The 72,089-nt window shown below is 43.8% G+C and overlaps 1 protein-coding gene across 1 annotated transcript; it reads right to left on the reverse strand.

Moving 5' to 3' along the window:
• Positions 1-7,241: 7,241 nt before the first annotated feature.
• Positions 7,242-27,708, reverse strand: LOC311187019 (calcium homeostasis modulator protein 6-like; the record flags this gene model as incomplete). The annotated part of the gene is made up of 3 exons (XM_084258232.1): positions 7,242-7,613; positions 8,733-9,221; positions 27,187-27,708. The coding sequence occupies 3 exons, from the start codon at positions 27,706-27,708 to the stop codon at positions 7,242-7,244; spliced, it is 1,383 nt and encodes a 460-aa protein (XP_084114358.1).
• Positions 27,709-72,089: the final 44,381 nt, after the last annotated feature.

Genomic DNA, 72,089 nt, shown 5'->3' on the forward strand with positions numbered 1-72,089 from the left:
AACAAATGGGAAACTCCAAATACCAGATACCAAATAGACATCAAGTAAAAAATACCAAATGTTTCCCAATTCCCACTCAACCGGGCCTAACACACCAAAGAGCGCTCCATTGAGGGAGACTCATAGACTCCCTCCCAAACTGAGGAGAACTGAACTCCCTCCGCGAGGGGACTCAGATTCCTCCCAAATGTATGAAGGCCAAGGTCTTGGCGTGCATGCCAGGGGAACTTACACCAAATGCCAGGAGACCGCGGTTTTCCATCCAGTTTCCATCTCCCCAAAGGTAAATCCAGGGTGCAGCGAAGAGCTGTGCCTCTCCCGAGGAGGACTTGGGAAGTTCCCCGGAGGAAAAAGAACTCTGGCAGCAGCTGGGACTCTCCCTCATCCTCCTGGAGAGAGGGCGCTCCATCTCAGCAGGAGGGTCAGGATGCCACAGGATACCCAGGCCCCTCTCCAACCGCGTGGATGGGTAAGGCCCAATGTGCGGCAGTGGTCAACTGTTCCGTCCATTGGAAGTCAGAGTTGGGGTTGGGAGAGCCGAAGTGGCATCCACCTCCTGGATGGCTCGCCAAAATTGTTATGGAATGCCGGCCTCAGTTTCCCTCAGCCAATAAAAGGAAACCGAGTTTGAGGAAAAGGAAAGCTGTTTTATTTGTCGACAAATGAGGAGGGCCGCAGAATCATGTCCGAAAGACCACAATAAGATCAGGAATGGGCCACGGTGCGGGTTTTCTATGATCCAGCAGACGGGGTAGAGGAGGAGTCAGAGTCCTCAGTGGCTTCTGCAGGTCTTTTATTTAGATTTACCAGGCTTTTACAGGTCTTTTATTTAGATTTACCAGGCATAGGGCAGGCAGGGGTACTGGGGCGCCGGGAGGCTGGCAGGCCTCCCAGCCCCAGCAAATCCTCACTCTCTCTGGGGTCTCTCTGGCGTTCTCTCTGCTTCTCTTCTTCTCTTGGCTTCCGTTTGTTCTTGGCTTCTGCCGGCGTCCTCATGACACAGCCCTTATAAACTCAGTCTCTCAGCCCAGGTGTACCCACTTCAGGTGCCCGCCATCAGGCATGCATTCAGGACCACAGGGTTCCCTCATCTATCCTGATGGCGGGAGGGCAGAAAAGCCTGATACTTTTACCTTACCCTAAATCACCGTCCTGCTCTTTGGCAGTGGGCAGGGGTATTTATACTGGGGGGAGATGGGTAGGGGTTCACCAAGGGGAGGAGAAGTGGTCCACACGGAGACAAGTGGGCGCCAGCTCAACACGGAGATGCATGGGTTCCAGCTGATTTTCATTAAGGGGAGGGGGAACATGTCAGCAAAGAGAAGGGTAAGGGTAAGGGGTCTTCACAGAGGCCGATGGGTGTCAACTCATTCATCTGAAGGGAAGGGGAAAGTGTCAGCACAAAGATGGGTGATCGCCAGCTTGTTTTCATTAGGGGAAGGGGAAGGGTCTGCAGGGAAACCGTGGGAGCCGGCTTGTTTTTCTTCTCAAGGGGAGGGGGAAGCTACAACAAATGGGAAAGACAAGCTATTAATCCTGTCAATGCTAGATAAGGGGGGATTGCAAGAAACCGGGAAAAGACAATCTTGTTAACTGTATCACCCACAGGTCTCTCACCCACATCTCTTTCACCCAATCCAGGACCAAGGAGCAAGCACAGATTTTCACATCTCTCTGCTCCTTGTGCCATCTTCTGGCACAGGTAAATTTCTAAATTTTTATTTCAAATATAAAATTTATGTTTCCACAGTTTGGAAGACTTAAAAAAAAAGCAGTCATCAACAAAACAGAATGTTTTTCTAATGAAATGCAAAATTACATTTTCCCCATTCATTCCTAAGGTCATACAGTGCTGTCTTAAACTTGTGCCTCTACAATGTTAAAACTAGAAGCCACTTTGCCCTTCTTTCTCATGTTAACATATTTGTGCAACATGCTATAGTATGGTTCCTCTGAATTGAAAATATGGAGTGGTGAAATCTGCTGCCAGTCTTCAGCACTTGGACTGTTGTGATCTGGATGTGAGTCCTCAAAGAAACATTTAACATTATCATTTGCCAATTCAGTTGCATTATTTTGAATTCTTTACTCAGGCTCTTCTCCTCAATCACATAGATGTTCCTAAATTTCAGCTTCATAAAACTAACTGTAGATCTGCAATAGGTAATAGATGCACCAATCATTAGACTGGTGATAACCACAGTTATCAGGATCCATCCAGCCACCTTAGGAAAACAAAACAGAATAGCAGTTTAGTTATATCTTGTAAGGTCAGGACAGGACCACAGTGCAGGTTTTCTAAGATCCAGCAGACCGGGTAAAGGAGGAGTCAGAGTCCTCAGTGGTTTTTTGCAGGTCTTTTATTGGGGTTCACCAGGCATATGGCAGGCAGACGTACCTGGAATAAAACTTCTTTTGTAAAAACACCCAGTGGTTCAGTCTTTGGCTTTCTGAGCCCCTAGCCACTATCCAGCTCAGGTCGATAAGAAAAGGACTTAACGGGCTCTCTGGCACAGCCTCACTACACAGTCAGGCAGGCCTCCCAGCCCCCAGCAAGTCTTCAGTCTATCTGGGCTCTCAGGAATTCTCTGCTTCTCTCTCGGCTTCTGTTCGCTCTCGGCTTCTTGGCTTCTACTGGAGTCCCCATGACACCTCCCTTAAAAAGCACAGTCTTAGCCCAGGTGTACCCACTTCAGGTGCCTGCCATCAGGCATGCATTCAGGATCACAGGGTTCCCTCATCTATCCTGATGGCGGGAGGGCAGAAAAGCCTGATTTTTTACCTTACCCTACATATCTATATCTATATAAAGTTTGAGTTAGTCCCCAGCTAATTATGTCTTAATCTCCTAAGAAAAAGGAGTGGCATGACCTCCAGAACCCCTTTCTTTGTACAGCTGCTTGCTGGATGAATCAATTCTATTCCAAGTCATTGCAAAACCCCAGGGAGACCTGGAACTCAAAATATGCAATTTTGGCAAATCCAGTGAAACAAGCATTGCACTTCAAAATCCCACAAGCAGTAAGGGATGGTGGCTTTACATGCAGACCCACTTCACTGTAATAATTCTGCCTTCTGGATGATTCCTTTTATTCTCTCTAAAGGGTAGCTGTGAGAAGATTTTCAGGAGGCAAATTGTAGGGCTGCTCCCACCCCCCGACCCCCAGCTCTATCCCTTGGAAGAGGTAATCTACAAAGCTTTTAAGCTCACAGAAACCATCTAGGGTCCTTAAGGCCAGTTAAAGAACAAAGAAGCCTTCCAGAGAGAAAATGTCAACCGCTAACTAGGCCAGTTGTTGCATCCCCTGCACCAGAAGCCCCTTAGGCCTTCTTCACATACTCTCTCAAATGGCAGCTGAGAAGTCTTTCTAAGAACGCCTTGCTCTGCCGTGCACTCAGCTACCTGGAATAAAACTTCTTTTGCAAAAACACCCAGCGGTTCAGTCTTTGGCTTTCTGAGCCGCTAGCCACTATCCAGCTCAGGTCGGTAAGAAAAGGACTTAACGGGCTCTCTGGCACAGCCTCACTACACAGGTACCTTTCCTCCTTTTCCTTCATTTCATTTAAATATTTGCCTTTTGACTCAGTAGAAGCAAGTAACTGTCTGGGTTTGTCTTCAGATGTCTTATACCTGGAGAAAAGGCACCGATTCTGCCTCACCGGTCAGCCTCGCACCCCATCTCCTGAAGCCCATCCCCTCCAATCCTCCCACCAGCTCAGCGCCAGCTCCTGACCTGCGAGTGGGCCTGGAGCTCCTGCAAGAGGTCCTGCAGTTCCCACTCTTGGTCCCACAGACAGGGCAACTTGGGCATCAACGTGAAGCAGTTGTCTTTGCTGCCACGGCACACGCGCAGAGCTAAGGAGGGGATCCCACTGGCGAAGCACTCGTAGAAAGTGCCCCTGAGCAACGCAACAGCTGTCCAGGTGAGAGGGGCGACCAAGGCGGTGGCACTGATGCCCATGAACACCTTCTACCTCTGGTACCCATGGGTGCACCACTAGCTAAAGACCCACCTGCAGCAGCCGGTCATCAGGTGCCAGGTGTGTGTGTTTAGCATGAAGCCCGGGAGGAAAAGCGCCAGCGCCGGCACCAGCAGGAAAACCATGCCATAGGCCTGGTTCCAGGTGGGGTGGCAGGGGCACTAGAATATTGCAGTAGAGAAGATGCTCTCTCTGCCTGCACTCAGCAGGGTCACCAAGCCATATTCCAGCTTGCTGCCATGCTTGAGCTGTAGGTCCAGCAATGTGGGAAACATCTGCAGGATGCTGGTAGCCCAGGTTGCCATTTCAAGTCAGACCTGGGTGCTTCTGTCTCTTTGCTGCTTCAGCAGTGGTTTGGATGGACTGGACTCTGGTACTTCCTGTTCTTAGCAAAACAGCAACTTTCTTTTTTTTTTGTTTTAAAGATTTATTTATTTATATTAACACTGGGTACAGTCAGAAGCGCAGGAGTGTGAGAGAATTCACCAGAGCCAGAGCGGGGAACAGAACAGGCAGACTAATGAAATACACTGCTGAGGGGAGCAGTGGGTGAGGCAGGAGAGGTCTGTCGCACCATGTGGGACCCTCGCCAGCGGCCAGGGTTCAAACCGGCCCTGCAGAGGCTGCGGGAAGCTTCGCAGCCCAGCGCTCCACCGCTGTGCCACCAGAGGTGGCCCGCAACTTTCTTTTTTTCAAGATTTATTTTTATTTATACAACAGCAGGAGTACAGGCCAGAGTTGCGGGAGGGTGAAAGGATTCACCAGAGACAGAGTGAGGAGCAGAACAGGCAGATGGACCTGTTAGGGGGAAAGGATGTTCTGAGCTAATCCCATACAGGCTTTGTGGACTGCACCCCCACTCCAGACCAAAGCCATCCAGACATTGGGAAAGACAAATCCCATCACCACCAAAGGGAAGGTGGCTGGGACCTGAGGGTGTTGTTAAGCAGCCAGGGTTGGTATAAAAACCAGACACGTGGGCCTTGGAGGCTCTCGCTCTCTGTCGCTCGCCTCCTGGCTTCAGGGCTCCTGGCTCGCGGCCAGCTCTCAGAGTGCCATTTGGGATTCCTGATCAGGGGATCGGGTAGGACGCATTTAAAACTTTGCCTCCCACTTTTCTCCCTGAGCTGTACATTTCCTCATTTCCCCTTCCCTTGTAAATAAACCTTTTATTAACCTTTCATGTGTGCCTGCAGTAGAGCATTGATAAGTCCTTTTAAGCGCACGGGTGAGGACCCACAGTCAGGCACCCCATTTTGTATCGGGGCTGCCCTATAATAGACCAAAGGCACTGCTGAGGGGAGCAGCGTGGGAGAGGTCTGCCTCGCCATGTGGGCTTCTCCCCGGCCAGCCAGGAATTGAACCTGGGCTGCAGAGGCTCCTGCTGAGCCACCGGGGAGGCCCCCTTAAAAGCAACACTCTAGAAGAGGTCTTCACAAGGTTTAGATTTCTTTAGGCAACCATATCAACTCTGGTAGACAAACAGAATAAGCAAGCACACACCCTTGACTTCCCAAGTAGCCACCCATTCTTAGAAGAAGATAACACAGGTGACCTTGTAAGGTCCAGGCCAGGACAGAGATGGGGAGAGGGAGGGAACTTGAAACTCCTGCCACTTGCATCCCAGGAGCCGGCTCTGCCCGGTTTGCAAGGGCACTGATAAGCAGCATTGAAAGAACAACCAGTTTCTGAGAGAAAAAAACTTCTTTGAAAAGCAACTTTGACTAGGCATTCTCTACCTCCCTCCAAGGCCAGACCCTGCCCTATAAAATCTTGCCCTTATCCCCCAGTGGGTGGGACTTCTCCAGCCCCCATGGGGGTCTCCAAACCTCGCCCGGGAGTGCAATAAATTTCTTGCCTGTGAGAAACTTAGCCTGGTTTCCTTTTCTTTACAGCAACAAACCTTTCAACCTTGAGTTACAGAGCAGGGAGAGGGGCACCTCAGAAACCCCAAACCTGTCTGCCTTAAAATAGGTTCTGCCATCTGCTGCATCAAGACAAAACATATAGACCTTTAATGGAAAGGATATTTAATGCAATTAGTGTGCAACACAGAAAAGACAAAGAATATAGTTTTCAAATCAAGCATCCAAAGTTACCCATCCCCTGTGGGTAAATGTCCCCCCAAATAGGTTTGGTGCAAGGCCTGAAAGCTGTGCACAAGTCTAAAGCACCTTCTGGCAGGGACCCATAGAAAAGGGTCAGAACCAATCAGACAAGTCTGAGAGGAAAAGTAAACAAATCAAACTTAAGATAAAAGCTTCAAGTTTTAACCTCCCCCAGGTCTCTCACCCATGTCTCTTTCACCCAATCCAGAACCAAGAAGCAAGCACAGATTTTCACATGTCTCTCTGCTCCTTGTGCCTGATGGAGGACAAGAATAGAAAAACTGGAAAGGAGGCCTCAAAAGACTAAAACCTGACTCACACAAGGAGGTGGGGGTCGAGGGGAATAACATGACGATTAACTCAGCTGTAGAGGTCAGGACCCTTAGGCACCAGTGCCTTATTACAAGGCGTGAGACCCAAGCAGGATCAGATGCTATAGGGAGTGGAGCACAGGCCTGAGGGTAAAGATACAGAGATTGGGCCCACACTGGAATCTCTGATCCTTTTCTAGTTTTGCCTGTTACCCAACATCAGCAACAAGCAGGCCCCTCCACAGAGGAGTGAGCCCTCCCAAAGAGAAAAGGACTATATCAATGCAGTCTCTGCACAGGCTCGGGGCAGCACTCTCACTGCCCACCCGTGACTGTGCAGGTGCCTCTTTTCACCAACTCTCTCCCTCTGCAGGGTAGCAGATTTCTGGCTGCCAGTGGCCTGTACCACACCGGGGCTTCTCTTCACTAACCTCCCTCAGCGGAGGCAGCTCTCCTCAAGGCCACCTGACAGCAACCATGCAGGCCTCTCTCAGCAAACCTGTCCCTTTCCCTTTCCCTAATAAACCTGTTCTTGAAATATAACCAATGTCTCAGTCTTGTGGAGAAACCCACCTGGGGAACTCGCCGTGTGCTGCTGAACCTGGAGGTCTGGTGAAACCTTTCCCAGAGTGAAACCTGGACCCCACAACTCCACAAAACGACATCATGCCTTCTTCAGACACAGGTAAAATTCTAAATTTTTATTTCAAATATAAAATTTATGTTTCCACAGTTTGGAAGACTTAAAAAAAAAAGAGCAGTCATCAACAAAACAATGTTTTTCAAATGAAATGCAGAAGAACATTTTCCCCATTCATTCCTAAGGTCATACAGTGTTGTCTTAAACTTGTGCCTCTACAACATTAAAAGTAGAAGCCACTTCGCCCTTCTTTCTCGTGTTAACATATTTGTGCAACGTGCTGAAGTATGGCTCCTTTGAATTGAAAGTATAGAGTGATGAAATCTGCTGCCAGTCTTCAGCACTTGGACAAAAGTGATGTGGACGTGAGCCTTCAAAGAAACATTTAACATTCTCATTTGCCAATTCAGTTGCAATCTCTCTGGATTCTTGTCTAAGGCTCTTCTTCTCCTCAATCACATAGATGTTCCTAAATTTCAACTGCCTAAAACTAACTGGAGATCTGCAATAGTGTATAGATGTACCAATCATTAGACTGATGATAACCACAGCTATCAGGATCCAGCCAGCCACCTTAGGAAAACAAAACAGAATAGCAGTTTAGTTATATCTATATCTATATAAAGTTTGTTAGTCCCCAGCTAATTATGTCTTAATCCCTTAAGAAAAAGGAGTGGCATTGTTAGGGGGAAAAGGATGTCCTAAGCTAATTCCATACAGGCTTTGTGGAATACACCCCCACTCCAGACCAAAGCCATCAGGACATTGGGAAAGACAAATCCCATCACCACCGAAGGGAAGTTTGCTGGGGCTGCCCTGTAACAGCATGGCCTCCAGAACCCCTTTCTTTGTACAGCTGCTTGCTGGATGAATCAATTCTATTCCAAGTCATTGCAAAACCCCAGGGAGACCTGGAACTCAAAATATGCAATTTTGGCAAATCCAGTGAAACAAGCATTGCGCTTCAAAATCCCACAAGCAGTGAGGGATGGTGGCTTTATATGTAGACCCACTTCACTGTAATAATTCTGCCTTCTGGATGACTCCTTGTATTCTCTCTAAAAGGTAGCTGTGAGAAGATTCAGGAGGCAAATTGTAGGGCTGCTCCCACCCCCGACCCCCAGCTCTATCCCTTGGAAGAGGTAATCTACAACACTTTTAAGCTCACAGAAACCATCTAGGGTCCTTAAGGCCAGTTAAAGAACAAAGAAGCCTTCCAGAGAGAAAATGTCAACAACTAACTAGACCAGTTGTTGCATCCCCTGCACCAGAAGCCCCTTAGGTCTTCTTCCCATACTCTCTCAAATGGCAGCTGAGAAGTCTTTCTAAGAACGCCTTGCTCTGCCGTGCACTCAGCTACCTGGAATAAAACTTCTTTTGCAAAAACACCCAGTGGTTCAGTCTTTGGCTTTCTGAGCCCCTAGCCACTATCCAACTCAGGTCGATAAGAAAAGGACTTAACGGGCTCTCTGGCACAGCCTCACTACACGGGTACCTTTCCTCCTTTTCCTTCATTTCATTTAAATATTTGCCTTTTGACTCAGTAGAAGCAAGTAACTGTCCGGGTTTGTCTTCAGGTGTCTTATACCTGGAGAAAAGGCACCGATTCTGCCTCACCGGTCAGCCCCGCACCCCATCTCCTGAGGCCCAACCCCTCCACTCCTCCCACCCGCTCCAGTGCCAGCTCTTGACCTGCGATTGGGCTTTGAGCTCCTTCAGGAGGTCCTGCAGGTCCTGCTCTTGGTCCCACAGACAGGGCAACTTGGGCATCAATGTGGAGCAGTTGTCTTTTCTGCCCAGGCACATGCGTAGAGCTAAGGAGGGGATCCCGCTGGCGAAGCACTCGTAGAAAGTGCCCCCAAGCAGCCCCACAGCGACCCAGGTGAGGGGGGGTACCAAGGCAATGGCGCTGATCCTCAGGAACACCTTCAAGCTCTGGAACCCACAGGTGCACGACTGGCTGCGGTTCCGCCTGCAGCAGCCGGTCATCAGGTGCCAGGTGCGTGTGTTCAGCATGAAGCCCAGGAGGAAAAGCGCCAGCGCGGGGACCAGCAGGAAGACCATGCCGTAGGGCAGGTTCCAGGTGGGGTGGCAGGGGCACTGGAATACTGCAGTGGTGAAGATGCTCTCTCCGCCTGCGGTTAGCAGGGTCACCAAACCATATTCCAGGTTGCTGCGGGACTCGAACAATTTGGGTAACATCTTCAGGATGCTGGTAACCCAGGTTGCCATTTCAAGTCAGACCTCTTTGCTTCTGCCTCTTTGCTGCTTCACCAGTGGTTTGGGTGGGCTGGGGTCTGGAACTCCCTGTTCTTAGCAAAAAAGCAACTTTCTGAAAGGGCTTCACAAGGTTTCGATTTCTTTTTGCAACCAAATCAGTTCTGGCAGACAAACGGAATCATGCACATATCCTTAACTGACCCAGTCGCCACCCATTATTTTGTTTCTTTTTTAAGATTTATTCATTTTTATACAAGAACCGGGGTACAGGCCAGATGCGCCAGAGGGTGAGAGGATTCACTGGAGACAGAACAGGCAGACTGACAAAATACACTGCTGAGGTGAGCAGCGGGCAAGGCAGGAGAGGTCTGCTTCCCCATGTGGGATTCTCGCCGGCCTGCCGGGAATCGACCGCGCTGCAGAGGCTGAGGACAGCTTCACAGTGCGGTGCTCAACCGCCTGAGCCAACAGTGAAGCCTAACACCCACTCTTAGAAGATACCACAGATGACCATGAGTTACAGGGCAGGGAGAGGGGTAGCACAGAACCCCCAAACCTGCCTGCCCTAAAATAGGTTCTGCCATCCACTACATTAAGACAAAACACATAGACTTTTAATGGAAAGGAACTTCTATACAATTAGTGTGCAATACAGAAAAGTCAAAGAAGATAGTTTCCAAATCAAGCATCCAAAATTACCCATCCCCTTGTGGGTAAATGTCCCACCAAACAGGTTGAGTCCAAAGCAAGGCCTGAAAGCCGTGTACAAGTCTAAAGCACCTTCTGGCAGGGACCCATAGAAAAGGGTCAGAACCAATCAGACCAGTCTGGAAGGAAAAGAGCAAAATCAAAACTAAGATAAAAGCTGCCAGTGTTAACCTCCCCATCGGTCTCTCACCCATGTCTCTTTCACCCAATCTATTACAGAACAACCCCAATATAAAACGGGTTGCCTGACTGTGGGTTCTCACCTGTGTGCTTAAAGGGACTTATGACTGCTAAATTGCAAACACACAAAAAAGGTTGATAAAAGGTTTATTTACAAGGGAAGGGGAAATAGGGAAATGATAAATAGGGAGAAAAAGAGGAAGCTAAGTTCGGAAATGTATCCTACCTGTTCTGTTGACCTGGAATCCCAGTGATCTGCTCAGCTGGTGAAAGGCCGAGCACGCTGTGTGGCCAAGAGAGAGACCCTGGTCACATCAGCCACTTCAATACTCAAAAGAGAACATAGCTGCTTAACTCCACCCTCAGGTGCTGGCAACCTTCCCTTTGGTAATCATGGGATTTGTAGTTCCCAGTGTCTTGATGGAGTGGAGTGGAGTCCACAAAGCAGTATGGATTTTGCTCAGGACAAACTTTCCGCCTAACAAATCCAGGACCAAGAAGCAAGCACAGATTTTTCACATGTCTCTCTGCTTCTTGTGCCTTCTTCAGGCCACCTTGTGGCTCTCCATCCCACTTCCCACTCAGTGTCCTCTCCACCTTCTTCTCCTCCCTACTCAGTTCCACCCTCCTTTAGATGGGGCAGGGAACCTGGAACCTCCCCTTTTCCTGGGGACCCCTCTGTTACATTTGTACTCTGGATTTAGGTATTCTGACCTTGCTCCATTGTTCCATTTGTGTCCACCAAACTGCAAACTGGGGTCTTTCCTTACTGTTCCTGACCCAGTGCACCAATCCAATGGACACAACGCTTTTCACTTGTGCAAGTTGGGAACAATTCCAATTTCCTCTATTGAAGCCCCCCTGCTTCCTAAGCCAAGTCCAGGAAGACCAAATATTTTTTTAAAAAACACTGAGCATTTATGGGAAATATTCAATGACAAACTTCGTTTCTCTTTCATAAGGTAAATCGCATCACAGTCCAGCTCAAACTCTCATGCCTCAATGACCTGTTCTCTCCTTGTCCCCCTCCTGGAAAGTACCACAAAACTAATTCACATTGATTTAACCTCTTCTGGATATCCCTCAGACTTTGGACTGAATATATCACAAAGACTTCTGCCTTTTGCCTCTCAGGTATGTTATAACACTGTCAGTACCTGGAGGAGAGTTAATTTCTTACCCAGTGACTAATAAATTATTGAGTAGTGGGGGAAATACATGATCGTTCACTTGTTGTATGAATAAAAATTAACTGCAGCTACATCGGGCTAACATATATCGAAACTTAGTCTGTGGTTCCATGCACATGAAAGAAGAAAGACTTTGACATCAGGTGCATTGTGCCTGTGTGCATGTGTCTCTGTGTTTCACAAGATACTCCTATAAGACTTGGGACAAATTGCATGTTTGAGGCAAATCATTCTGTGGCTATCCTTGCTGTGATCCTACATCTCCAAAAACAAAACCCAAAAACCCAAAACTTTTGTTCCCTGTCCTTCAGGAGACCATTCCTCGTACTGGTGGGTCCTTCTTCACCGCATCCCACTCCTTATACCATTGCCTCCCCTTCACACTGTCCATATACCATCATAAACAAATCCCACTGTATCTACAACCTTTGTGCAGACAGCTTTATTCAAATCTCCTTTGACTGAGCCTCCTGATAAGGTTTCTTTAGTCTCCTTATTTCTCAAAACTAGAGGGAGGACTGGCATTTCCCCAGCACTCAATCAAACCTTGCTTTTTCACCACCCTCTAACAGTTCATCCTCCTGTAAGGCTCAAGATATTGAGTATTACTTCCTCCCCCACTGCACTCCCACCATTTCTGTTCATGCTCTTCATTTATTAAAGCATTTCATCTGGTGACTGCCTTCTCATCAGCCCGTTACTGATTTTAGCTAAGGATTTGATTTCAAATATTTTTAATTATAGATACTTTTAACTTGTTAATTGGCTCCCTCAATTAGAATAATTCATTTTTTAATCTACTAATTAGTCTGTTTATTCATTCATTTAAATGTTTAATAAGCACTTAGACTATGCTAGGATTTGGGCCTCCCCTGGTGGCCCAGGCAGTTGAGCGCCGCGCTATGATCTGTCCACCACCTCTGCAGAGCCAGTTCCATTCCGGCCAGCCTGCGAGGGTCCCGCATGGCGCAGCAGACTTCTCCTGCCTTGCCCGCTGCTCCCCTCAGCAGTGTATTTTGTCAGTCTGCCTGTTCTGTTCCCCACTCTGTCTCTGGTGAATCCTCTCACCCGCCCCTGCATCTGGCCTGCATCCAGGTTCTTGTTTAAATAAATAAATAAATCTTAAAAAAAAAAAGAATATGCTAGGACCTGATATTGGATACTACAAAGAACCACATAGACGTCCCACTCTCACTGAGTTTAGAGTGTAGTGGAGAGGATACAGATAATGAGGCCAAAGCTCTGAATCTTCTGTAGATAACTAAAATGGAATCATGTAGTAGAGAGTGTTCTGAAAAAGTTTCCATGAACAGATGACATTTAAGCCAAAATCTGAATGACAAAGACTCTGGGGTGCCAAGGAAGTTGGTCTTCTGTCACTGGAAAGAAAACTAGTGATGGGAGAATTGAGGGCGAGAAGGAAGATGGCAGGCATATCGTGAGCACAGAGCTGCTGGTGAAGGTCAGCTTTAGGGACTTTGTAGAACAGGCTATGTAGTTTACAATCCTAACCCTGAAGCTCGTTAGAGACTGGGTTCTATCTTGATCTATTTTCCTATCAACTTATATCTCAAAACAGGACATCTTGGATTTGCTACCACGTGCTCCTCAGTCATGGATCTCCCGGAAATGGATCATTATTCTCTACTTACTACCAGTTTTTCCATAACTGTGAGAGCTTGAGTTCTGCCTGCCAGCATGGATTTTCTCCTAGAACCTTCATTTGAGTCTAATACCTTGCCATCCACATCCATCACGTCTGGAGCCATTCTGGATATTGCTATGTCCTTTATATCCACTCTTTTCTGAAAAGATATTGCTCAGAACTTCAGCCTTTAGTGGAAATAGAATAACGTATTAATGGTGTGAACAGAATTTGAGAATTTTCTCTGAGAAGCAGACTAGATGGCCTTTGGAGGATCTTTACACTTCAGGAAATCTATAATTTTACACCAATTTACTACTTTAGCTTTCAAGTAACAAGTTAGAGATCCTCATGTTAAGCACATTGAGGAAACAATGATTATGGGCTTTGTTTTATTTTAGTATTTGGTTTCTGCTTACAATCATTATCAGCTTCACATATGGGTCTCAGAAACCACAAACATTTCCTGAAAAACACAAAAGCAAAACCAAGAAAAATTCTTGAAGGAAATACATATTCACTCAGTATGAAACTGAAAGTTCTCATGGTCATCTTCAAATGATATATTGAGTTCTCTAAAATTGTCTATAAACCTTATGAGAATTCAAATCAATGGTAAGACCCTGCTTGGAATACTATTTCTAGATTCCAGCAAAATATCTATTCTAGCCCCAACACCTACCCATGAGAGAAAAATGAAATTAAGATTCATATGTTTTTCATACAATGTATCCAAGTAGGGAAGGAAGAAGTAAAACTATCACTATTCACAGATGATATGATAATATACATAGAGAACCCCAAAAACTCCACAGAAAAACTAATTAAACTAATCAATCAGTTTAGTGAAGTGGCAGGATACAAACAAATGCAAAAATCAGTAGCTTTCCTATATACAAACAATAAATCTGAGGAAGAAATCAAGAAAACCATCACTTTTATTATTGAAACAAAAAAATCTATACTTGGGAATAAACCTAACAAAAGAGGTAAAGGACCTATACAAAGAAAATTATAAAACACTGTTAAAAGAAATAGAAGAAGACACAAAGAAATGGAAAGACATCTCCTGCTCATGGATTGGAAGAATTAACATTATTAAAATGGCCATCCTACCAAAAGCAATTTATAGATTCAATGCTATTCCAATAAAAATTTCAATGACATTCTTCAAAGAAATAGAATAATTATTGATGAAATTCATATGGAATCATCAAAAACCCCATAGACAAAGCTCTCCTGAAAAAAAAAAAAAAGAAGGGAATGGAGGCTTCACTCGCCCAGATTTCAAACTATACTACAAAGCCATAATCATCAAAACTGCATAGTATTGGAACAAGAACAGACACACCGACCAACAGAACTGAATAGAAAATCCAGAAATAAACCCACAGATTTACAGTCAACTAATCTTTGACAAAGGAGCAAAGATTATGTACTGGAGCAAAGAAAGTTTGTTCAATAAATGATGCTGTGAAAACTGGGTCACTACATGCAAAAGAATGAAGATTGATTACTACATTATACCACGCACAAAAAAAAAAAACAACTCAAAATGGATTATAGAACTAGACTTAAGACCTGAAACCATAAAATATATAGAAGGAAATACAGGCGAAACACTACATGACATACACCTCAGTAGCATCTTTAAAGACTTATCGCCCAAAGCAGTGATAGTGAAGGCAAAGATCAACAGCTGGGACTACATCAAATTAAAGAGCTTCTGCACAGCAAAAGAGACAATAACCAAAACTAAGAGAAACCCCACCAACTGGGAGAACATTTTTGCACACAACACTAATGATAAAGGACTGATAACAAAAATCTACAAAGAGCTGATGAGACTCAACAAAAACAAAGAAAATAATCCAATCAAAAATGGGTAGAAGAGCTAAAAAGAAACTTCTCCAAAGAGGAATTGCAAATGACCAACGGGCATATGAAAAAATGTTCAACATCTCTTGCAATCAGGGAAATACAATTCAAAACTACAATGATATACCCTCTCACACCAGTGAGATATACCCTCTCACACCAGTGAGAATGCCACATATTAACAAAACTAGCAACAACAAATGTTGGCGAGGATGTGGAGTAAAAGGAATTCTCCTGCATTGCTGGTGAGAGTGCAAACTGGTCCAACCACTGTGGAAAGCTGTGTGGAGATTCCTCAACCTACTAAAGATAGAGCTTTCATATGATCCAGCAATTCCACTCCTAGGTATTTACCCAAATGACACAGAAACAATAATTCCAAAGAGCACATGCACCCCTATGTTTATAGCAGCACTGTTTAAAATAGCTAAGCTTTGGAAACAACCCAAATGCCCAAAAATAGATGACTGGATCAAGAAGATGTGGTACATTTACACAATGGAATATTACTCAGCAATCAAAAAAGATAAACACATGCAGTTTGCAGAAACATGGATGGAGCTAGAAGGGATCATGCTCAGCGAAATGTCAGAAAGAAAAAGAAAAATACCGGATGGTCTCACCCCTAGTAGGAATTTAGAAAACCTAAATAAGGGACCAGGAAAAAGACTAATTAATACCAAGTAAAAATCAAAATCAACAAGCAACTATCAGCCAGAGACACACTACGGCAGTGGGAGGGGAAGGAAGGATTAGGGTCAAAATGGGGGGGGGGTGCAATTATATGGAGAATATAACCAAAATGAAAATGCATACATTGTGCAAAAATGAAAAATGATGTAAGAATTATATAAAATAAAATATTAAAATAAATAAATAAATAAAACACATTCTGGATAAAAAAAGAAGAAAAGAAAAATGATATTATCCAATAAAAAAATTCATGTCTTTTAAGTATCTACCATGTGTAAGACACAATTTTAGATAACAAAATTAACAAGTAAACTTAGAGAAAGACAGGTTAAAAAATATATATGATATATATGGGCATTATAGCCTAGTGCCCAGGTGTTCAGTAAATATTTGTGGCAATAATGAGTAAATCAATCCATGAATGAGTGAATGAAGGAGAAAATATGTATGCATGTGTGTGTATGTGTATACCTCCCTTGTAGATGCATGTAACATACTGTGAGATCCAAAAATATTGTCAAGTATTTACTTCTGAGAAGTGGGAGACCTGGTTGGAAATGAATTCAGGGAGATATCTGTTGTATGTCTTTCCTTTGGATTTGATATTTTTTTAAGATTTATTTATTTATACAAGAACTGGGGTACAGTAAGAGGTGTGGGAGGGTGAGAGAATTCACCAGAGACAGAGCGGGGAGCAGAACAGGTAGACAGACCGAAGACATTGCTGAGGGGAGCAGCGGGCAAGACAAGAGAGGTCTGCTTTGACATGTGGGTTTCTCCCTGGCTGGCAGGTTTAAAACATGCATATGCTGCTTTAAAAGTTGAAAATACTAACACAAAATGTCTTGAGTTAATGGAGAGGCTCTAAGAAACTAGTCAGGAAAGAGTTTTTTCACAATCTCTTCTTTCTCTTTCCTCCTTTACACATATATCAAGGACAACTCCCTGAAACTGGAATGCACACTTTGTCTTGCCAGAAGTAATAAATCATAGTGAGAAACTGATTGTGACTGAAGAGTGCGAACCAAAGAGGAGAAAAAGCGGTAAAATAAGAAAAGGCAAGGTCAAGTGGGTTTATTCATGCCTGGAGGGAAACAAAATGGAAAGATAAAACCTGCCTCCTTTGGATAAAGTGCCTGTGATCTGTCACATCTTCTCTGTGCCCACTATTGGGCCATAGAAACAAGGCAGAGGAGAAAGGTTGGTGGGAAAAAAAAAGGGAGTGGGTTGGTAGCTGACTAGGGGAGACCCTGAAAAAGGATCACAGGGAATTCACCTTCTGGCAATTAGGAATCACCACCACTGCTTTTCAATGTATCCAGGCAGGTTTTTCTTCAATTTGGGCTTAAGTATTTCAGTCTTGCTTCATTGAAAAGCATCCGTTTTGGGGAAAAGTTAGAAAAGCAATAGGGTTTTGGTGAGTTAAGTCACTGTTTAAAAGAGACTGAGAAGCACTCCTGACTATGAGCAGCAGGGAATTAGGGAAAAGGAAACAACTAGTTCCTGTTAGAATTTCAATTTATTCAAAGAAAGCTTCCTGGGTCTGTGGTTATAAAGTTGGAAGAACAGTAAAAACAAGTAAAAGAAATGACATTCAGTTTTATTCTTTTCCCATGGAAGGAGGAAGGAGTTGGGGCAGATATTTGGCAGTATGTTGGGAGTTTATGTAGAAGGGAAATGTATTCTCATCTACAAACACAGAGAAGTAATGACAAGGGCCTCCCTGGTGGCGCAGTCGGTTATGCTGGGCACTGTGAAGCTGTCCACAACCTCTGCAGCGCTGGTTCAATCCTGGCCTGCTGGCGAGGGTCCCACCTGGTGTGGCAGACCACTCCTGTCACACCTGCTGCTCCCCTCAGCAGTGTATTTCGTCAGTCTGCCTGTTTTGTTCCCCACTCTGTCTCTGGTGAATCCTCTCACCCTACCGCACATCCATCTTGTACCCCGATTCTTGTATAAATAAATAAATAAATAAATAAATAAATAAATAAATAAATAAATAAATAAATAAATCTTTAAAAAAATGTAATGACGATGGCTGCTGGAGAACTGAACTGGAAGGACATCAGTGTCTTCTAGATGGACTCTTTGTCTGCCCAGGAACCCCATCCTGCCCTTGATCCAGGTCTGAGTGCTCCATATCCTCATTCTTCAGAAAGTAACTCTCCCCTCCTTAGGGACTGCTTATCCATATGCTCTCTCATATATATATATATATATATATGTATATATATATATATACATATATATATATATAAATGTATATATATGTGTGTGTATATATATATACACACATATATATATAAATGTGTGTGTGTATATATATATATATATATATATATATATATATATATATATCTCTATCTCACTGTCTCTGTTTCTACATTCTTCTCCTAGGAGTCACTTGCATCTGACAAAGATTTAGATAATTCTTTAAGGCTCTCTCTCCAGTGCATTTCCTAGTCCTTTTTGTTTATTACATATGATGCTCTGCTATGTTAATGCAGGGGTCACTTTTACCAGTAATCTTGGAAAAAGCTTTGCCATGTTTTTAGCCTCCATTATCATGCTTTTTTCCACTACTAGATTTCTAAGATGGTGGCTCATATTTTAAGAAGGAAATGAAGTTTTTCAAAGAACCTACTAAAATACAAAGAAGTTCTTATTTCCTGTTGTTGCTGTCTACAGTTACAATAAAAAGAAAAAACCCTCCTTTAAATAATTCAGTTCAATTTTTGCACCCAACACTAATGATAAAGGACTGATCACAAAAATCTGCAATGAGCTGATGAGACTCAACAACAACAAAGAAAATTATCCAGTCAAAAAATGGGCAGAAGAGCTAAAAAGAAACTTCTCTGAAGAGGAAATGCAAATGGCCAACAGGCACATGAAAAAGTGTTCAACATCACTTGTCATCAGGGAAATGCAAATCAAAACTACCATGAGATACCATCTTACACCAGTGAGAATGGCACATATTAAAAAAACTAGCAACAACAAATGTTGGCGAGGGTGTGGAGAAAAAGGAACTCTTCTGCACTGTTGGTAGGAGTGCAAACTGGTCCCACCACTGTGGAGAGCTGTGTGGAGATTTCTGGACCTACTAAACATAGAGCTTCCATATGATCCAGCAATTCCACTCCTAGGTATTTACCCAAAGGACACAGAAACATCAATTCCAAAGAACACCTGCACCCCTATGTTTATAGCAGCACTGTTTACAATAGCTAAGCTTTGGAAACAACCCAAATGCCCAAAAATAGATGACTGGATCAAGAAGATGTGGTACATATATACCATGGAATATTACTCAGCATTCAAAAAAGATAAACACATGCAGTTTGCAGCAACATGGATGGCACTGGAAGGGATCATGCTCAGCGAAATAAGCCAGAAAGAAAAAGAAAAATACCGGATGGTCTCACTCATAGCAGGAATCTAGAAAACTTAAATAAGGGACCAGGAAAATGACTAACTATAAGAAAGTGAAAATCAAAATCAACAAAAAACTATGAACCAGAGACACTTTTAGGGGGGCGGGGGCGGGAGGGGAGGGATTGGGGTCAGAATGGGGGGGGCTGCAATTGTATGGGGAATATAAAAATAAAATTTATTATTTATAAAAAAAATAAAATAAAATAAAATAAATAAATAATGCAGTTCAATGATCCAAAAGACCACCTGTACCCCTATGTTTATTGCATCACTATTTACAATAGGTAAAACCTGAAAACAACAAAAATGCCCAAAAATAGATGACTGGATCAAGAAGATATGGTATATACACACAATGGAATATTATTCAGTAACCAAAAAAGATAAACCTCATGCCATTTGCAGCAACGTGGATGGAGCTAGAAGGAATTATGCTCACTAAAATAAGACAGAAGTAAAAAGAAAAATATCAGATGGTTCACTTATAACAGGAATATAGGGGAACCAAATAATACATCGGTGTAAAAAAAAATAACAGTACGAAACACAACGAAGCAAAAATGGACAATTACAAATAAGAGACATCCTGCAAGGGAGGATGAAAGAGGGGTCAGAGGGAGGGAGGAGGAGCACAGGGGACTGAGGTGATGGTGCACAGGTGCATTGGTGAAGGAAACTCTATGGGGACTACACCTGAGGGGGTGGGGGGAGCAAATGTTGTTTAAAAATGAACAATGATGTAAAAAAATTAAAAAATAAGTAATAATAAATAAATAAACACGTGGTGGTCTTCTTACACCAGTGAGAATGGAACATATCAAAATAACTAGCAACAACAAATGTTGGTGAGGATGTGGTGAAAAAGGGACTCTCCTGCATTGTTGGTGGGAGGGCAAACTGGCCCAAATACTAAGGAGAGCTGTCTGGAGTTTCCTCAGTCTACTAAAAATGGAGCTACCATATGACCTGGCAATTCCACTCCTCAGGATCTACACAAAGGACAGAAAAACATTGATTCAAAAGAACACCTTTTCACCTTTGTTTATTGCAGCGCTATTTACAATAGGCAAAACCTGGAAATAACCCAAATGCCCAAAAATAGATGACTGGATCAAGAAGATGTGGTACATATACACCATGGAATATTACTCAGCAATCAAAAAAGATAAACTCATGCCATTCGCAGCAACGTGAATGGAGCTAGAAGGACTTATGCTCAGTGAAATAAGCCAGAAGGATAACGAAAAATATTGGATGGTTTCACTTATATCAGGAATATAGAGGAACCAAATAAGACATAAGTATAAAAAATATGAACAGTACAAAACACAAGAAAGCACAAAAAGAAATTATAAATCAGAGACATACTGCAGGGGAGAAGGAGGGGGAGGGACCAGAAGGAGGGAGGGAGGGAGGGAGGAGCACAGGGGACTGTAGTGATGTGCACAGGTGCACTGGGATTAGGACAAAGGGCGTCGATCTGATCAGTAACTGCTTCCTGCTGAAAATGGGAAACGTGGGGAAGCAGTCAGGGAGGGCCCCACCACAGGGTGAAGATCTAAGGAATCTCTGATGAAGGATGTGGAAGCCTGATATTCAGCTCCATCTGAAGGACCGCTTGAAGTCTGCTGGTCTATAGACCAGAGATGATTCTGATGAGGGTGTCGAGGATGCAAGGCCCAAACAAGGAAATAATAAAGAAAATTAGTAAGGGAAGAGAAAGAGGAGCAACCAGGACAGAATCTGTTTTCCTATACAGGCAAAGATTGACTGTAGCCAACTAGGCCCTTGTCCTGTCTGCTTTTCAGATTATCTATAATACAGATATTTTCTGATACCTTTAAGTTTTCTTCTATTTCACTAGAAGTGTTAAAGTGTCCTGGTTCAGGCTAGTCATCAGTAGGTCAGTCTAAAGAATTGCAGCAAGGCAGAGTAAGTGGCCCCTTATTCACCAAGAAGGTGATTCTTTTTTGTCTGCCACTTTTAGGGTCATCCGAGGTTTATCTCAACTCTGGGCTTCTTCAGGAAACATTTTGTTCAACTGTACTGGTTCTTCACAGTCAGAGGCAGCTGATGGTCAAGACTGTCCTCCCATTTTGGCCTGTGGGTTGGGCTGACACCCCCCTCTCTTGGAGACTGGAACAGTCCTTCTTTCAGTGGTTGCTGGCAGTGGAAGCAGGGGGCAGCCCATGAATAGGTTGAGTTCCCAAATGCGTGGGACACAAGAGGTCTCTGGTGAATCTCAGCTGGCGGGGTACCTGCAATGGCAGCTGCCATATACTGGGCCCTTCTCTTATTCTTCTCCCTTATTTTGCCTCAGCCTGCCTGGTCTCCCCCCTGGCAATGTAGGCCTTCAAGACCATGTCTAATCTCTGGAACTAAGTAAACTGCTAGAAACTTGTCCTTTTACAGTTTGTAGTAAGTCCCTGAAGCACATTGTAGGGTAAATGGTTTTCAGGCTTTTCTGCCCTCCCACTATTAGGTTTGCACTGCCTGATAAGGCACCTGCAGTTGTTACATTGTTGCAAACTGTCTTATTCACATCTTTGTCCATGGGAGGAGTATATTGAGACAGTCACCAAGAGAAGCAGAAGCAGGAGAGAAGCAGGAGAGAGAAGCTAGAGAAGCCCAGAGTGAAGACATGCCTGGGGCCAGGAGGCCCGCTGGTCCCTGGCCACCCCGATACCCTGCCTTCGATATATCTGGTTGCTGCTCTATATGTAACAGCTCAATAAAAGCCTGAGATACCCACTGAGGGCTACAGGACTCCTCCTTTTTGTGTCTGCCGCATTATAGATAACCTGCTCTGTGACCATCCTGGCACCAATCACATAGAAAAAAATTTTTTTTAAGATCTCTCTTTCAGGGGGGCGGAGCAACATGGCGGCGAGGAGACGCTGCGAGTAAGATCTCCCATTAAAAAAAGTTAATAGGGAGGAAAAGCGGCAGGTCCCAGTGAGAACCCAGACACGGAAGATAAACGGGTGACGCCAGCAAACTGCCCGAAGAAGAAAGTTGCCATAAAAGAGGACCAGAAGGGAGGGAAGCGCAGAACCCTGCTCCCCTCCCCCGCCCACAGAGGCGGCACTCTCCGACCGGCAGAGAGGAGGGAAACAACAAACCAAAACGGCCAACAAGAAAAACGGACACAGCAAGTGGGACTGTGAGTGGAAAGGAACTATTGCAGCCACCACACCCCGTGAACGGGAGCTGTGGAGAACCCTGCAGGATCCGCCGCGGAGGTGAGCTCCGGACGCCATTAAAGTGAGACCCCGCCCCCCAGGAGGAGACCAGCACCAGCACACAGCCCCAGGCCTCCTGGTAAGCTTGCACAGAAAAGCAGCGCGCTGAAAAAGCAGACGCAGATCGGGATCAGGATTGCGCGGAAAAGCGGCGCGCTGGAAAACCAAGTGCGGATCGGAATCGGGATCGCGCGCGGAAAAGCAGTGCAGTTGAAAAGCAGACGCGGATCCAGATCGCAGCTGCCCAGGTCCCTGCGCCTGCGACCTAGGCTTGCGGGGAGACGCGCGGAGGCCCTCACTGAGTGAGCAGGAACCAGGCGCCCAGGCATGGGAGCAGGATTCAAAAGGCGCCATTACCGCGCCACTGAACTGGGTTACAGCCTGAGTCCTGGAACTGAGAGCTTTGGAACTGACACCCGGGGCACGAAATTAGGGGCGTGGGTTCCCCACGACGGTGGGGCACAAGCAGACACAGCACCCCAAAGCCGTTGAGGTGTACCCTACCATTCCCGCTCTATTCCCTGTCCCACGGGGTGGAAAATCAGCTCCCCAAGGGCTCTAGGAGAGATCTCTGGCGCCACCTAGCGACTTGAAGCCAGCAGAGGCGCCTAGAGGAGCCAGTGGCCAGCTGGGGAGTTAGCCCACGTGGGGCCCCTTCCGACCAGTAGTCTGAGCCCACAGGGGGAGCCAGCACCCACAGCCGGGGCATACCAGGCGCGCAGAAGAGTGTACCTCAGACCGGACGCGCAGGGAGTGTGTCCCACATCACCATCTTAGAACAGGGACATTTCTTCAGTAAAGACTACCTGCAGAAGGCTTCCTCAGGAGCCAGAGGTGAGCGGGGGAAGTTCGCCCACGCCAGACCCCCTCTGGCCTGCAGTCCAAGCCCAGAGGGGGAGCAGGAACCCACCGCCGGGGTAGACCAGGCGCACAGGGGAGTGTGTCCCCACATCGGCATTTTACAACAGGGACCTTTCTCCAGTAAAGACTGCTTGAAACTGACAGATGACTCCTGGAGGAACCAGAGGAGAGCAGAGAAGATCACCCAAGATGCCGGCCAGTCCCAACTACACAGTGTCCCAACGCATACAGCAAATTAGAAAACAGACAGTAGGGAGGAGAAGAACCACACGCAACCTAGCAACTCCCCAGGGAAAAAGCACACCACAAAAAGAAAACCAGCCCCCAAATTGCAACGACAGTAACTTGGAAGAACTTCTGAGCCTTCCAGAAAGAGAATTTAAAATTGCCGTGATTAAAAAACTGACAGAAGTCATAAAGGAAAACAATGATAAGGGAAAAATAATCAACGATCAGAAGAATGCAATTGAGTCCCTAAAGAGGGAAAACAATGGTCAGAAGAATGAAATTGAGTCCCTAAAGAGGGAAGTAAAAGAAATGCAGGAGATCAAAGAATTAATGGAAGAACTAAAGAATTCTGGGAAAAGCAATGAAAGCAGAATAGATGAAATGGAAGAACGAATAAGTACTCTTGAAGACACAGAAATAAAAAGAACCAAAAGAGAAAAGGAAAGAGAAGTACGAAGGAAAAAGAACGAAGAAAGACTTCGGGAACTATCTGACTCCATGAGGAAAGGAAATATAAGAGTTATAGGAATACCAGAAGGAGAGGAGAGAGATGTAGGAACAGAGAAAATATTCATAGAGATAATTGAAGAGAACTTCCCAAATGTGAAGAAGGAGCTGAAAATTGATATACAAGAAGCAAGAAGAACACCAAACTTCCACGACGAAAGGAAAAATACAGCAAGACACATAATAGTAAAGCTCTCAAGAATCCAGGACAAGGAAAAAATAAAGAAGCTGGCAAGAGGGAAGAAACAGATAACATTCAAAGGAAAGCCAATCAGGCTGACATCAGACTTCTCCGAAGAAACACTACGGGCAAGGAGAGAGTGGAGGGACATAGTCAACAGACTCCAAGAAAACAGATGCCAACCAAGAATTCTCTATCCCGCAAAGCTCTCCTTCCTCTTTGAAGAAAGAATATGGACCTTCCCAGACAAACAGAAACTCCGCAATTTCATTACAACTAAACCCCCACTCCAAAAAATACTACAAGGAGTCCTAAAGCCAGAACCTCAGAGGGACGAATAACAATGAAAGAAGGCCAAAAAAAAAAAAAGTTATTAAAAGAATAAATAAATATAATCAAAGGAAAGACAAACACAATGGCAAATACAGATGCTAACATATCAATATTAGCTCTAAATGTAAATGGACTAAACTCTTCAATAAAAAGACACAGAGTTGCAGCCTGGATTAAGAAACAAAACCCAACCTTTTGCTGTCTCCAGGAAACACATTTAGCTACAAAAGATAAAAACAGGCTCAAAGTTAAAGGATGGAAAACAATCCTACAAGCAAATGGACCAAATAAGAAAGCAGGAACAGCTATACTTATATCAGATAAAACAGATTTCAAACTCAAAAAGATAAAAAGAGACCCCAATGGTCACTACATTATGGTCAAGGGGACAATACTTCAAGAAGAAATAACACTCATTAACATATACTCACCAAACGAAGGAGCACCAAAATATATCAGACAACTGTTGTCCGCTGTGAAAACAGACATCAGAGAAAACACATACGTAGTGGGAGACTTCAACACACCACTATCAACAATGGATAGATCAACAAGACAAAAAATAAGTAAAGAAACCAAAGCTCTAAATAAGGACCTAGAGCAATTGGGCTTAACAGACATCTATAGAACACTAAACCCCAAAAAAACGGAGTACACATTTTTCTCAAGCGCACACGGATCATTCTCCAGGATCGATCACATACTGGGGCACAAGACAAACATCAACGGATACACCAAGATTGAAATCATATCAACCATCTTTTCTGACCATGAAGGCATCAAACTAGAAATAAACCATAAAAAGAAGGCAAGGAACTTTCCTACCTCATGGAGATTAAAAACCAAACTACTGGAAGACCACTGGACTAATGAGGAGATCAAAGAAGAAATTAAAAAATTCTTTGAATTGAACGACAAGGAGGACACCAATATCCTAAATGTGTGGGATGCAGCAAAAGCAGTAATAAGAGGAAAATATATAGCAATAGAAGCTCACATCAAGAAACAAGAAAGAACTCAAAGAAACAACCTAATCTCGAAGCTCAAAGATCTAGAAAAAGAACAACAAAAAACCCCCAAAACCAGTAGAAGAAAAGAAATAATAAAAACAAAAGCAGAAATAAATGAAATTGAAACTAAAAAAACAATCCAAAAGATCAATGAAACCAAGAGCTGGTTCTTTGAAAAAATCAATAAAATAGACAAACCCCTAGCCAGGCTCACAAAGGAAAAAAGGGAGAAAGCACAAATACACAGGATCATCAATGAAAGAGGAGAAATCACAACGGACACAGCAGAAATCAAAAGAATAATCAGTAACTACTATGAACAGTTATATGGAAACAAGTTTAACAATCTAGAGGAGATGGACAAATTCCTACAACTCTACAATCACCCAAAGCTAGATAAAGAAGAAATAGAACACCTAAACAGACCAATTACAAGCAGTGAAATTGAAATGGTAATCAAAAACCTCCCCAAAAACAAAAGCCCAGGACCTGATGGATTTACAAATGAATTCTACCAAACATTCAGAGACGAATTAGTGCCTATCCTTCACAAACTCTTCCAAAAAATTGAGAAGGAAGGGACAATACCAAACACGTTCTATGAAGCCAACATTACACTAATACCAAAACCGAACAAGGACAACACAAAAAAGGAAAACTACAGGCCAATCTCACTAATGAACACTGATGCAAAAATCCTCAATAAAATTTTAGCTATCAGAATCCAACAATGTATCCATAAGATAATTCACCACGACCAAGTAGGATTCATTCCAGGGGCACAAGGATGGTTTAACATCCGAAAATCAATCAACGTTATCCAACACATCAACAAAAAGAAATATAAAAACCATATGATAATATCAATAGATGCTGAGAAAGCTTTTGACAAAGTGCAACACCCATTCATGATAAAAGCCCTTGAAATTCTTGGGATACAAGGAACATACCTCAACATCATAAAGGCCATCTATGACAAGCCAACAGCCAGTATCATTCTCAATGGTGAAAAGCTGAAAGCAATTCCATTAAGATCTGAACAAGACAAGGATGTCCACTCTCACCACTGCTTTTCAATATAACACTGGAAGTCCTAGCCAGAGCAATAAGACAAGACAAAGACATCCAAGGAATCCAAATAGGAAAAGAAGAAGTCAAACTATCACTATTTGCAGATGATATGATAATATACATAGAGAACCCCAAAAAGTCCACAGAAAAACTAATTCAACTCATCAATCAGTTCAGTAAAGTGGCAGGATACAAAATCAACACGCAAAAGTCAGTAGCCTTCCTATACACAAACAATAAATCTGAAGAAGAAGAAATCAAAAAAAACCATCCCTTTTTTTATTGAAACAAAAAAAAATCAAATATTTGGGAATAAATCTAACAAAAGAGGTAAAGGACCTATACAAAGAAAACTATAAAACACTGTTAAAAGAAATAGAAGAAGACACAAAGAAATGGAGAGACATCCCCTGCTCATGGATTGGAAGAATAAACATTATTAAAATGGCCATCCTTCCAAAAGCAATATACAGATTCAATGCTATTCCAATCAAAATTTCAATGTCATTCTTCAAAGAAATAGAACAATTATTGATGAAATTCATATGGAATCACCAAAATCCCCGAATAGCCAAAGCTCTCCTGAAAAAAAAAGAAGGGAATGGAGGCATCACACTTCCAGACTTCAAACTATACTACAAAGCCATAATCATCAAAACTGCATGGTATTGGAACAATCGTTTAGAAAATCCAGAAATAAACCCACAGATTTATGGTCAACTAATCTTTGACAAAGGAGCAAAGACTGTGCATTGGAGCGCCTTCAGGAGGTCCGGCTCTAGGTTCCACAGACAGGGCAACTTGGGCATTAATGTGGAGCAGTTTTCATAGCGGTCAAGGCACAAGCGCCTTGCTAAGGAGGAGATCCCGCTGGCGGAGCACTCGTAGAAAGTGCCCCAGAGCAGCCCCACAGCCACCCATGTAAGGGGGGCAACCAAGTTGGTGGCGCTGATCCACAGGAACTCCTTCCAGCTCTGGCTCCCACAGGTGCACAACTGGCTGCAGTCCTGCCTGCAGCAGCCGGTCGTCAGGCGCCAGGTCCTTGTGTTCAGCACGTAGCCCAGGAGGAAAAGCGCCAGCCCAGGCAACAGCAGGAAGACCATTCCATAGGGCAGGTTCCAGGTGGGGTGGCAGGGGCACTGGAAAACTGCAGTGGAGAAGATGCGCTCTCCGCCTGCGGTCAGCAGGGTCACCAAGCCATAGCCCAGCTTGCTGCCATGCTTGAGCTGTAGGTCCAGCAATGTGGGAAACTTCTCCAGGATGGTCTCAACCAAGGTTTCCATTGAAAGTCAGCCCTGGGTGCGTCTGCCTCTTTGCTGCTTCAGCAGTAGTTTGGATGGACGGAGTCTGGGACTTCCTGTTCTTAGCAAAAAAGCAATTTTCTAAAAGAGAAGAGGGCGTCACCAGGTTTTGATTTCTTTTTTGCAAACAAATCAGCTCTGGCAGACAAACAGATTCAAGCACACACCCTTGACTTTCCAAGTAGCCACCCATTCTTAGAAGAAGGTAACACAGGTGTCCTTTATAAGGTGGAGGCCAGGGCACAGATGGGGTATAGGGGTGTAACTTGAAACTGCTGCTACCTGCATCCCAGAAGGTGGCTCTGATGTTTTCCAGGGGCCCTGATAAGCAGCGTTGAAAGAACAACCAGTTTTGAGAGAAAAAAACTTCTTTGGAAAGCAACTTCATCTCCGCATTCTTCACCTCTCTGCAAGACCGGACCCTGTCCTATAAAACTTGCCCTTATCCCCCAATGGGTGCAACTTCTCCGACCCCCACGGGGGTTGGAAAACCTCACCCAGGAGCACAATAAACTTCTTGCCTGTGAGAAACTTAGCCTGGCTTTCCTTTTCCTTACCATGCTAATCCTTTCATGTTGGTGCCGAAACCTGGGAAGCCTGTGTCCCCTGGCGCTGGGGCCAAATTCCGGTCCCTGGAGCCTCTCCTCTCCATTGCAGATGCCTCACCTCCACCAGCAGCCTTGATTCCCACAACAACCACAATATCAACCCCTTCCTGTGCCATCTCCTGATTCTCCTGATTTTCCTGCCTTGGACCTGTTATTAAAAAAAAAACAAGGTGGGCCTCCCCGGTGGCGCAGCGGTTGAGCGCTGGGTTGCGAAGCTGCCCGCGGCCTCTGCGGCGCCGGTTCGATCCCCGGCTGCTCCCCGGCCACCGGAGGAGGGTCCCACATGGCGCGCAGACCTCTCCTGCCGCCCGCTGCTCCCCTCAGCAGTGTACTTCGGTCCTTCTGCCTGCTCTGCTCCCCGCTCTGGCTCTGGTGAATTCTCTCACCCTCCCGCGCTTCTGACTGTACCCAGTGCATGTATAAACAAAACAAACAAACAAGCAGACAAATAAATAAATGGAACATGCCTCTATAAAAAAAAAAAAAAAAAAAAAAAAACAAGGGAAAATGTGGGAGCTTGTATTATTGTGTGCCTCAACTATTCTGTGTCTTTGCCTTGATTATCCTTTGCTTTGACTGTTCTGTGCCTCTCAGTGTGCAGAAACAGGGAAAGTTAATAGGGAACCTCTCAGGGCAAAAGTCCTGGTGTGAGGATCTATACATGCTGAAAACAGCATGTGCAGAAACAGCAATAGGTGTCATAGCTAGAGTAGCATAACACTGACACTTTTCTTGGCTTTCTCCTATTTCTCAGTCATGGCTGGTGCAGCTGGTTACGCATCCCCCTCACACTTCTGCATTCCCCATTGCCTGCTTGCTTCTTTGATTTTTTTTATTTTCAATGCCACTCGCTATTTTCTGTGCACATCCCTTCAATGCCCAATCTTAGCAGCAGTTCCTACAAATGCGACTCCTCTATGCCAGGAAACAACTGAGCATCAGACAAGGGCGACAGCTCCCCCTTGGCCTGGCTGAGTAGCCCTCTGGCTGCATGGGTATTCCCACTGGTGGGACCACTAATTCTAATTTTGGTATTTTTTCTCCTTGCCCCCTGTATGCTCCAGTTCATCCAACACCGCATTTGAGAGATGACCCGCACTGCCTTCAATCAACTTGGGCTACACCCCTACTCATGCCTCCCTACCAGCAAACCTGGCCATTGACCTTACTTCTTGACCTTGCCTCCCCACACTGCCCCACCTCAGCAAGAAGTAGCCAGAAACAATACTTTGCTCTTTATCATGTAACTAAGCAGTTGGAATGTAAGGTGTAAGGTCTTGCCCAGGGCAGAGATGGGGTAGAGGCAGGGAATTTGAAACTGCTGCTGCCTACATCCTGTTCCAGCTCTGATGGTTTGCACAGGCCCCAATAAGCAGATAAGCAGCATTGAAAGAACAACCAGTTCTGGGAGAAAAAAACTTCTTTGAAAAACACCTTCAACTTCGCATTCTCCACCTCCCTCCAGGCCACACCCCTGGCCCTTATCTCCCAACAGGTGCAACTTCTCTGACCCCCACAGGGGTTGGTGAACCTCTCCTGGGAGCACAATAAATTTCTTGCCTGTGAGAAACTTAGCCCAGCTTTCCTTTTCTTTACAGCACCAATCCTTTCATCTTGGTGAAGAAACCAGGGAAGGCTGTGTCCCCTGGTGCCAGGACCTCCTTCCAGTCCCTGGGACCTCTCCTTTTCATTGCAGATGCCTCACATCCATCAGCGGCCTTGATTCTCGGGGTAAGTCCTCTGTTTGACCCTCCTTCCTATTAGCCCCTTGCCTCTGGTTATCAGTCTCCTCTCCCAAATCCCTGTTTTGGTTGGCTGTCCTGTAAAATGTGGGCCCACGTCAGCTGACCCCCTGTTATACCTAGACCTGTATTTGGGATGCCCATCCAGACTAGGTGCCCAGTTTAAGGCAAGGCGAGCAGTGGTGACGTCCCCCTCATCTGTCTGTCTCCTGTCCTGTAGGCTACAACTGAGAGGTGGAGACATCCCCCTCGCGTGTTTGCCCCCTGTCTGTTGGCCAGAACCTAATTGTGGGATGCCATGATCCTGGGTCTGTGTCCCTTGTAGGTCAGGTCAGGCTTATGGGACAGTGTATCCTGACACTGTGCCCCCTGTTGGTTGGGAAAAGGAGCGGGGTTAGCCATGGGGTCTTCAAATTCTAAGCCTGATCTGGCTACTCCACTGTGGTTCCTTCTCTCAAACCTTGGTCCTCTGGGACTAAAGCCAGATATATACCCTAAGCGATACATTTTTCTTGCAACACTGCCTGGCCTCAATACCACTTGGATAAAGGCTCTCACTGGCCGGAACACGACACTTTCCATTTCACGGTCCTTACAGACCTAAGCAATTTCTGTCACTGTGATGGAAAATGGTCAGAGATCCCTTATGACCAGGCTTTCTTTCTTATGTACTTCCAACCCTCCCTCCCATCCCCCCCCCCAAAAAAAAACCTGCCACACTTTCCAAGTTCTCCTTGCTGGAGATTCCTCTCACTCCCCACCCTCTGGGAGCTCAGCTTCCAACACTCAAAAAAAAAAAAAAAAAAAAAAAAAAAACCTGCCTAATGACCAGTAGTCAACTTTCTCAGATTTTTTAGATTCTCTTTTCTTCACCTCCTTCTGCTCCTCAGGGACCTGCCTCCAACCACCCTCCATCCACAACCCCCACATAATCCAGCCCCCCCTTTCACCTCCTAGCTGCCACACCTGCTCTCACCAAGACCGTTTTATTACCTGCCATGTTGATCCACTCAGATCCTATTATCTGGTGAGTATATGTTAATGAGTGTTATTTCTTCTTGAAGTATTGTCCCCTTGATCATAATGTAGTGACTGTTGGGGTTTCTTTTTACCTTTTTGAGTTTGAAATCTGTTTTGTCTGATATAAGTATAGATGTTTCTGCCTTTTTTTTTTTTTTGGTCCATTTGCTTATAGGATTGTTTTCTATCCTTTAACTTTGTCTATTGTTATGTTTTATAGTTAAGTGAGTTTCCTGGAGACAGCAAAAGGTTGAGTTTTGTTTCTTAATTCAGCCTGCGACTCTGTGTCTTTTTATTGAAGAGTTCAGTCTGTTTACATTTAGAGTTAATATTGATATGTTTGTGTCTGTATTTGTCATTTTGTTTGACTTTTCTCTGGCATTTTTTTTTTTAGTAATTTTTTTGGGTCTTGTTTTGTTCTTATTCATCCATCTGTTAATTCTGGCTTTAGGACTCGTGGTATTTTTTGGAGTGGGGGTTTAGTTGTAATGAAATTCCGGAGTTTGTCTGGGAAGGTCCTTATTCTTTCTTCATAGAGGAAGGAAATCTTTGCGGGATAGAGGATTCTTGGTTGGCATTTGTTGTCATGGAGTCTGTTGACTCTGTCTCTCCATTCTCTCCTTGTCTGTAGTGTTTTTTTTTCAGAGAAGTCTGATGTCAGCCTGATTGGTTTTCCGTTGTATGTTATCTGTTTCTTCCCTCTTGTCAGCTTCATTATTGTTTCCTTGCCTTGGACTCTTGGGAGCTTTACTATTATGTGTCTTGCTGTATTTTTCCTTTCATCATGGAAGTTTAGTGTTCTTCTTGCTTCTTGTATGTCTATTTTCAGCTCCTTCTTCACGTTTGGGAAGTTCTCTTCAATTATTTCCTTGAATATTTTCTGTGTTCCTAGGTTTCTCTCCTCTCCTTCTGGGATTCCTATAACTCTTATTTTTCCTTTCCTCATGGAATCAGATAGTTCCTGAAGTCTTTCTTCATTCTTTTTCATTCAAATTTCCCTTTCCTTTTCTGTTTTGGTTATTTTTATTTCTGTGTCTTCAAGAGTACTTATTCGTTCTTCCATTTCATCTATTCTGCTTTCACTGCTTTTCCCCAAGTTCTCTAGCTCTTCCATTAATCCTTTGATCGCCTGCATTTCTTTCACTTCCCTCTTTAGGGACTCGGTTTCATTTTTGTGATCGTTGATTATTTTTCCCTTAACGTTGTTTTCCTTAATGACGTATGTCAGTTTTTTAATCACAGCAATTTTAAATTCTCTTTCTGGAAGGCTCAGAAGTTCTTTCAAGTCACTGTTTTTGCAATCTGGTGGGTGATTTTTATTTTGTGGTGTGTCTTCACCCTGAGGACTTGCTTGGTTGCTTGTGGTTTTTCTTCTCCCTGCTGCTTGTTTTCTAATTTGTCCTTTGCATTGGGACACTGTGTCACTGGTACTGGCCGGCATCTTTTTGGTGTGCTCTTTCTAGGATGTTGGAAACTGGCGGTCCAATTGAGTCCAATACTGTTATGCAAGAAGTCCAGTAGGGCAGTAATACTATGAATATGTTAATGGTCGCTGTCACAGAATATCTCCTCCTTCTGTATTTGTTTAATTCCAAAGGTGTCTTGAAGTCACACAGACTGTCCTGGAGGTGGGGTGGCTAGATTGCTTACTTGGCTCCAAATTGCTGGATATCCCTCTGGGCTCCAACTCCTTACCAGGGAGTCTTCTGCTCACCTCTGGCTGCAGGGGCAGCCCTCTCCCAGATCCAAGCAGTCTTGGTTGAAGCAAAGGTCCCTATTCTAAAATGGCGAGTTGGAAGCACACTTTCCTGTGCCCACGGTCTGCCCTGGCTGTGGCTGCCTGCTCCCCCTCTGGGCTCGGACTGCTGGCCAGAAGGGGCCTGGTGTGTGTGTGTGGGGGGGCTCCCAGCTCACCTCTGGATGTGGGCGTGGCCTTCTCCCAGTTTCAAGCTGTTTTTGTTGAGGTGAAGGTCCTTATTCTAAAATGGAGAGTCGAAAGTACACTTTCCTGCACCTGCAGTCTGCCCTGGTAGTGGCTGCTGCTCCCCTTCTGGGCCCCTAATGCTGACCAGAAAGGGCCTGGCTTGGGGGCTGCTTCCCAGATCACCTCTGGCTGCAGGGGCAGTCCTCTCCCAGTTTCAAGCAATTTTTGTTGCGGCGAAGGTTCCTATTCTAAAGTGGTGAGTTGGAAGCGCTACTTCAGTTTCTTTTTGAAAGCTCTTTTATTGGGCAGTCAGATTTGTTAGCTGTAGCTCTTCTGACATTCTGCTCAGAGGATATAGTCTGAATGTAGAATTCTGGAAGTCAGATTGGGTAAAAAAACTGGAGAAATGAAAATTCACTATGTATATGTCAACTAATTCACATTTGTTTAACATAGTGTGCCTTCCTTCAATTATGCCTAATGTACTTTCGTTCAGAAAACTTTTTTAAAAATTATATCTAGAGTTTAAAATTCCCATTTAAAAATTTATTTATCTATTTACTGGGTAGGAAGGAGATATTGCCCAATTACTTGGAATAGGGACAGAGTTCTGAGGTACCAATACTTAATCTTTCAACCAATCCTGTTTTGAGCTCCACCTCCAGTCTCATTTCCAGAAGACACGAAGACACTAGTACTACTAATTCCTGAATCTTTTATAGATTTCATGATTTAAATCATATTACTTATCTTTCTACTTTTAGCTTGAGATTCATATTTCTCAGCTATATCAGGAAAATTATCATTTACCATCTGCTTTCCAACTTCCAAAACTTGTGCTGCCTTTTCCTTCTCACCTGTTTTCTAGTTGCTTTATACCACTAAGAAAGATCCCTTTGTTTTTGTTTTTATTGTGGTTGAATATATACTTTCAAACTAATAATTTTAGCCAGACACTGGAATAATAACAGAAAAAAGAATCAGTTGATAGAAAACCTGTGACTAAGACTTTCATGTTTAATTGGTATGGTAGAGAGGCTACAAAGCTTCATTAAATCAGAAGTTATATATTGGATAATACTGAAAATTAAGGCTAGACAGGATGGAATGGGGAGCAGGTAGAAGTTAAGGACTTTGAGTGACAGTGCTATGGACTAATATTTGTGTTCCCTCCAAATTCTTAATGTCGAAACCTAATCCCAATGTGATGATATTCAGGGATGGGACCTTTGGGAAGTGTTTAGGTCATGAGGACAGAGCCCTCATAAATGGGAATCGTGTCTTGGAAAAGAGGCTCCATGGAGATTTCACCCCTTGCCATTTTCTGTAATTACAATGAAAAGACAATCATCTAGGAAGCAGGGCCTTTGCAGACATCACCCTGATGACTTGACCTTGGACTTCCCAGCTTCCAAAATGGTGAGAAATAAATTTTTGCTGTTTATAAACTACCCAGTCTATGGCATTTCATTATTGCTTAGTTCCCTGAAGGGACTAAGAGAGGCAGGCAAGGGGAGTTATACCTGGTAATTAAGTCAAGTACCATGACAAGCATGAGGTGAATTGTAATTTTTAAAATTCACAGAAAAGGGCCTCCCTGGTGGTGCAGGTGGTTGAGCGCCGCACTGTGAAGCTGTCCGCAGCCTCTGCAGCATGGGTTCGATCCCGGCCAGCCAGTGAGACTCCCACATGGTGTGGCAGACCTATCCTGTCGTACCCACTACTCCCCTCAGCAGTGTGTTTCATCAGTTTGCCTGTTCTGTTCCCTGCTCTGTCTCTGGTGAATCCTCTCACCCTCCCGTGCATCTGGCCTGTACCCCAGCTCTTGTATAAATAAAAAATAAATCTTTTTTAAAAATTGACAAAAAGTGCCATAAACTAGGGGGATGAACAAGAATGTCAATGTAATATCCCCTGAGATCCTCAAATTATCAAGCAATAGAATTTTTTCTACAGAAATTGTTCTTCTCATTAAATTAATTTCATCAACAAATTGCATAATGACTAGCTTCAAAAGCTACCTTGAATATCTCTGTTTTTTTCAGTTTCATCACCATCAACCCAGTTCCACTTTCACTCTTACCCTATTTCCACTGCCGTGGCCTCCTGGTTAGTCTCTCCATTGTGCCTTGGTTTTCTCCCTCCCCCCATCATCCCTTCCCCACAGGAAAAGCAGATCAGTCTTCCTAAAATGTTCATAGGATGAAAACCAACACCCCATGCATGACCATTTGTCTCTTGCTCCATTTTCCAGTTACCTTTAAAGCTTCTCAGTCACACATACTGTCTCTAAAAATGCTCTAATCGACAGAGATCAGCTTTTCACAGACTGCCCCAACCTCCTCCTACCCTAATGTGAACCAGGTCACAATTTCTATTTCTATATTTATTTGTACAGCATGGGTTTTATCTGATATCCCCATGTGATGCTGTGTGATGACTACAAGGGAATTCATAAGAGTATACTTTCTCTTTGGGGCATATTTGAAATTTACTGTAATAAACATCTTTAAATTTTCCCTAGATCCTAAAAACTAAAAATAATAGTTTTTGCCTGTAATTATCTTAAACTGGTTTTTCAATTTTTAAAAAAATTTCATGATTAATTTTCCTATTTTTGTTTAGTAACCACTTTGGAGTCACAAAATGCCAGGTAAATTCTAAATTTTTATTTCAAATATAAAATTATGTTTCCACAATTCGGAAGCCTTAAAAAAAGCAATCATCAACAAAACAGAATTTTTTTTCCAAGTGAAGTTCAAAAGAACTTTTTTTCCCATTCATTCATAAGGTCATCTGGTGTTGCCTGAAACTTTTGGCTCCTGAATATTGAACTGGGTCATCCCTGACCTTCAAGCTTTCTCTGCATTTTTGTTACTATTCGCTTCACTTTCCCCTTCATTTTTTGTTACTATTTGCTTCACCTGTTTCAGCACCTGTTGTGTTCTTTATCTTCGTTTCAACATACTTGTGCAACACGCTATAGTATTCTTCCTTTGGATTTATACTGAATTGTGAAATCTCCTTCCAGTAATCACTAGGAGTCTTGTGTTTTTGACGTGAGTGTTCAAAGAAACATTCAACATTCTCATTTGCAAATTCAGTTGCAATCTCTCTGCTTTTTTCTATAAAGCTCTTCTGCTCCTCATTCACATACTTTCTGCTAAATTTCAGCTGCATAAAATTAACTGGAGATCCGCAATAGGTAATAGATGTACCAATCATAAGAATGATGCAAACCGCAGCTATCAGGTACCAGCCATACACCTTAGGAAAGCAAAACAGAATAGCAGTTTAGTTATATCCATAACTATATAAAGTTTGAGTTAGTCCCCAGCTAATTGTCTTAATCCCTTAAGAAAAAGGAGTGGCATGACCTCCAGAACCCCTTTCTTTGTACAGCTGCTTGCTGGATCAATCAATTCTATTCCAAGTCATTGCAAAACCCCAGGGAGACCTGGAACTCCAAATATGCAATTTTGGCAAATCCAGTGAAACAAGCATTGTGTTTCAAAATCCCACAAGCAAGGAGTGCAAACTTGTCCAACCACTATGGAAAGCTGTTTGGAGTTTTCTCAGTCTACTAAAAATGGAGCTACCATCTGACCTGGCGATTCTACTACTAAGCATCTACCAAAGGACACAAAAACATTGATTCAAAAGAACACCTGTACCACTATGCTTATTGCAGCATTATTTATAATAGGTAAAACCTGGAAACAACCCAAATGCCCAAAAATAGATGACTGGATCAAGAAGATGTGGTATAGGTATACAATGGATTATTCAGCAATATAAAAAGATAAACTCATGTCATTTGCAGCAACATGGATGGAGCTAGAAGGAATTAGGCTCAGTGAAATAAGCCAGAAGGAAAAAGAAAAATATTGGATGCTTTCACTTATAACAGGAATATAGGGGAACCAAATAAGACATCAGGGTAAAAAAAAATAACAGTAAAAAACACAAGAAAGCAAAAAGAGACAATTATAAATCAGAGACATACTGCAGGGAAAAGAAGGGAGATGGGTGTGAGGAAGGGAGGGAGGAGCACAGGGGACTGTGGTGATGATGCACGGGTGCCTTAGGGGAAGGAAATTCTATGGGGACTCAACCTGAGGGGGTGAGGGGAAGCAAATATTGTTCAAAAATAATAATAAAATCCCACAAGCAGTGAGGGATGGTGGCTTTACACGCAGATCATTTCACATAATAATTCTGCCTTCTGCCTGACTCCTTTTATTCTCTCTAAAGGGTGGCTGTGAGAAGATACTGGAGACAAAGTGTAGGACTGCTCAAACCCCCCACCCCCAAGCTGTGTCACTTGAAGTAATCTACAACACTTTTAAGCTCACAGAAACCATTTTGGGGTCCTTAAGGCCAGTTAAAAAAGAAAGAAGTCTTCCAGAACGAAAATGTCAACAGCTAACTAGACCAGTTGTTGCATCCCCTGCACCAGAAGCCCCTCATGCCTACTTTACATACTCTCTCAAAAGGCAGTAGAGGAGAAGGCTTTCTAAGAATGCCTTGCTCTGCTGTGCTCCCAGCTACCCGGAATAAAACTTCTTTTGCAAAAACACCCAGTGGTTCAGTCTTTGGCTTTCTGAGCCGCTAGCCACTATCCAGCTCAGGTCGGTAAGAAAAGGACTTAACGGGCTCTCTGGCACAGCCTCACTACACAGGTACCTTTCCTCCTTTTCCTTCATTTCATTTAAATGATCGCCTTTGGACTCAGTAGAAGCAAATAACTATCCCAGTTTGTCTTTAGGTGTCTTGTGCCTGGAGAAAAGGAACCGATTCTGCCTCACAGGTCAGCCTCGCTCCCCATTTCCTGAACCCCGTCTCCTCCACCCCTCCCGCCAGCTCAGCGCCAGCTCCCGACCTGTGATTGGGCCTTGAGCGCCTTCAGGATGTCCTGCTGGTCCTGCTCTAGTTTCTGCATACAGAGCAACTTGGGAATCAACATGGAGCAGTTGACTTTGTTGTCAAGGCAAAAGCGCCTTGCTACGGAGGCCTGCCCGCTGGCGGAGCACACGTAGAACGTGCCCCCAAGCAGCGCAACACCCAACCATGTGAGGGGGGGCGACCAAGGCGCTGAAGGTGATCCACACGAACTCCTTCCAGCTCTGGCACCCATCTTCTGGCACCGACTTCTTTGAGGACTCCACTGACACCGACTGATCTCTGGCACTTTCTTCCTTGTTTTTCCCCTCTGGCTCCACATTGCACCGCCTGCAGCAGCCAGTCGTCAGGCGCCAGGTGCTTGTGTTCAGCACGTAGCCCAGGAATAAAAGCGCCAGCGCAGGCACCAGCAGGAAGACCATGCCGCAGGTCTCATTCCAGTCGGGGTGGCAGGGGCACTGGAACACTGCATTGGAGAAGATGAGCTCTCCACCTATGGTCAGCAGGGTCACCAAGCCATAGCTCAGGTTGCAGCTGTCCAGCAATGAGGAAAACTTCTCTATGATGTTCTTAGCCGCAGTTTCCATTTCAAGTCAGCCCTGGGTGCTTCTGCCTCTTTGCTGCTTCAGCAGTAGTTTGGATGGACTGGAGTCTGGGACTTCCTATTCTTAGCAAAAAATCAATTTTCTAAAAGAGAAGAGGGCGTCACCAGGTTTGGATTTCTTTTTTGCAACCAAATCAGCTCTGGCAGACAAATAGAATCAAGCACACACCCTTGACTTTCCAAGTAGCCACCCATACTTAGAAGAAGATAACACAGTTGTCCTTTGTAAGGTGAAGGCCAGGGTACAAGTGGGGTGTGGGGGAGGGGACTTGAAACTGCTGCCACCTACATCCCATGAGCAGGGGCCCTGATAAGCAGCATTGAAAGAACAACCAGTTCTGAGAGAAAAAAACTTCTTTGGAAAGCAACTTCATCTCTGCATTCTCCACCTCTCTCCAAGGCCAGACCCCACCCTTTAAAAGCTTCCCTTTATCTCCCAATGGGTGCAACTGGTCCAACCCCCATGGGTGTGGAAAACCTCACCCCTGAGCGCAATAAACTTTTTTGCTTAGCCTGGCTTTCCTTTTCTTTACGACACCAATCCTTTCATCTTGGTGCCGAAATCTGGGACAACTGTCCCCTGGTGCCGGGGCCACCTTCCCGTCTCTGGGGCCTCTCCTATCCATTGCAGATGTCTCACATCCACCAGCAGCCTGGATTCCCACAACAACCACAATATCAACCCCTTCCTGTGCCATCTCCTGATTCTCCTGATTTTCCTTACTTGGACCTGTTATTAAAAAAAATGTGGGAGCTTGTATTATTGTGTGCCTCAACTATTCTGTGTCTTTGCCTCGATTATCCTTTGCTTTGACTATTCTGTGCCTCTCAATGTGCAGAAACAGGGAAAGTTAATAGGGAACCTCTCAGGACAAATGTCCTGGTGTGAGGATGTATACATGTTGAAAACAGCATGTGCAGAAACAGCAATAGGTGTCATGGCTAGAGTAGCATAACACTGACACTTTTCTTGGCTTTTTCCTTATTTCTCAACCTTGGCTAGTGCAGCTGGTTACGCATCCCCCTCACACTTCTGCATTCCCCATTTGCCTGCTTGCTTCTTTGATTTTTTTTTTTTATTTTCAATGCCACTCACTATTTTCCGTGCACATCTCTTCAATGCCCACTCCTAGCAGCAGTTCCTACAAATGTGAACCGTCTATGCCAGGAAACAACTGACCATCAGGCGAGGGCGACAGCTCCCCCTTGGCCTGGCTGAGTAGCCCTCTGCCTGCATGGGTACTCCCACTGGTGGTACCACTAATTCTAATTTTGTTATTTTTTCTCCTTGCCCTTGTAAGTTCCAATTCATCCAACACCGCATTTGAGAGATGACCCGCACTGCCTTCAATCAACTTGGGCTACACCCCTACTCACGCCTCCCTATCAACAAACCTGGCCATTGTCCTTACTTCTTGACCTCGCCTCCCCATACTGCCCCACCTCAGAAGGAAGTAGCTAGAAAGAACACTTCATCCTTTATCCTATAACTAAGAGGTCAGAATGTAAGGTCGAGCCCAGGGCAGAGATGGGGTAGAGGGGGGAACTTTAAACTGCTGCCACCTACATCCTGTTCTAGCTCTGATGGTTTGCACAGGCCCTGATAAGCAGCATTGAAAGAACAACCAGTTCTGGGAGAAAAAAAACTTCTTTGAAAAGCACCTTCAACTCCGCATTCTCCACCTCCCTCCAAGGCCAGACCCCTGGCCCTTATCTCCCAACAGGTGCAACTTCTCTGACCCCCACGGGGTTGGTGAAACTCTCCCAGGAGCGCAATAAATTTTTTACCTGTGAGAAACTTAGTACTGCTTTCCTTTTCTTTACAGCACCAATCCTTTCATCTTGGTGCTGAAACCCGGGAAGGCTGTGTCCCCTGGTGCCAGGACCTCCTTCCAGTCCCTGGGACCTCTCCTTTTCATTGCAGATGCCTCACATCCATCAGCGGCCTTGATTCTCGGGGTAAGTCCTCTGTCTGACCCTCCTTCCTATTAGCCCCTTGCCTCTGGTTATCCGTCTCCTCTCCCAAATCCCTGTTTTGGTTGGCTGTCCTGTAAACTGTGGGCCCACGTCAGCTGACCCCCTGTTATACCTAGACCTGTATTTGGGGATGCCCATCCAGACTAGGTGCCCAGTTTAAGGCAAGGCGAGCAGTGGTGACGTCCCCCTCATCTGTCTGTCTCCTGTCCTGTAGGCTACAACTGAGAGGTGGAGACATCCCCCTCGCGTGTTTGCCCCCTGTCTGTTGGCCAGAACCTAATTGTGGGATGCCATGATCCTGGGTCTGTGTCCCTTGTAGGTCAGGTCAGGCTTATGGGACAGTGTATCCTGACACTGTGCCCCCTGTTGGTTGGGAAAAGGAGCGGGGTTAGCCATGGGGTCTTCAAATTCTAAGCCTGATCTGGCTACTCCACTGGGGTTCCTTCTCTCAAACCTTGGTCCTCTGGGACTAAGGCCAGATATATACCCTAAGCGATACATTTTTCTTGCAACACTGCCTGGCCTCAATACCACTTGGATAAAGGCTCTCACTGGCCAGAACACGACACTTTCCATTTCACGGTCCTTACAGACCTAAGCAATTTCTGTCACTGTGATGGAAAATGGTCAGAGATCCCTTATGGCCAGGCTTTCTTTCTCATGTACTTCCAACCCTCCCTCCCATCCCTTCCCCCAAAAAACCTGCCACACTTTCCAAGTCCTCCTTGCTGGAGATTCCTCTCACTCCCCACCCTCTGGGAGCTCAGCTTCAAACACTTAAAAAAAAAACAAAACTGCCTAATGACCAGTAGTCAACTTTCTCAGATTTTTTAGATTCTCTTTCTTTACCTCCTTCTGCTCCTCAGGGACCCCCACCTTACCCAGGAACCTGTCTCCAACCACCCTCCATCCACAACCCCCACACAATCCAGTCCCCCCGCCTTCTACCTCCTAGCTGCCACACATGCTCTCACCAAGACTGTTTAATTACCTGCCTCCTGTCTGGTCTCCGGTCAACAGCACACAAGGCTGTAAACTTTGATATTCTTAGGAAAATCTCCCAGTCCATCTCAGAAAACCCCGTAGCTTTTCTTAGCCACCTCACTGAGGCTCTCCACTAATATACCAGGCTCGACCCTCATTTACCTGCAGGCACCACAGTCCTGGCTACCCATTTCATATTCCAGTCAGCCCCCAATATCTGAGACCTGTTGAACATGCCTTTAAGGTTTTTAACAACCTGGAGAAACAGGACAAGATGGATAGAGAGACCCATAGTCGCCAAAAGGCTGAGGCCCTAGTGGCTGCGTTGAGGCTGTCATGCGCTGCTTCTCCAATGCAGCACCTGCCACCTGACAGAGGACAATGGGCCCCACAGCTGCTGGGAGCTTCCTTCAAGTGTGGCAGGAGGGCCACTGGTCCAAACATTGCCCCAAACCCCACCTTCCACCAGGTCCATGTCCCATATGCAGTATCTAGGGTCACTGGAAAAGTGACTGTCCCTCCGCACCTGGCCGTGTTGGGCCAGTCCTTCAGCCCCCTGCAACTCTGCCACTGGTGGTCTTGGGTTTGGCAGCTGAGGACTGAAGAGGCCGGGACTCATCAACCCCGATAATCTTTGAGGAGCCCAGGGTAATGGTCAAGGTAACAGGTAAGTCCATCTCCTTATTGGTTGACAGGGGGTTACCTTCTCTGTCCTCCCCTCCTACTCGGGTCAGACTTATCCTTCTCAGATCTCGGTTATGGGAGTTGACGGCCAACCCTCTCAACCTCAGGCTACTGGACCTATCCCTTGCCAAACAGACAACAAGCCCTCAGTTCACTCTTTCTTAGTCATGCCTTCTTGTCCCATACCACTCCGGGGTCACGACCTCTGAACCAAACTTGGGGCTACTCTCATGGCTCCAAGACCCTAGCACTGCTCTCTTCCTCCCACTGATCCAAACATCTCCTAACCCTTCTCAGGACCTGCTGTCTCCTTCCACTGTCGACCCTGTGGTCTGGGATGTCTATAGCCTGGTTGTGGCCACTCAGCCGCAAAAAACAAACAAGTATATGATATTAAGTCTTCTGATTTTTCTTTTTTTTTTAAATCAATCTATCCAATGCTTATAAAAAAATTGTTAATCATTTACTAAACTTTCATGTTTACGTTTTGCTCCTTAGTGTAAAAGATGTGTTGTGTAAGTTGTCTAATCTAAATAATAATAGTATAACAGCTATTACAATGTCTTACAAGTGTAAAAAAACAAAAACTGGAAACTAAGGTGTGGTAATCCCAAATACAAATAAAGTGAGGTATGTGTGTTTATTTTATTTTATTTTTTTAATAATAAATTTTATTGTTATATTCCCCATACAGTTGCAGCCCCCCCATTCTGACCCCAATCCCTCCCCTCCCGCCCCCGCCCCCCTAAAAGTGTCTCTGGTTCATAGTTTTTTGTTGATTTTGATTTTCATTTTCTTATAGTTATTCATTTTCCTGGTCCCTTATTTAAGTATTCTAGATTCCTGCTATGAGTGAGACCATCCGGTATTTTTCTTTTTCTTTTTGGCTTATTTCGCTGAGCATGATCCCTTCCAGCGCCATCCATGTTGCTGCAAATTGCATGTGTTTATCTTTTTTGAATGCTGAGTAATATTCCATGGTATATATGTACCACATCTTCTTGATCCAGTCATCTATTTTTGGGCATTTGGGTTGTTTCCAAAGCTTAGCTATTGTAAACAGTGCTGCTATAAACATAGGGGTGCAGGTGTTCTTTGGAATTGATGTTTCTGTGTCCTTTGGGTAAATACCTAGGAGTGGAATTGCTGGATCATATGGAAGCTCTATGTTTAGTAGGTCCAGAAATCTCCACACAGCTTTCCACAGTGGTTGGACCGAGGTATGTGTGTTTAAAAGGAAAGAAATATATTAAAAATGGATATCTGAAGGTCCTTGAAATGATTTAAGATGGTGTAAAAGGATATGGTATTAAAAAGTGAGAAAGCGAAAGAAAGTGTTGAAGGTCCAAGAGAGGGATTTTTGGTAAAAAATTTTGTGTGCTCAAATGACTTATTATGGAATAGTTTGGTGAACTTAAATGTCAGTGGTTTCCCATGACTATCTATCTATCTATCTATCTATGGTTTTGTACCAATACCCATTTTTAGAGGGCAGGAACGGTCACAGTGCAGTTTTCTGATCCAGCAGACCGGGTGAAGGAGGAATCAGAGTTCAGTGGGTTTTGCAGGTTTTTTATTGGGATTACCAGGTACACGGCAGGCAGGGGTGCTGGGGGGCCGGGAGGCTGGCAGGCCTTCTCTCTGCTTCTCTGCTCTTGGCTTCTCTTTCAGCTTCAACTGCTCTTGCTTCTCTCTCGGCTTCTGCTGGTGTCCCCATGACACCGCCCTTAAAAGCCCAGTCTCAGCCCAGGTGAATCCCATCTACCTAGGCCACACCCTACTCCAGGTGCCCCCCATCAGGCATGCATTCAGGACCGCAAGGATCCATCATCTATCCTGATGGCGGGAGGGCAGAAAAGCCTGACATTTTTCCTTACTCTACACCATTACAAGGACCAAATTGGCTAAAACCTGTTAAATTACTAACACGGGCAGAGTGTATGCTTCTGTTCTGTCCCCTACAGGACCTCTTTGGATACCAGAAAAGGCTGCACGCCCTTATCATGAGTTGACATCAAACAGGAAAAAACCCTGTTCCAGAGATTCAAATGCTTGCTGTACACCCACCTCCCATGAGGGGACAGAAAAGAAAAAAGACGGATCTTTTGAACTCGACAAAACACCCTGCTGGACCAACCTGGGGTGATCTAAAAAGTTAGCAAGCAAAACACAAAAATACTTTAAAGGTCACATGGACACCTGAGACCCCAGAAAATTTGTTCTTATCAATGTTAGCTTATATCACCATAAATTCTAAAGAACTTAAGGTAACATTATAGTGACAACTGAGTCTCATTCTAGCCAACAAAAGGTTAAAAGTTTTACCACCACTTTCATGCAAATGCCACATGGTTAACCCCTTGATCACTCATCATCACATCACTAACCTTAACATTACTCATGTGCTCACTCCAAAAACAAAAAACTAAAGTCTGCCTGCCAGTTAATCTTGCCCATGAGTAAATTGCAAAATCTGCTCTTGACAAATTAACAATGCTTTAAAACATGCTCGCTCGAAAAGATTTTGGGTGTCCTCATACCTGCTATTATTGCTGCCACTGCTATGGCCACGACTGCTGCTGTTGCTATAGTTGCCCTATCTCATTCCATTAAAACTGTACACCAGGTGAATCAGTATTTTCAAAATGTTACTTCTGAACTCTGGACTCGAACCACCATTGATCAGGAAATCTTACAGTGATTAGATGCCCTTGAGGCCGCAGTGTCCTGACTTGCAGAACATCTCTCAACCCAGCCATTCTTCTGCCTGTCTCTGGCCCCCATCTGCCGCTCATTCGTGTCCTCAAATCCTGGAAGAAAAATGCAAACCTCCAGACTGGGTCTAACTGACTCCCCTTTGTCAGATGCCTACTGGACTCTGTTTGTAGAGGGCAGCTCTTGCGAAGATGCGCGAGGTCAGCAGAGGGCTGCCTATGCCACTGTTACCATCAATCAGGTCATCGACACAGGAAAACTGCCCAGAAGAATCATCTCCGAAAAGGCAAAACTCATAGCACTTAACCAGGGAACTTACCCTCAGCAAACATAATAAAGTCAACATCTATACGGATTCAAAATATGCCTTCCTACAACCCAAATGCTCAAAAATAGATGACTGGATCAAGAAGATGTGGTACATATACACCATGGAATATTACTCAGCATTCAAAAAAGATAAACACATGCAATTTGCAGCAACATGGATGGCGCTGGAAGGGATTATGCACAGCGAAATAAGCCAGAAAGAAAAAGAAAAATACCGGATGGTCTCACTCATAGCAGGAATCTAGAAAACTTAAATAAGGGACCAGGAAAAAGAATAATTCTAAGAAAGAAAATATCAAAATCAACAAACAAATATGAACCAGAGACACTCTATGGGGGGTGGGGGGCGGGGAAAGGAGGGCTTGGTGTCAAAATAAGGGGGTTGTAATTGTATGGGGAATATAAAAAATAAAATTTAAATAAAATGTGAAAAAATATATGCCTTCCTTATTGCTCGCAGTCATGCTGCGATTTGGCAGAAAAGGGGGTTCCTTTCCACCAAGGGGTCCCCCATCATTAACGCTAAACTTATCCTTAAGCTTTTAATAGCCTTGCAGCTTCCAACTGAAGTCGCCATTATCCACTGTAAAGGACACCAAACTGACAATTCTTATGTTACCACAGGCGGATAACAAGGCGGATGCAAGGGCTTTCGCTCTCACAACTGACTCTGCTGCAGACCCTGCCCCTGTTCTCTTTCTATCTGTCCCCTCCATCACTCCCACTTATGAGCCTAATGAACGCCAATTCCTGAGTCCGCTCTTCTTCCACCCCTCCTTGAGTACAAAAATCTGACAAATATGTTCCCGTTGTTAAACCTGTGCTCGCATGTCACTTCAAGGGGGAGTTTGCCCACCTTCTTCTTTTGCAGCTCACCAACTGCGTGGACACTTACCGGGACAGGATTGACCTCTCCCTACTCAGACAACTGCTCCGGGAACATGCAGACCGGTACTTACCCAGTCCTGCCTCGGATCTCGACCTCCAATCGACCATCCCCACCACTGCACCTGGGAGACCAAGTCCTGCTCAAATCGCTTCAACCAAAACCACTGCAGCCTCCGTGGACCAGTCCACACATGGTCATTCTCACCACGCCTACAGCAGTAAAACTTCTGGGACACCCTTCCTGGCACCATCTATCACGGGTCAAACGTGCCCCCGAAGACGAACAGTATGTATGTCATAACCTGGGTCCTACTAGGATGCACATTTCTTGTCAAAATCTCCCCTAGCTCAGTGTCCTGTGTATGGAAATTCAAAGTTAGGGAGACCTTTGTCTCAGGATCCACTGAGACTACCCACTAGGTGGGTACTGTGGAGTGCCCACAGGCCGGATGCACAGCACCTATTACTCTCACCCTAACTTGTCGATTAATAACCCTATGAACACCTTGTTTTGTTTCTTTACCATCAAACCGTAGATCACTGCAAAAATACCTATAGAGAATATGGGGGGGTGCCCTTACCAGTCATGTACAGTGCACCTTCCAGACAAAGGCCAAATGTTCTCTCTGGTCCATCATAATACAGGCTTCAATATGAATCAAGTTAGCTATGCTATTTCAGATCCTTGGGGCCAACATTGGGTATAGGGAGTCCAAGCCACAGTGTACACTGGCTGGCATTCCTACCCAGTGGCAACACTGTCCATTTCAAGGGAGTATGTCCTGACACAAAGTTCCACAGTCCGAGACTCCCAGGACATCCTCCATTTGGAACAAGTCCTATAAAATTAGCTAACATCATCAGAAAAGACCGAGACACTCTCAACCTGGATTCAAAATCCAAAACACTATAACCTTCTTAAATGACTCTTTTGGGACTAACACCTCCTCTTGTTTCCTCTGTGCTTCCCTTCAGAGGGCCCTACTGGTGGCAGCTCAAATTAATCTCAATACCACTACGACCAATATAATGGACACTGCTTGCCAGATTGCCCAACTCTCAGTCCCCCCTATGGGACTCCAATCACAGCTACCCCTGCTAGCAAACTGATGTCCTCGTCAGCTTTCATTCCTGTACTTCTAACATTTTGGTTAATGGATAGATACCTCTCTAAAAAAAAAAAAAAAAAAAAAAACCTCTGTGTCTTTACCATCATTACAAAGACAGCTCACCTCCTGGCACAGGCCACACTCCAAAAACGGCGGGCTCTGGACCTGTTAACATCTGATAAGGGGGGTATCTGCTTGTTCCTCAAGGAAAAATGTTATTACTAGTTAAAACGGGGGCTCCAACTCTCTGCTGACATGGTTTCAAAATCCTATAGTGTCATGGCACCTCCCACTCTCAGGGCCAGTATTAATAATAGTCTTATTTTTTCCTTTTTCCTCCTTGCCTCCTAAAATTAATACAGGCTCCCATTCAGGAAATGTCTCGTACCACATTTGACCAACTCCTTCTCCACCCATATTCTCACATCCCTGCAGAAGACCCTCATAACCAGGCCTGAGCCATCCCCTTGTTCTTCGCCCCCTTTCAGCAGGAAGTAGTCAAAGAAAGAATCATCACCCTTTTCCTATCAACAAATCTGGTATGAAAGGTCCATGCAGGAGGCTGGAATGCAAAAACCCACCAGGAAGCCCACCTGAGAACAGGAATGCTGAAGCCTGCCTAGAGGACTCAGACAATGAACCTTCCCCTCCTTACAAATCTTTTCTCAGACAAAGAAACTCCCCCCACCCCTACAAACTTTTTCCCCCCACCTTAGGAACCCACCTTCCCACCTTACTTCTCCTCACCCTATAAAAACCTGCCTCCCCCTGACAACATGCGTGGCTTCACTGGCCCCCGCCTTGGGTCCCTGAGGTCCGCCCAGGGCGCAATAAATTTTCCCTTCCTTTGAGAAATTTAGCCTGGCTCTCCTTTTCTTTACCATGCCAAACCTTTCAAACACAACAAAGCAAAACCAGACAATTATAAACTAGAGACATACTGCAGGGGAGGAGGAGGGAGAGGGATCAGAGGGAAGGAGGAAGGAGCACTGGGGACTGAGGTGATGGTGCAAGGGTGCCTTGGGAAGGAAATTCTATGGGGACTACACCTGAGGGGGTGGGGGGATGCAAATATTGTTTAAATAAATAAATAAATTTCAAAAATCCCACAAGCAGTGCGAAACAGTAGCTTTACATGCAGACCCACTTTACTGTAATAATTCTGCCTTCTGGATGACTCCTTGTATTCTCTCTAAAGGGTGGCTGTGAGAAGATACAGGAGGCAAAGTGTAGGGCTGCTCACACCCCCACCCCCAGGCTCTGCCCCTTGGAAGTGGTAATCTACAACACTTTTAAGCTCACAGAACCATCTAGTGGTCCTTAAGGCCAGTTAAAGAACAAAGAAGCCTTCCAGAGCAAAAATGTCAACAACTAACTAGACCAGTTGTTGCATCTCCTGCACCAGAAGCCCCTAATGCCTTCTTTACACACTCTTTCAAATGGCAGCAGAGGAGAAGGCTTTCTAAGAACGCCTTGCTCTGCCGTGCTCCCAGCTACCCGGAATCAAATTTCTTTTGCAAAAATACCCAGCGGTTCAGTCTTTGGCTTTCTGAGCCCCTAGCCACTATCCAGCTCAGGTCGATAAGAAAAGGACTTAATGGGCTCTCTGGCACAGCCTCACACCACAAGGATAGCTTTCCTCCTTTTCCTTCATTTTATTTAAAGATTTTCGCCTTTCAATTCAGTAGAAGCAAGTAACTGTCCGGGTTTGTCTTCAGGTGTCTTATACCTGGAGAAAAGGCACCGATTCTGCCTCACAGGTCAGCCTCGCACCCCATCTCCTGAAGCTCATCCCCTCCACTCCTCCCGCCCAATCAGCGCCAGCTCCCAACCTGCGATTGGGCCCGGAGCACATTCCGGAGGTCCTGCTGGTCCGGCTCTGGCTTCTGCAGACAGGGCAACTGTGGTATCAACATGGAGCAATTTTCATTGCGGTCAAGGCACAAGCGCCTTGCTACGGAGGGGATCCCGCTGGCGAAGCACTCGTAGAAAGTGCCCCCGAGCAGCCCCACAGCCACCCAGGTGATGGCGGCGACCGAACTACTGAAGGTGAAGGCGTCGACCAAGCCTCTGAAGGTGATGCACAGGATCTCCGGGCAGCTCTGGCACTTACAGGTGCACGACTGGCACCCGCACAAAAGGCAGCATTTGATGGTCAGGAGCCTGGTGCGTGTGTTTAGCAGGAAGCCCAGGAGGAAAAACACCAGGGCGGGCAACAGCAGGAAGACCATGCCAAAGGGCAGGTTCCGGGTGGGGCGGCAGGGGCACTGGAACACTGCCGTGGAGAAGATGATCTCTAGGCCTGCGGTCAACAGGCTCACTAAGCCATATTTCAGCGTGCTGCCGTGCTTGAGCTGTAGGTTCAGCAATATTGGAAACTTCTCCATGATTTTATTAGCCTTCATTGCCATTTCAAGTGAGACCTGTGCTTCTGCCTCTTTGCTGGTTCAGCAGTGGTTTGGATGGACTGGACTCTGGGATTTCCTGTTCTTAGTTAAAACATAACTTTCTGAAAGATAAGAGGGCTTCACAAGGTTTCAATTTCTTGTTGCAACCAAATCAGCTCTGGAAGACAGACAGAATCAAGAACGTACCCTTGACTTCCGCAGTTGCCACCCATTCTTACAAGATGATGCCTCAGATGACCTTGAGTTACAGGGCAGGGAGAGGGGTATCCCAGAACCCCTAAACCTGCCTGCCCTAAAATAGGTTCTGCCATCCACTGCATCAAGACAAAACATATAGATCTTATATGGAAAGGAATTTTAATACAATTAGTGTGCAATACAGAAAAGTCAAAGAATAGTTTCCAAATCAGGCATCCAAAGTTACCCATCCCCTTGTGGGTAAATGTCCCACCAAACAGGTTTGGTCCAAAGCGAGGCCTGAAAGCCATGCACAAGTCTAAAGCACCTTCTGTTAGGGACCCATAGAAAAGGGTCAGAAGCAGTCAGACAAGACTAGGAGGAAAAGAACAAAATCAAAATTAATATAAAAGCTGCCAGTGTTAACCTCCCCATGGGGGTCTCTCACCTACATCTCTTTCACCCAAACCAGGACCAAGCAGCAAGCACAGTTTTTTCACATGTCTCTCTGCTCCTTGTTCCTTCTTCAGGCCACCTTCTGGTTCTCCATCCTGCTTCCCACTCAGTGTCCTCTCCACCTTCTTCTCCACCCTACTCAGTTCCACCTTCCTTTGGGTGCAGAAGGGAACCTGGAACTTCCCCTTTTCCTGGGGACCCCTCTTTTACACTTGTACTCTGGATTTAGGAATTCTGACTTTGCTCCATTGTTTCATTTGTGTCCACCAAACTGCAAACTGGTATTTTTCCTATTGTTCCTAACACACTGCACCAATCCAATGGAAATAATGCTTCTCTTTTGTGCAAGTTGGGAACTGTGGAACCAAGCATAAGTATTCTTAGCCATTGCTTTGTCATTTTGTGTGTAACTGCCATTTTAGAATTTTAGGTTTTGCTGTCCCGGGAAAGACTGCATTCCAGAGAAGGTTTCGATCACCACCCCACTCTGGTCTTATCTCGGATGGCTAGCCACAGTGGAGCTGAGCAATTCAGGCCACTAAAGGGGTCAAACTAGCCATAAAATAGAGCTGCATCTAGATGTGACCAATCAGCTCAAAAACTGAAACTGTGCACCCATCGTCATTAGGAAATGCACCTGTGTAACCAATGAATGGTTGCCAAGATGATTTAATTTTTAGAAATCTGCTTGTAACCCTATCTAGGATCCCTGTTCCCTTTGTTCAGGGCTCTCAATATCTGCCTCTGCATTGGTAGGTGCCGTGAGCCCGGACTCGAGTCTGTAATAAACTCCCTTTTGTGTTTGCATTGGCTGGCTTTGGATTTTGGAGGCTATGCTCGCTGAGTCTGCTGATCTTGGGCACAACAGGAACAATTCTAGTTTCTTCTATTGCAGCCACCCTGCTTCATAAGCCAACTCCATGAACACCAAATATTTTAAAAAAATATTTTATTTTATATAATTCTGACATCATTTTTCATTTTTGCACAATGCATGAATTTTCATTTTGGTTATATTCCCTATACAATTGCACCCCCCCTTATTTTGACCCTAATCTTTCTTCTCCATACCCTCAACCCCGCCCCGTAGTATGTCTCTGGTTTATAGTTGCTCGTTGATTTTGATTTTTATTTACAGCAATATGGACAGAGCTGGAAGGGATCATGCTCAGCGAAATAAGCCAGAAAGAAAAAGAAAAATGCCAGATGGTCTCACTAATAGCAGGAATTTAGAAAACCTAAATAAGGGACCAGGAAAAAGACTAACGAAAATAAAGAAGACCAAATATTTACTAGAAAATTGAGCATTTATGAGAAATGTTCAATGACAAACTTCATTTCTCTTTCATAAGCTAAATCACATCACAGTCTAGCTCAAATTCTCATGCCTCAATGACCTATTCTCTCCTTGTCCCCCTTCTGGAGAGTACCACAAAACTAATTCACACTGATTTATCCTCTTTCTGATATCCCACAGATATTGGGCTGAATATATCACATAGGCTTCTGCCTTTGGCTTCTCAGGTATGTTATAACACTGTCAGTACCTTGAGGAGAATTAAATTCTTACCCAGTGATTAATTAGTTATTGAGGGGTGAGGGGAATACATGATTGTTCACTTGTTGAATCAAGAAAAATTAACTGCAGCTACATCAGTCTAAAGTAAACTGAAACTTACTCTGTGGTTCCGCACTTGAAAGAACAAAGTCTTTGGCATCAGGTGCATTGTGCCTGTGTGCATGTGTCTCTGTGTTTCACAAGATACTCCTCTAACACTTGGGACAAAATTGCATGTTTGAGGCAAATCATTTCTATGACTATCATTACTGTGATCCTACATCTCAAAAAAAAAAAAAAAACAACTTTCCTTTCCTGTCCTTCAGGAGACTCATCCTCTTACTACTGGGTCCTTCTTCACCCCAACCCACTCCTCTATATCATTGCCTCCCCTCCACATTGTCCATATACCATCACAAACCAATCCCACTGTATCTACAACCTTTGTGCAGACATCTGTATTCAAATCTCCTTTAACTGAAGCCTCCTGATAAGGTTTATTTAGTCTCCCTAGTTCTCAAAACAGGAGGGAGGACTGGCATTTCCCCAACACTCATTCAAACCTTGCTTTTTCACCACCCTCTGGTACATCCTCCAGTAAGGCTCAAGCTATTGACCATCACTTCCTCTCCGACTCCACTCCTACCATTTGTGTTCATACTCTTCATTATTAAAACACTTGAATCTGGTGACTGCCTTCTCATCAGCCCCTGTTATTGATTTTAGTTAAGGGTTTGGTTTCAAATATTTTTAATTATAGATACTTTTACCTTGCTAATTGCCTCGATCAATTAGAATAATTCATTTTTTAATCTATTAAGTAGTGTTTATTCATTCATTTAAATGTCTACTAAACACTTAGAATATGCTAGGACTTGGGCATCCCCTGGTGGTGAAGGTGGTTGAGCGCCGCACTGTGAAGCTGTCCACAACCTCTGCAGTGCTGGTTCGATTCTGGCAGGTGAGTGTCCCACATGGCACAGCAGACCACTCCTGTCTTGCCCGCTGCTCACCTCAGCAGTGTATTTCATCAGTCTGCCTGTTCTCTTCCCCACTCTGTCTCTGGTGAATCCTCTCATCTTCCCCCACTTCTTTTTTTTTTTTTTTTTAAATAGGGGCATGTTTTATTTATTTATTTGTTTGTTTGTTTGTTTTGTTTATACATGCACTGGGTACAGTCAGAAGCGCGGGAGGGTGAGAGAATTCACCAGAGCCAGAGCGGGGAGCAGAGCAGGCAGAAGGACCGAAGTACACTGCTGAGGGGAGCAGCGGGCGGCAGGAGAGGTCTGTGGGCCTTGCGGGACCCTCCTCCGGTGGCCGGGGAGCAGCCGGGGATTGAACTGGCGCCGCAGAGGTAGGGGGCGGCTTCGCAACCCAGCGCTCAACCGCTGCGCCACTGGGGAGGCCCCTTCCCCCGCTTCTGGCCTGTACCCCAGTTCTTGTATAAATAAATAAATAAATCTTAGAAAAAAGAATATGCTAGGACCTGATATTGGATACCACAAGGAACCACACAGACGTTCCACTCTCACTGAGTATAGATTGTAGTAGAGAGGATACAGATAATGAGGCCAAAGCTCTGAAGTTTCTGCAGATAACTAAATTGGAATCATATGGTAGAGGGTATTCTGAAAACATGTCCATGATGACATTTAAGCCAAAATCTGAATGACAAGGAATCTGGGTGCCAAGGAAGTTGGTATTCTGTCACTGGAAAGAAAACTAGTGATGGGAGAATTGAGGGCGAGAAGGAAGATGGCAGGCATATCGTGAGCACAGAGCTGCTGGTGAAGGTCAGCTTTAGGGACTTTGTAGACCAGGCTATGTAGTTTACAATCCTAACCCTGAAGCTCGTTACAGACTGAGTTCTATCATGATCTATTTTCCTATCAACTTATGTCTCCAAACAGGACATCTTGGATTTGCCACCATGTGCTCCTCAGTCATGGATCTCCCGGAAATGGATCATTATTCTCTACTTACTACCAGTTTTTCCATAACTGTGAGAGTCTGAGTCTGCCTGCCAGCATGTATTTTCTCCTAGAACCTTCAGTTGAGTCTAATACCTTGCCATCCACATCCATCACGTCTAGAGCCATTCTGGACATTGCTCTGTCCTTTATACCCACTCCTTTCTGAAAAGACATTACTCAGAACTTTAACCTTTAGTGAAAATAGAATAATGCACCAATGGTGTCAACAGAATTTGAGAGTTTTCTCTGAGAACAGACTAGACGGCCTTTGGAAGATCTTTACACTTCAGGAAATCTATAATTTTAAACCAATTTACTACTTTAGCTTTCAAGTAATAAGTTAGAGATCCTCATATCAAGCACATTGAAGAAACAATGATTATGGGCTTTGTTTTACTTTAGTACTTGGTTTCTGCTTACAATCATTATCAGCTTCAGATATGGGTCTCAGAAACCACAAACATATCCTGAAAAACACAAAAGCAAAAACAAGAAAAATTCTTGAAGGAAATATGTATTCACTCACTATGAAATTGAAAGCTCTCACAGTCATTTTCAAATGAAATATTGAGTTCTCTAATATTGTCTGTAAATTTCATGAGAATTCAAACTAATGGTATGAGCCTGCTTGGAATACTATCTCTAGATTCCTGCAAAATATCTATCCTAGCCCAAAGATCTATCCACGAGAGAAAAATCAAATTAAGATTCATATGTCTTTCATACGAGAAATCCAAATAGGGACGGAAGAAGTAAAACTATCACTATTCACAGATGATATGATAATATACATAGAGATCCCCAAAAACTCCACAGAAAAACTAATTAAACCAATCAATCAGTTTAGTAAAGTGTCAGGATACAAAATCAACATGCAAAAATCAGTAGCCTTCCTATATACAATGAATCTGAAGAAGAAGAAATCAAGAAAACCATCCCTTTTATTATTGAAACAAAAAAAAAATGAAATACTTGGGAATAAACCTAACAAAAGAGGTAAAGGACCTATACAAAGAGAACTATAAAACACTGTAAAAAGAAATAGAAAAAGACACAAAGAAATGGAAAGACATCCCCTGCTCATGGATTGGATGAATTAACATTATCAATATGGCCATCCTGCCAAAAGCAATTTACAGATTCAATGTTACTCCAATAAAAATTTCAATGACATTCTTCAAAGAAATAGAACAATTACTGATTAAATTCATATGGAATCACAAAAAAACTGAATAGGCCAATGCTCTCCTGAAAAAAAAAAAAAGGGAGTGGAGGCATCACACTCCCAGATTTCAAACTATACTACAAAGCTATCATCATCAAAACTGCATGGTATTGGAACAAGAACAGACATACCAACCAACGGAAATGAATAGAAAATCCAGAAATAAACCAACAGATTTACAGTCAACTAACATTTGATAAAGGAGCAAAGATTATGCACTGGAGCAAAGAAAGTTTGTTCAATAAATGGTGCTGGGAAAACTGGGTTGCTACATGCAAAAGAATGAAGCTTGACTACTACCTCACACCATGCACAAAAAAAAAAATCTCAAAATGGATTAAAGAACAAGACTTAAGACCTGAAACCATAAAATATATAGAAGGAAATAAAGGCAAAACACTACATGACATGCACCTCAAAGACATCTTTACAGACACATCACCCAAAGCAGTGATAATGAAGGCAAAGATCAACAGCTGGGACTACATCAAATTAAAGAGCTCCTGTACAGCAAAAGAGACAATAACCAAAACAAAGAGAAACCCCACCACTGGGAGAAAATTTTTGCACACAACACTAATGATAAAGGATTGCTCACAAAACCTACAAAGAGCTGATGAGACTCAACCAAAACAAAGAAAATAATCCAGTCAAAAAATGGGCAGAAGAGCTAAAAAGAAACTTCTCCAAAGAAGAAATGCAAATGGCCTACAGGCATATGAAAAAATGTTCAACGTCACTTGTAATCAGGGAAATGCAAATCAAAACTACAATGAGATACCAACTTATACCAGTGAGAATGGCACATATTAAAAAAAGTAGCAAAAACTTACAAATCAGAGTCATACTGTAGGAGGTGGGAGAGGGATCAAAGGGAGGGAGGAGGAGCACAGGGGACTGAGGTGATGGTGCATGTGTGCATTTGGTGAAGGAAAGTCTATGAGGACTATACCTGAGGGGGTGAGGGAGAAAATATTGTTTAAAAATGAACAATGATGTAAAAAATTAAAAAAATAAGTAATAAGAAATAAATAAATATGTGGTGGTCTTCTTACACCAGTAAGAATGGAACATATCAAAATAACTAGCAACAACAAATGTTGGTGAGGATGTGGTGAAAAAGGGACTCTCCTGAATTGTTGGTGGGAGGGCAAACTGTCCCAACCACTATGGAGAGCTGTCTCGAGATTCCTCAGTCTACTAAAAATGGAGCTATCATATGACCCAGCAATTCCACTTCTAGGGATCTACACAAAGTGCACAAACACATTGATTCAAAAGAATACCTGTAGACCTATGTTTATTGCAGCACTATTTACAATAGGTAAAACCTAGAAACAACCCAAATGCCCAAAAATAAATGAATTGATCAAGAAGATGTGGTATATATACACAATGGAATATTATTCAGCAATCAAAAAAGATAAACTCATGTCATTCACAGCAACGTGGATAGAGCTAGAAGGAATTACGGCAGTGAAATAAGCCAGTAGGAAAAAGAAAAATATCGGATGGTTTCACTTATAGCAGGAATATAGGGGAACCAAATAAGACATCAGTGTAAAAAAATAATAATAACAGTACAAAACGCAACAAAGCACAAACAGAAATTATAAATCAGAGACACACTGCAGAGGAGAAGAGGGGAGAGGGAACAGAAGGAGGGAGGGAGGAGCACAGGGGACTGTGGTAATGGCACACAGGTGCATTGGGATTAGGACAAAGTGCATCAATCTGATCAGAAACTGCTTCCTGCTGAAAATGGAAAATGGAGGGCCCCACCACAGAGTGAAGATCTAAGGGACCTCAGAAGTAGGGTGGTGGAAGCCTCATATTCACCTTCATCTGAAGGACCGCTTGAAGTCAGCTGGCCTTTAGACCACAGATGATTCTGATGAGGGTGTTGAGGATGCAAGGCCCAAACAAGGAAATAATAAGAAAATTAGTAAGGGAAATGAAAGGGGGAGCAACCAGGACAGAATCTGTTTTCCTATACAGGCAAAGTTTGACTGTAGCCAACTAGGCCCTTGTCCTGTCTGTCTTTTAAGGCCATCTCTATAATACAGATTTTTTCTATTACATTTAAGTTTTCTTCTATTTCACTAAAAGTGTTAAAGTGTCCTGGGTCAGGCTAGTCATCAGTAGGTCAGTCTAAAGAATTGCAGCAAGGCAGAGTAACTGGCCCCTCATTCACCAAGAAGGTATTCTTTTTTGTCTGCCGCTTTCAGGGTCACCCAGGCTTATCTCACCTCTGGCTTCTTCAGGAAACATTTTCTTTTCCTTTACCTGGTTGTTCACAGACAGAAGCAGCTGATGGTCAAGACTGTCCTCCCATTTTGGCCTGTGGTTTGGGCTGATATCCCATTCTCTCCAAGACCGGAAAAGTCCTTCTTTCAGTGGCCTGTGTGAAGGCACTGAGGACATGGCCTGGGGGGTGGCTTCTTCAGACACTCATGGCTGATGTGTCCCGGTTGCTGGCAGTGGAAGCAGGGGGCAGCCCATGAATAGGTTGAGGTCCCAAATGCTGGGACCAAGAGGCCTCGGGTGAGTCTCAGCTGGCAGGGTACCGGCAATGGCAACTTCCGTATACTGGGCCTGCTGGAGACCCGTTCCAGAACAGTTGTGTCAGGAGTCCCTGAAAGGAAGAGATGGCATTGGTGCAACTGAGGGCTGAGGGGAGGGGGGAGATGAGGTAGATGAGGTAGTGAGGAGACACTGACACCTGATGAGGTGCAAGTATCTCCTGCTGAGGGTCTCAGGGGGTCTTTATTTATACATTAAGGCAAGCAGTAAGATTACATTATCATAAGCATTGAAGCAAAACAAAGACTGTTGTGCCCAAGGTCAGCCGACTCATGAGCATAGCCTCCAAGAATCCAAATACAGCCAACGCAAATACAAAAGGGAGTTTATTACAGACTCGAGTCCGGGCTCATGGCACTTACCAATGCAGTGGCAGATACCGAGAACCCCGAACAAAGGAAGCAGGGGTCTTTTAATAAGGTTAAATTATGCTGGCAGTTACTCATTGGCTACAAGGATGCATTCCACAACTTTACCCAGCTATCATTCTAAGCTGACTGGCCCAGCCAAGATACAGCTCCAGCCTGCAGTTCCAATTACAGCAAGTTCGCCCTCATTGGTGGCCAGAGGGTTAGGGTGGAGTGAGGGTCAAAACCGTCAAAACTATCTCTAGTTTGCTTTCCTGGGACAGAAAAACCTAAAATTCTAAAATGGCAGTTACACAAAGCAATGGCTAAGAATACTTATGCTTGGTTCCACAAAGACAATCATTACATATTTTCTCATGAACATATAGAGACCCTCTTGGTCTCATACCAAAAGGGCACTTCTTTGATCACCTTAAGAAAAACATCAGGGACAATCAGTTTTCTTGGTGCAACTCATTTCCCAGCATGATCAATTATCTAAGACAGCACAATATTCGGTAACAATTAATCATCCTATTAATCTTTCCTAATTTTGGAGTGGGCGTGAAAGTCCTATCCTATATTCTGTTACTAAAATCAACCTATCTCCCTAGCACTCGATTAACTTAGCACTCAATTACTTCAAAGTAATTGATAAATTACTTTGTAACTTAAATAAATTACTAGAATAACTCATCAAATCTATTTTAATTCCACAGAAGTCTAACTCTTAACTAGAAATACCTAATCTCCACACAGCCTGCAAACTATTGACCTTTTGCATACACTAGGAAATGTTCTATTGCCACAAGCAATAGCAAGTCCCCAGGGTTGGACTATGGTTTCCAAGCACAACTGGTTCAAGGCAACTTGTTCTCCATAGTTCTCAGGGCCAAAACATTTCTTTCCTGGCTATACCTTTAGCAATTTTACTTTCTTGAGTGATGAGTCAAGCATAAGAACAGTAGGCCAATTAACTCCGAGGTGGGAATTAGGTTCACAATTCGCAAGCCAATTTATAACTAACTTAGTTATGCATTAACCAAGAACAAACAGGAGAGTATTAGTAGGTGTTTGCTGTGGAAACTCCCTTATTCACATCTTTTAGGAAGTGCAGGACTCCCCTCTTCTCGGGAGTCTCCCCCAGTGCCAGGACCTTGTCAAGAGACAGCATGGGTAGCACGGACCATCCCATGGGCCCTTCTCTTTTCCTTCTCCCTTTTTTTTCTCTCAGCCTGCCTGGTCTCCCTGGTCAATGTAGTTCTTCAAGACCATGTCTAATCTCTGGAACTAATGAAGTAAACTGCTAGAATGACTTGTCCTTTTACAGTTTGCAGTAAATCGTTAAAGCACACTGTAGAGTAAATGGTTTTCAGGCTTTTCTGCCCACCCACCATTAGGTTTGCCCTGCCTGATAGGGCACCTGCAGTTGTTACATTGTTGCAAACTGTCTTATTTACTTCTGTGGGCCATGGGAGGAGTATATTGAGATAGTCACCAAGAGAAGCAGAATCAGGAGAGAAGCATGAGAGAAGCAGGAGAGAAGGAGAGAGAGAAGCTAAAGAAGCCCAGAGTGAAGACATGCTGGGGACCAGGAGGCCTGCTGGCCCTTGGCCACACCGGCACCCCGCTTGCAGTGTATCTGGTTGCTGCTCTATATGCAACAGCTCAATAAAAGCCTGAGATACCCACTGAGGGCTCCAGGACTCCTCCTTTACGTGTCTGCTGGATCATAGATAGCCTGCTCTGTGACAATCCTGCCATGACACATATAAAATTTTTTTTTTTGAGATCCCTCTCTTAGACTGTTAACTCTTTCTTTGGCTTTTTAACTTTTATCACTTTCTTTTGCTTTCTAACAATTTCTTTTCCTTCCTCTTTCACACTTTCAACACTTGCGTTAACACTTTTTACTTTAGGACCTTTAAAATATCCACTCTCAGTACCTTTCTTTCTTTTTTAAACACATGTCTCACTTTACTTTTACATCCTCTGTTTTTAGTAAAACATTGTATGAATGTTTCAGTTGTAGCTTTAGTTTCTTTCAGGACTGGAATTCCAAATTGCAGGGCTCTTAACGGAGCAATTCCAAAATATTTAGAGGCCAAAGGTCTGGAAGGAACTTCATCAAAATTGTATTGGCAAAGTGAGAGGGAGGAAGAAGAAGCAATCTGTCAAAGGAAAGGTAATGGTCAGCAAAGTTTTCCAGAAACTTTACTATGAAAAATGGTGGACCAGGTAGTAGCCAACACTAGACATGAGTTGATCTACTCAATAATGAAGGATATGTTGTAATTTTCAATTATTTGTGACAATCAGAAGAAGAATATAGCAACAGGAAATCCCAAAGTGTAAAACAATGGAAATAATGTATTGTTCACATGGATCTTCCATGCTTTTAACCTACTACATTTTTTTACACTGGCCCTACAATCAGTGGTAATGAAATCAAGAAAGGGAAAGGAGAAAGTTCTGGGATCTTATGGGTTTCATGGGCTGAATCATAAAACAAAGTCCAAAATAGGATAAGAAAATATATAGCTTTCATGGATAACAGTTGATTAAATACTTTGAATGATAAGTAGGATTTGGACCTCATGTAGAGTCCAAGGACCCAAATAACTTCTAAGTAGCCTCCTTATTATTTGATTTCTGTTAAATATTAAAAAAGACAAGTTCTTCTTGGGGGAGAGGAGGAGGTGAGGACAAACATAGCTTTTGTATTTCAAAACTCAGTCTACATCCTTTTCATTGTTGGTGGGCATCACCAAGGCATGATTTTTGCACCTTCTGTGTGTCAGCTAATTTCGCATAGAAAGATCTATGATTTCATGTATCCAGACTGGTTAATGAAGGAATTCTTAGGGGGGAGAGAGGAGTGACTCAGGTAAGATTCAGTAAATGCTAATTGATTGCCTACTAAATCAAGGCATCTTCATTTATTTGCTTTTACTAGGTTCTTTTGCTTCTTTACCTTTTAAATCCAAAAACCTCCAAGTAGATGAACAAATACTCTGTGGAGGGTCAGTTAGCAAATTCACGCTGCTCTCATGTGAACACATTTTAATGAATAGAGAATAAGCCCTAAGAGCACTTCAATGTCTGGGAAATGCAAATGGCTTTAGAGAGGAAGAGAAGTCTGGATAGCAAATATTCCTGCCTATAATTTCAATCTTTGATTGTACATTTATAATTTATTTAGCTGATGCTTGTTGCAAGCTCTCAAAGCCTGAAGTGATTGCTAGATGTTGTTAAGATGCATGATGATGCTGTTTAGGTAATGACAGGAAAATCCATAGCAAGTTACTTTGAACAGCATTAGGAATCCATTTATCCTTGGAATTTCTGCTTGGCGAGGCACACAGTGTCAAGTCTCTTCTTGAATTGGGAATCTGTGTTCTTGAGAGGAATGCAAAGTGACCAAAAAATGGGTCCACATCTTTGTGCTTGCCCCAAGTTGGGACTGACCTGATAGCCCTTCTCTCTCCAGACTCACACCACAGCGCTGAACCCCAAACAGAGCATCTCTGGAGGACAAATATAAATTGCCCCTCACCCACAGACAATTTTTTTCTGATTATTCCATAAGGATAGTCAACTGCATTTAGGACAAATCAAATTTAAAAAAGATACAGAAGAATTTTCAAATTTTTTTTGAAAATCTGAACAACACAAAACTATTTTTTTCTCTTTTTTTCTCTGTTCTAGGTCCATTTGGCTGCCGATGTTACATTCTTACAAGACAGACTAAAAGGTGACAGTGTGAGAGAAATAGGAATAACATTTCTGAAAAAAATAGAGGAGAAAAAATACAGGCACAAAAAGTGAAGAATAGCATGTTGGATCCCACAACTTGTTGAGGAATTAATACTCTCTAAACATATATGGCCACATTTTGAATTGCTAAGTTAAGCCTATAAATCTGTCAAAAATCCAGCAGGGCACTAGGATTCAAAGCCCTTTTTCCCCCTTTGCTTATAAATCACATTTGCAATCTCATGTCCATGAGATTTCATATGCAAATAATTCCTTGTAAGATAGCAAGTATGAATTCTACATGTTTCATAGTTCATCCTAAGATGTCTTTTTATTTGTTTTATTTGTTCTGTTTCTAGTGGCTTCAGCTGATCCTGACTAGTGGTTGATCTTGGGCAAGATACATAATAGGCACATAATTTTCTCTCTCTCTCTCTCACATGTATACACACACACACACGTACCTCATATATAAAATAATAAGATCGGACATGATAAGTATCTAAAATTAACTCAATAATTTAGTTTTTTTAAGATTTATTTATTTATATAAGCACTGGGTACAGACAGAAGCAGGGTGAGAGAATTCACCAGAGCCAGAGCGGAGAGCAGAGCAGGCAGACTGACGAAGTACACTGCTGAGGGGAGCAGTGGGCGGCAGGAGAGGTCTGCGCACCATGTGGGACCCTCACCCAGTGGCCGGGAATCAAACCAGTGCTGCAAAGGCTTCGGGCAGCTTCGCAACCCAGTGCTCAACCGCTGCGCCACCGGGGAGGCCCTTAATCAATAATGTAAATGACATAGTTAACCACTGAAATTTCATACTTTGGGACTTGACAAAACTGCTTTTCCCCATCTATCCACTTATCTCTTTAAAAGGATGTTGAGGGAGATATTAAGGACCATACAGGGTCACTGGGGCAGCTGCAACATCAGTGGAAGGACTTTCAATCCAGCTCCAAGAAGATCAGAAGTAGAAACTGGAAGAACATATTTGATAACAGAAGAGATATCATGAAACCATATCTTAAACTGATGCCTTCAGAAGAATATTTGTCAAAATCCATTTCCAAGATTCTTTAAGATATTTCTATCTTCTGGTCAGTTTTCTCTTTCTCTTTTACAACATATTCACCCCTCAGGAATCTGAAATGTTCATATTGAAGAGCCTCAAATCAACAGCCAACTTGCCCTCTTAAGAATGTACATAACGGGGCCTCCCCGGTAGCACAGAGGCTGAGCGCTGGGTTGCGAAGCTGCCCACAGCCTCTGCAGCGCCGGTTCGATCCCTGGCCACCGGGCGAGTGTCCCACAAGGCGCGCAGACCTCTTCTGCCGCCTGCTGCTCCCCTCAGCAGTGTATTTCGTCAGTCTGCCTGTTCTGTTCTCCGCTCTAGATCTGGTGAATCCTCTCACCCTCCCGCACTTCTGACTGTACCCAGTGCTTGTATAAATAAATAAATAAATCTTTAAAAAAAATGTACATAATGGCCTCGTCCCTGGTAGTGCAAGGGGTTAAGTCTCAGCACTTTGAAGCATTTGTGCCACTGCAGCATCCGTTAGATCTCCAGCCAGGATGTTGACCCACATGGTGCAGAAGACCTCTCCTGTCTCGCCTGCTGCTCCCCTCAGCAGTGTATTTCAATAGTTCCACCTGTTCTGTTCCCCACTCCATCTCTGGTGAATCCTCTCACCACCATACCCCTCACCCCCCCACACACACCTCTGGCCTGCAACCCAGCTCTCGTATGCATAAATAAATTAATCTTTAAAAAAATGTTCATGTCCTGGAGTATCCTACAACCTGTCTTCTCCCCTTTCCCTTCCCATCAAGCTAGCCAATCTCCCTTGGTCCAATGCATTTTTTTCCATCTACTGAAAGCAACTTACCTTGATAGTCTCAGTGATGTTGAATGCTGGAACTGGTGACAACTTCAGGTGAGTTTGTTCTCTACCCCATTCTCTCCCTCATTCTAGAGAAGGAAGCAACTCTCTTGGCATTGAATTTATGCTATGAAAGAGGACCTATATAACTCAGAGACTGACTTGTTTGTATTCAATAGGCATTCCTTCCTGAATGTGAGAGTCTAGAAAGTGCTATACATTAGAATTATGATATCCACAATTATAGATTGTCTAACAGTCACATTACAAAAGGAAAAAAGGTGATATTAACTTTGATAATATATTTTATTTAGACTAAATACCCAAAATATATTTCAACATTTGTTAGCATAAAAATTATTGAGAGATTCCTTTCTTCACACTACCTTTGAACACTAATGTGTGTTTTATACTTTTCCCCACTACAATGTTAAATTTTCAACAATTTCAGTGAAATGTATGTAGTTCTATCAAAATAATAAAATGTGTCATGGTAAAATAATAAAATGTTTAAGGTATTTAATGGCTTCAGGTTTTGAATCTAAATTAATTAAAATTAATTAAAATTCTATTTCTTCAACCACACCTTCCACATTATAAGTATTCAACAGTCATATGTGGCTAGTGGATACTGTAATATACAGTACTATTCTGTAATTCCCAAAGTCAAAAATTTATTGGGTCTTCTTTACCTTGAACATAAAAAATTAATATAAAGGATCTAGGTTCACAGAAAAGGAAAGAGAAGATGAGATGAAAAGACAAAAAGTAAGGAAAATCAGTGGGAAAGGACCATCAACAATGAACAAAATACTATCCACAAACTGAGAGGTGAACCAGAAAAACAAGGCTTCTATGGAAAGGTCTCACAATAATCACTTGGAGCTCATAGTGCAAGTTCAGATTCACTCTCGGTGGTGTATGTGAGCTATCCAAGGCTGCCTTACACACAGCCTCCATCCTAACTAACCAAAAGGGCAAAAAACGTCCACCCCTTGTTTCTTCTACAATGACATTACAAGGGTCAGGTCAATACTTGTTGTCTAAATTTAGCCTTGAGAAGCATGTATAAACAAATTTTGTTGCTTCTCAGTAATCTTCAACCTTTCCTTCCCTCTCAATTATCTTTGTCTTAAAAGGTATAAAACTAGGAAAAGCCCAAAAGAGGAGACAGATCAACATGGTGGCAGGGAAACGCTGCGAATAAGTCCTCCCATAAAAAAAAAGTTAATAGGGAGATAAAGCAGGATGTCCCTCCGAAAACCAGGACAAGGAAAATAAATGGGCGAATCTGGCAAACTGCTAGAAGAGGAAAGTTGCCATAAAAGAGGGTGAAAACAACAACAATGAGAACAAACCTCAGATCAAGTGGGACTGTGAGTGGAAAGGAACTATTGTAAGCACCGCACCCTGTGAACGGGAACTGTGGAGGACTGTGTGGGAATCACCACAGAGGTGAGTGAATGGCTCTGGGTGCCATTATAGGAAAATAAGGACTCCATGGAGATCTACAAATTGCCAAAGGCCAGCTGGTAAACTTGTGCGGAAAAGCACTCACACTCGAAAAGCACATGTGGATTGGGGCTACCCAGGTCCCCACTCCCGCATTCTAAGTTTGTGGGGAAACACGTGGGAGCCATCACTGAGGCGAATGACCCTCGCTGAGTAATCAAAAACCAGGAGCACCAGCACGGAAGTGGGGTGCAAAAGGCACCATTTCTGAGGACACTGAACTGTGCTACCAGCCATGTCCCGGATCTGAGGGTTTTGGAACTGAGACTAGGGGCTCAAAATTCGGGGTGTGGGATCCTCATGATGCAGGACACAGGGGACAGACAGAGCACCCCAGGCCCGTGAGCCATTCCACGCTACTCCCACTCAGTTCCCCAGAGATCCACAGGGGAAAAGCACAGCTCTGGAAGGATACTAGGAAAGACCTCTAGCACCACCTAATGATCAGAACAAAATCACCAACTTTCTGATAGTTGGAAGCCAGGGTTTCCAAAACCACTCTCAGGTTCTAAGAGGGGGTGGGCCACGCAGACGGGGGTAAGAAGGGAAACAAGGCATGGAGCAAGACCCCATTCTGAAACTGAGAGCTAGGCACACGATTTGGGGCATGGGACACGCCATAACGGTGGGCGCTGCACATGGTGACAGCCGTCATTTTGGATCTGAGACCCTGAGATTGAGAACCAGAGTGCAAAATTCTGGGCATGGGATCCACACAGCCACAGCCACAGCACCGGGTGAACACAGGGCAGACACAGCACCCAGAGTGAGCAATAACCCCTGTGTTGTGGTGGTGCTCCCTGCACCCTCTGTTTCTCAGAAAACTACAGGGGAAAAGCACAAGTTGGCAAGTACGGGCCTCTAGCACCACCTAGTGACCAGAGCAAAATCACAAACTAACAAATTCTCTGCTGGAACTGAGTAAATACAGAGGGAGGGAACTCTAAGAGATAGTGCCAAGCAACACAGCCACAGCATCAACACCCTGGTAGAGTTTTGGCCTACCAGTGCTGGTCTCAGTCTTGTAAACAGTTTTTGACACCCTTGAAGGAGCACTCTGAAGAGATGCCCACCAAAACCAGTGGCTCAATGTCCCAATGCATAGAACAAATGAGAAAACAAACAGAAGAGTGAAGGAAAAATACAACTAACTAAGAAAGCCTTCAGGAGAAGGACACAACACAAAAATGAAATCAGTTACCAGAGCTCAAAAATGACATGGAAGAACTTCTCAGCCTGTCAGATAGAGAATTACTGATTAAATAGTATAATGAGATGAGACAAATAATCAATGTAATGAAGAATGAAAATGAGACTTTAAGAAAGGAAATTTTAAAAAAAGGAGGAAGCTAAAAGATTACTGGAGGAGACAAAAAGCTCTTGGAAAAGCATTGAAAACAGAACCAAGGAAATGGAAGAACAGATCAGTACTCTTGAAGATACAGAAATAGAAAGAACCAAGAGAACGAGAGAGCAGTGCAAAGGAAGAAGAACGAGAATACCCTTAGGCATTTATCAGACTCCATGAAGAGAGGAAATATAAGAGTTATAGGCATTCCAGAAGGTGAGGAGAGAGACAAAGGATCTGAGAAATTATTCAAGAAGATAATTGAAGAAAACTTCCCAAGTATGAAAATGGAGACAAATATAGACATACAATGGGCAAGAAGAACACCCAATTACCACAATGAAAAGAAAACGATAGCAAGACACATAATATTAAACTTTGCAAGAGTCCAAGACAAAGAAAAAATAATGAAACTGGAAAGGGGGAAGAACATTATGGGCAAGAAAAGAATAGAGTAACATATTTAACAAACTTCAAGACAGCAAATGCCAAGCAAGAATATTTTACCCTGCATGGCTCTCCTTCCTCTATGAAGAAAAAATATGGACCTTTTCAGTCAAACAGAAAATCCAGAAATTCATCACAACTAAACCTCCACTCCAAAAAATGCTACAAGAAGTCCTAAAGCCAAAACCAACAGAGGAATGATCAAGAAGGACAGAATAAAGTGAGGAATAAAATCACAAAAAAGGCAAAAAACCTGGCATATACAGATGCCAACATATCAATATTAACTCTAAATGTTAAAAAGACAGAGTATAAAGACAGAGTAGCACGCTGGATTAAAAAACAAAATCCATACTTCGGCTGTCGCCAGGAAACACGTTTAAGCACAAAAAATAAACACAGACTGAAAGTAAACGGTTGGAAAACAATCCAACAAGCAAATGGACCAAAAAAGAAGGCAGGAACAGCCATACTTATATCAGATGAAATAGACTTCAAATTAAAAAAGGTAAAAAGAGACATAGATGGACACTGCATTATGAACAAGGGAACAATACATCAGGAAGATAAAACACTCATCAACATATACTCACCAAATGAAGGAGCACCTAAATATATCAGACAATTATTATCAGCTCTGAAAATGAACATTAAAGAAAATACATATATAGTGGGAGACTTCAACATTCCACTCTCACCAATGGACAGATCAATTAGACAAAAAATAAATAAAGACACTAGAGCCCTAAATAAAGATAGAACTCACGGATATAACAGACATCTATAGGACACTGCACCCAAAAAAATCTGAGTACACATTTCTCTCAAGCACACATGGATCATTCTCTAGAATTGATCACATACTGGGCCACAAGACAAACATCAACAGATACATGAAGATCAAAATCATTCCAACTAGCTTCTCTGATCATAAAGGCATCACACTAGAAATAAATCATGAAAAGAAAACAAGGAACCCTCCCACTTCATGGAGATTGAAATCCACACTACTGGAAGACCACTGGACAAATGAGGAGATCAAAGAAGAAATTAAAAAATACTTTGAGTTGAATGACAAGGAGGACACCACTTTCCAGAATGTATGGGATGCAGCAAAAGTAATAAGAGAAAAATATATAGTAATACAGGCTCACACCTACAAACAAAAACAAACTCAAAGAAATAACCTAATCTCACATCTCAAAAAGCTAGAAAAAGAACAAAAAAACCCTAAAGCCAGTAGAAAAATGGAAATAATAAAAATCAAAGCATAAATAAATGAAATGGAATTTAAAAAACAATCCAAAAGATCAATGAAAGCAAAAATTGTTTCTTTGAAAAAATAGACAAAATAGACACACCTCTAGCCAGGCTCATAAAGAAAAAATAGGAGAAGACACATATAAATAGGATTATAAATGAAAGAGGAGAAATCACAACAGACTCAGTAGAAATCAAAAGAATATTCAGAGATTACTATGAACATGTATATGCAAAAAAATTCAACCACCAAGGAGAGATGGACAAATTCCTAAAATGATATAATCATCCAAAGCTGGGCAACAAAGAAATCGAACACCTAAACAGACCAATTACAAGCAATGACACTGAGGCAGTAATCAAAGAACTTCCTAAAAACAAAAGCCCAGGCCCATATGGCTTCACAAATGAATTCTACCAAATGTTCAGCAAGGAATTAATCCTATCCTGCACAAATTCTTTAAAAATTTGAAAAAGAAGGAATGCTACCAAATACGTTCTATGAAGCCAACATTACACTAATACCAAAACCAAACAAAGACAGCACAAAAAAGGAAAATTACAGGCCAATCTCCCTAATGAACACTGATGCAAAAATCCTCAACAAAATCCTTGCCAACAGGATCCAACAATGCATCAAAGGGATAGCACACCACGATGAAATAGGATTAATCCCAGGATCACAAGATGATTCAACCTATGAAAATCGATCAGTGTAATCCAACACATCAACAAAAAGAAAAATAAAAAAACATATGATCATATCAATAGATGCTGAAAAAGCATTTGACAAAGTCCAACATCCATTTATGATGAAGGCCCTTGATATTCTCAGTATGGAAGGAACATACCTTAACATGATAAAAGGCATATACGACAAACCCACCGCCAACATTATTCTCAATGGCGAAAAGCTGACGGCCTTTCCTTTAAGATCAGGAGCAAGACAAGGATGTCCTCTCTCACCAGTGCTCTTCAATACAATATGTCCTAGTCAGGGCAATAAGACAAGAGAAAGACATACAAGGAATCCAGATAGGGGAAGAAGAAATAAAACTACAGTATTTGCAGATGATATGATAATATACATAGAGAACCCTAAAAACTCCACAGAAAAACTAGTCAAAATAATCAACCAGTTCAGTAAAGTAGCAGGATACAAAATAAACACGCAAAAATCAGTAGCCTTCCTACACACAATCAATCAATCTGAAGAAGAAGAAATCAAGAAAAGAATCACTTTTATAATTGAAACAAAAAATCAAATACTTGGGAATAAACCTAACGAAAGAGGTGAAAGACCAATACAAAGAAAATTATAAAACACTGTTAAAAGAAATAGAAGAAGATTAAAGGGGCGGAGCAACATGGCGGCGAGGAGACGCTGCGAGTAAGATCTCCCATTAAAAAAAGTTAATAGGGAGGAAAAGCGGCAGGTCCTAGTGAGAACTGGGACACGGAAGATAAACGGACGACTCCAGCAAACTGCCCAAAGAAGAAAGTTGCCATAAAAGAGGAGGAGAAGGGAGGGAAGCGCAGAACCCTGCTCCCCTCCCCCGCCCACAGAGGCGGCACTCTCCGACCGGCAGAGAGGAGGAAGACAACAAACCAAAACGGCCAACAAGAACAAACGACGCACCAAGCGGGTCTGTGAGTGGAAAGGAACTATTGCAGCCACCACACCCCGTGAACGGGAGCTGTGGAGAACCCTGTAGGATCCGCCGCGGAGGTGAGCTCCAGGCGCCATTAAAGAGAGCCCCGCCCCCCAGGAGGAGACCAGCACCAGCACACAGCCCCGGCCGCCCAGTAAGCTTGCGCGGAAAGCAGCGCGGATCCGGATCCATCACAGCTGCCCAGGTCCCCGCGCCTGCGACCTAGGCTTGCAGGGAGACGGCAGAGACCCTCCCTGAGTGAGCAGGAACAAGGCGCCCAGGCAGGGGAGCGGGATTCAAAAGGCGCCATTCCCGTGCCACTGATCTGGGCTACAGCCCGCGTCCTGGAACTGAGGGCTTTGGAACTGAGACCCGGGGCACGAAATTAGGGGGAGACGGCGGAGGCCCTCCCTGAGTGAGCAGGAACAAGGCGCCCAGGCAGGGGAGCGGGATTCAAAAGGCGCCATTCCCGCGCCGCTGATCTGGGCTACAGCCCGCGTCCTGGAACTGAGGGCGTTGGAACTGAGACCCGGGGCACGAAATTAGGGGCGTGGGTTCCCCACGACGGTGGGGCACAAGGCAGACACAGCACCCCAAAGTCGTTGAGGTGTACCCTACCATCCCCTATCTGCTCCCTGTCCCACGGGGTGGAAAATCAGCTCCCCAAGGGCTCTAGGAGAGATCTCTGGCGCCACCTAGCGACTTGAAGCCAGCAGAGGCTCCTGAAGGAGCTAGTGGCCAGCTGGGGAGTTAGCCCACACCGGGCCCCTTCCGAACAAGTAGTCTGAGCCCACAGGGAGAGCGAGCACCCACAGCCGGGGCAGACCAGGCGCGCAGAAGAGTGTGCCTGAGACCAGACGCGCAGGGAGTGTGTCCCACATCACCATTTTAGAACAGGGACATTTCTTCAGTAAAGACTACCTGCAGAAGGCTTCCTCAGGAGCCAGAGGTGAGCGGGGGAAGTTCGCCCACGCCAGACCCCCTCTGGCCTGCAGTCCAAGCCCAGAGGGGAGCAGGAACCCACCGCCGGGGCAGATCAGGCGCACAGGGGAGTGTGTCCCCACATCGGCATTTTAGAACAGGGACCTTTCTCCAGTAAAGACTGCTTGAAACGGACAGATGACTCCTGGAAGAACCAGAGGGGAACAGAGAAGCCCACCCAAGATGCCGGCCAGTCCCAACAACACAGTGTCCCAACGCATACGGCAAATTAGAAAACAGACAGTAGGGAGGAGAAGAACCACACGCAACCTAGCAACTCTCCAGAGAAAAAGCACACCACAAAAAGAAAGCCAGCCCCCAGATTGCAAAGACAATAACTTGGAAGAATTTCTGAGCCTTCCAGAAAGAGAATTTAAAATTGCCGTGATTAAAAAACTGACAGAAGTCATAAAGGAAAACAATGATAAGGGAAAAATAATCAACGATCAGAAGAATGCAATTGAGTCCCTAGAGAGGGAAAACAAAGGTCAGAAGAAAGAAATTGAGTCCCTAAAGAGGGAAGTAAAAGAAATGCAGGAGATCAAAGAATTAATGGAAGAACTAAAGAATTCTGGGAAAAGCAATGAAAGCAGAATAGATGAAATGGAAGAACGAATAAGTAATCTTGAAGACACAGAAATAAAAAGAACCAAAACAGAAAAGGAAAGAGAAGCACGAAGGAAAAAGAACGAAGAAAGACTTCGGGAACTATCTGACTCCATGAGGAAAGGAAATAAAAGAGTTATAGGAATACCAGAAGGAGAGGAGAGAGATGTAGGAACAGAGAAAATATTCAAAGAGATAATTGAAGAGAACTTCCCAAATGTGAAGAAGGAGCTGAAAATTGATATACAAGAAGCAAGAAGAACACCAAACTTCCACGACGAAAGGAAAAATACAGCAAGACACATAATAGTAAAGCTCCCAAGAATCCAGGACAAGGAAAAAATAATGAAGCTGGCAAGAGGGAAGAAACAGATAACATTCAAAGGAAAACCAATCAGGCTGACATCAGACTTCTCCGAAGAAACACTACGGGCAAGGAGAGAGTGGAGGGACATAGTCAACAGACTCCAAGAAAACAGATGCCAACCAAGAATACTCTATCCCGCAAAGCTCTCCTTCCTCTTTGAAGAATGAATATGGACCTTCCCAGACAAACAGAAACTCCGGAATTTCATTGCAACTAAACCCCCACTCCAAAAAATACTACAAGGAGTCCTAAAGCCAGAACCTCAGAGGGACGAATAACAATGAAAGAAGGCCAAAAAAAAAAAAGTTATTAAAAGAATAAATAAATAAAATCAAAG

Source organism: Talpa europaea (assembly GCF_964194135.1).
Source record: "Talpa europaea genome assembly, chromosome: 2".
Lineage (NCBI taxonomy): Eukaryota > Metazoa > Chordata > Mammalia > Eulipotyphla > Talpidae > Talpa > Talpa europaea.